The following is a 72,089-nucleotide window of genomic DNA, read 5'->3' as shown; positions in this document are numbered from 1 at the left end:
AGATTTTGAATACAGATGAAAGGTGGAGCCATACATTTAATAGGGAAGAGAAGAAGGAGCTTTAAAAAAGGAGGTGGAAAAATCTGTAAATAACAATGGTCATTCATTCAAGAGGAAGTGTTGTGTAGACATTTCAGATTTAAGAGCTCTGTAGTTGAGAAGAGAGATTTGGACCTCAAAATTGCATTTGAGAGAAAGTGCACAGGCAGCATTTGAAGCCACTGGGAAGGACACACTTGCTTAAGGTCTGAGAATAGGACAGGAGAGAAGAGTTCATCAGACCAAATCCATCAAGTCAACGTTCAATGACTGAATTGAATTGAATTGAATTGAATTGAATTGAACGTTCCTGGGAAGGAAATAATGGAGAGGCATCAAGAATAAAGAAAAAGAACCACCAATATTTGACATTAGGATAACTTAGAAGCTAACGTGGCCATAAGTGGTGAGGAGTCATTTGTTTAATGTAATGGAGAGATTAAGTTATAACTAAAAAGTGTCCATTGCATTCAGTGCCATGAAAGTCACTGGTGAACTTGACAAGCTATGTGTAATTAATTAGCAGCTGTATGAAAATTTCAAATCCCTAAGGAATATTGCAGATCATGTTATCCTCAAACTCTTTTGACAGATACAAACACAGGTTCAAGGCATTCATTCAAGTAAAACCCCCAAGGTCACATAGCCATCCCTGGGCTGGGAGCTTCTTCCACAGCTCTTTTTATTATATCATGGTCACTGAAATTTTCTTAACCTGGGTTGTCAAATTGAATTTTTAACTAAATTAGACCTATGACTGTCCAAAGAGATAATAATGAGATTCAATTGTATAGAACAGTAAGTCTTCTTTTCCTCCAGATACTGACAGGAGTTAGTAAACTGAGATAATTCAATGCAAGGAGGCCAGAAATGCTCTCGGTCAAAGGGTCCACCAGAGAAGAGCAGAGGTATCCAGTCCAAAGGACAGTAGTCCCCAGCACAAGGAAGACATCTTTCATTTTGGCATTTAGAAAAAGCCACCAATGGCTTGGTTAAAATTACAAACTAGCATACTGTAAAACGTCATGTCAAAACAAAACAAAACAAAAAGCTCTAAACACCATCTTACAGTGGCATATCAGAAAGTATTTGAAAATGGTTACATGCCATTACTTTTTTCACTTTGGTAAGATGAAAACAACAACATGACTTTTTCTTTTTTTATGTGTTAACAATGTACTCTCTCAGGCTAAGACCTTGTATTCCAAGTTGAAGCCTAGGGCAAAATTTTTATAGCTGAATTATAAATCCCCGAAAATAGAGATTTATAATGGAAATTCTTGGAACCCATACCTAATAGATCTATACTACCCGGAGCCCCTCTTATGAAAGGAAGGCTTTGAGACTTTCTTCCAGATAACTTTGCTAATAAGATTAAATGACGAAAAGGTGTTCAGATGAAATATTTAAGATATAACCCTTTTTCGCTACCAGTACCTATTCCAGTAGGCCCTATACATTGAAAAACATAAACAGAAGAATCTGTCATAGCTGGATAGAGGAATGTAATATGAAAAATTCTTTGGGGAAATGATGGGTTATTAAGGTATGGACTATAATATCATCGTCAATCTATAAAACTTTTACAACCTAGTCTTATTTGCACAGAGATTACATCCCCAAAGCTCAGTGCCAAAGACACATGTTAATAAGCTCACAACTTTTAATTAAGCGATATGTAAAAGTAGATTCCCATTAAGCTGTGATTTGTGGGCTAGTTCATTACAGTGGGCCCCAACCACCAGACACATATTCAATACAAATCAAGCAGTCTGCATATTATCCAGCTTAATGTGAGCCTACCAGTGATGTTTTATTGCCAGTTCAGGAGAGCGGTTCATAGGAAGTATTTTCCCCCAAAAGACTAGGACAGAGATCAAACCCTAATGACCCCATGGTGCTTGTTTAATGAAATGACTCATCTGCATTGTTTATTTGCATAACACAATAATTACTCATACAGTTAATTATCATACATCTGATGATCTGACCTGAGGGGTTAGAGTTTTTATTGCCATAAACCCATAGAGGGCAGTCCTGGTAGTTGGTTTGGGTAGTTGGGAGCAAGATTAAATTCCCCTTCATTGAATTCTCCTTCAGTTTGGTTGGGAAAGGAAGTGGTAAGGAATTAATGATCTGGGGAGAATGGGTTAAGTGAAAAGAAAATGAGCCCGAATTTTTCCTCCGTGAACTAAATTCTCCAGGAATTAAAGTGTTAATTCTACGAAATAAAACCATGGAACACTGAGGGGAGAATATGATCTCGTGATTGAGCACATTTTTGGTGTAGAGAAGGGAACCAGAGAAAGGGAAAAACTGGTATGATTGATGGCATAGACAATAAAAACTCTCTGCATAAAATATAGTCATGAATACCTTAAAAAATAAATGATGTATAATTGATTGAATTGATGTATACATGATTGAATCAATCATTTAACTAATAACTCAATTTATTCTTTGAATATTTATTCAACACTCATTGTGTACCAGGTGCTTTATCAGAAATATATCTGAAATGTGTATCTGATCTTATGTATATCGTATACATATCTGATAAAATGCCTGGCACACAGTAAGTGTCTACATGTATATATGTATTCATCTATTTGTATTCATCGACACAAAAGGTCTTTACCAAAAAGAAAATCCTTACAGTTTTCTTGTACCTATTTTAGGCTTTCTATTCAACTCAACTGAGTTTTCTACTTATAACAGTGCCTCTAAAATATTTTGATAATTGATGAAGTTTTTAAAATACACTTTTAAGGGTTATTTTTCCAAGTTTCCTTCACTCTGTTTTTCTCTCTATTAATTACACCTGTGCTGTATGCTTGTTGCAAAAACATTGGAAATGTAGATACACAGAAAAGAAAATCACCTAAAACACCAATACCAACAGACAGCTAGTGTCAACGTTTGGCATATATCCTCCTATAATTTTAATGCAAATATATCCATATATCTGTATTTATGTAGAAAGAGAGAGATTTTATAAAAATATATTTAGATTATAAATAACAACCTTTGCATTTTCTTTAAAATATATTACAGGGCGCCTCGCTGACTCAATCCATAGAGCACATAACTCTTGATGTCATGATTGTGAGTTCGAGCCCCACACTGGGTGTAGAGATTACTTAAAAATAAAATATTTTATTAAAAAAATATACATTACAGATGCACTTCCAAATCAATTACTAAATAGTAGCAGAAACAATGCTTTGTGCTTGCTGAACAAGGGGTTGGAAAATTATGGCTCAAGTCCAAATCCAGATCACCACCTGTTTGTTTGTTTGTTTGTTTGTTTGTTTGCTTGCTTGCTTTTTACATTTATCCATTTATTTTGAGAGAGAGAGAGAGAGAGAGAGAGAGCAGGGGAGGGACACAGAGAGGGAGAGAGAGAATCCCAAACAGGCTCTGCATGCTGTCAGCGTTGGGCTCTAGCTCAACGCAGGGCTCGATCCCATGAGCCTGAGATCATGACCTGAGCTGAAATCAAGAGGTGCATGCTTAAACAACTGAACCAACCAGGGGCCCCTTACTAACTGTTTTTCTAAATAAAGTTTTACCGGAACACAGGAACACCAATTCCCTTACATATGTCTATGGCTGATTTTATCCTATCACAAGAAAGCTGAAGAGTTGTGACAGAGACAATATGGCCAAAAAACCTGAAAGATTTACCTGGTCCTTTACAGGAAAAGTATAGACCCCTATACTAAACCATATCTTCTTGGGAAGATTACATTCCTACTGTGCAGTGTGTTTGGGATCATACAACTGAACTCTGGTCAATGAGACATGAGTAGAATTGACATTGCCACTTGGCAGGTCTTGACATGAGAATACCTGTGCAAACTCTAAGTCTCTTTTCTTCCCTGTAAGTAGTATCAGATAAAAAAAAGATACAAGACAGAAGACTTTCATTGAGTGAGAAATATGCTTTTATATATGTTAGTGAGATTTCAATATTCTGCTGTATTTTTCAAGACTGTGGAGAATTCCACTACAAGAATCTAAATGATTTATGTCACCAATCCTTTATCATAGTTTAAATATTTACATTATTTCTAATGTCCTATTTATAAATAACTCACTATGGAAAGTATTAGGTATTTTATTTCCATACTTATTTGAGTATTTCTTAAGATAATTACCTAGTAATGTACTTGCTTAAATATCCAGGTTTTTTTTGTTTGTTTTTTGGGTTTTTTTGGTAGTGATTTGCTTAAGCTTTTTAAAAATGTTTATTTATTTATTTTGAGCGGGAGATGGGGAGAGGGGTAGAAAGAGAGGCTGAAATAATCTGAGGCAGGTTCTGTCCCACGCGGGGCTCCAATGTCAGGAACCATGGCATCACAACCTGAGCGGAGATCAAGAGTTGGATGCTTAACCTACTAAGCCACACAAGGCACTTCTTAATGTTTTCTGCACCAAATAATGATCCAGTTATCCCATGGAGTATCTAAAACTATTCCATTTTTTTAAAATATTGCATCATTACTTTTATTTTGTTCAGATTTTTTGAGGTATAATTGACAAATGAAAGTGTACATATTTAAAGTGTACAAGTGAGATTTGACATAAGGATATTTTGTGAAATGATTACCACAATCAAGTTAATTAACACATCCATCACCTCATGTAGTGACCTTTGTGTGTGTGTGTGTGTGTGCTGAGAACACTTAAGGTCTATTCCCTTAGCAAATTTCAACTACACAACACACAACCATTAACCATAGTGATCGTGTTGTGCATTAGATGCTCAGAACTTAATCATCTTATAACTGAAGCATCTCCCCATCTTTCCCTCACCCCCAACCCCTGGTAACCACCATTCTATAGTCTGTTTCTGTGAATTTGACTTTTTAATTTTTGTTGATTTGTTTGTTTGTTGTAGATTTCACATATATGTGAGAGCATATAGTATTCACCTTCTGTCTGGCTAATTTCACTTAGCATAATGGCCTCTAGGTTCATTCATATTGTCACAATGACAAATTTCCTTCATTTTTATGACTAAATAATATTCCACTGTGTGTGTATACCACATTTTCTTTGTCCATTCATCTGTTGACAGAAACTTAAGTTGTTCCCATATCTTGGCTGCTGCAAATTATGCTGCAATGAACATGGGAGCACAGATATTTCTTTGAGATACTGATTTCATTTATTTTGGATACATACCAAAAAACAGGAGATTGTTGGGCAATATGGTAATTCTACTTTTAATTTCTTGAGGAACCTCAATACCGTTTTCCATAGTGACTGGGCCAATTTACAGCCTCACGGACGGTATACAGGATTCCCTTTTTCTATTTCCTTGCCAACCCTTATTATCTGTTGTCCTTTTGATTAAAGCCATTTTATCCTGCCAGGTGTATGATAATATATCTTTGTGGTTTTGACTTGTATTTTCCTGATGATTAGTGATGTTGAGCACTTTTTCATGTACATGTTAATCATTTGTATGTCTTCTTTGGAAAAATATCTATTCAGATCCTCTGTCCATTTTTTTTAATGTTTATTTATTTTTGAGAGAGAGAAAACCAGTGGGCTCTGAAGTGGGCTCTGTGCTGACAGCAGAGACTCTAATGCGGGGCTTGAACTCACAAACCATGAGATCATGAATAACCTGAGTTGAAATTGAACACTTAACCGACTAAGCCACCCAGGCACCCCGTGGTCCTTTGCCCATTTTTTAATTGAGTTGTTTTTTCTTTTGCCATTGAGTTATATGAGTTCCTTATATATGTTGGATATTAATCCCTTATCAAATATATGGCTTGCATGTATAGGTTGCCTTTTCCTTTTCTTGATGATTTCCTTTGTTGCACAGGAGCTTTTAGGTTTGATATAGTCTTACTCTTTTTTTTTTTTTTTTTTTTTTTTTTTTGCTCTTTTTGTTTGTGCTTTTGGTTTCATATCCAAAGAATCATATACAAGATCAATGTTGAAGAGCTTCTTCTCAGGGCACATGGGTGGCTCAGTCGGTCAAGCGTCCGACTTTGGCTCAGGTCATGATCTCGTGGTTCGTGAGTTCAAGCCCTGCGTCAGGCTCTGTGCTGATGGCTCAGAGCCTGGAGCCTGTTTCAGATTCTGTGTCTCCCTCTCTCTCTGACCCTCTCCCGTTCATGCTCTGTCTCTCTCTGTCTCAAAAATAAATAAACGTTAAAAAAAAATTAAAAAAAAAAAGAGCTTCTTCTCTATGGCTTTTTTCCCAGTACTTATATGGTATCAGAACTTACGTTAATGACTAATTTATTTTGAGTTAATTTTTGTGAGTGATATAAGATTTCATTTTCTCCTTGGGTTTATCCAGTTTCCCAACAACCACCATTTGTTAACAAGACTATCCTTTCCCATTTAGGTATTCCTGGTTCCCTCATCAAATATTAGTTGACTTTTCCCACAGGTATTTAAATCTAGGCTCTCTTTTCTGTTCCATTGATTTACGTGTCTATTTTTATGCCATTGCCATACTGTCTTCATTTCTATACCTTGTAGTATAGTTTTAAAGAAGGAAGTGTGATGATTCTGGCTTTGTTTTTCTTTCTCAAGATCACTTTTGTTGTTTGAAGTTTTTTACAATTCTATACAAGTTCTAGACCATTTTTTTCCATTTCTGTGAAAAATGCCAGTGGAATTTCAATAGGGATTGCATTGATTCTATAGATCACTTTGGATAGAATGAACATTTTAACAATATTAATTCTTCTAATTCATAAACATAGAATATCTTTCCATTTATTTGTGTCTTCTTCAATTTCTTTTATCAGTGTCTTATGCTGTTCAGTGTACAGGTCTATCACCTCCTTGGTTAAATTTATTCCTAATTATGCATTGTTTTTAATGACACTGTTGTTAAAATGGCATTGTTTTAATGGCATTGTTTTAAATGATATTGTTTTCTTAATATCTCTTTCATGTAGCCCACTATTAGTGTATGGAAACACAGCTTACTTCATACAGTGATTTTATATCCTGCAACTTTACTGAATTTGTTTATTAGTTACAATAATTTCTGTGGAATCTTTAGAGTTTTCTATATATAGCATCATGTCATCTACAAACAGAAAATCGTACATCCTTTTTTCTTATTTGGATGGCTTTTATTTCTTTTTCTTGCCTAATTGCTCTGGCTAAAACTATGTTGAATAAAAGTAGCAGGAATGGGCATCCTTGTCTTGTTCCTGATCTTAGAAGAAAAGATTTCAGCTTTCTACCATTGAGTATATCAACTATGGGATTGTCACATATGACCTTTATTTTGTCAGATACCTTCCTTCTATATTTATTTTTTTAAATTTTTTGTTGTAGTTTATATTTCAGAGAGCTAGGGAGAGAGAGACAGAGACAAAGCATGAACAGGGGAGGTGCAGAGAGATGGAGACAGAATCTGAAGCAGGCTCCAGGCTCCGACCTGTCAGCACAGGGCTTAAACTCAACGAGCAGTTAGATCATGTCCTGAGTTGAAGTCAGACACTTAACTGGCTGAGCTGCCCAGGTGCCCCCTATTTTTTAGGTTTTTACCATGAATGGACATTGCATTTTGTTTTCCGAATTTATTTTCTGCATTTGTTGAGTGACCATACAATTTTTGTTCTTTTATTTTATTAATGTAGAGTATCACATTTATTGATTTGCATACATTAAACCATCTCGCATGCCAGGGGTAAATCCCACTTGATCACGGTGTATGATCTTTCTAATGTACTGCTGAATATAGTTTGCCAACACTTCATTGAAGATTTTTATATCTATGTTCATCAGGGATACTGGTCCATAATTCTCGTTTTGCTCTGTCCTAGTCTAATGCTGGCCTTGTAAATGACTTTGGAATTTACTCCCCGTCTTCTCTCCAATACTTTGGAAAAGTTTGAGAAAGATTGGTATTAATTTTTCTTTAAATGTTTGGTAGAATTTGGGGTGCTTGGGTGGCTCAGTTGATTAAGCATCCAACTGTTAATTTCAGCTCAGGTCATGATCTCATGGTTTGTGAGACCAAACTCTATGTCAGGTCTTGCACTAACAGTGCAAAGCCTACTTGGAACTCTCTTTCTCCCTCTCTCTCTGCCTCTCCCCACCTGCACATGCACATGCTCTCTCTCTTTCAAAATAACTAGATAACATTTTTAAAAAATTTTTGGTAGAACTCACTAGAAAAGCCATTAGGTCCTGAGTTTTTCTTTATTGGGAGATTTTCGACTACTGATTTAATCCCCTTATGTATTATTGGTCTGTTCAGATTTTCTATTTCCTTGATTCAATCTTGGTAGGTTGTATGTGTCTAGCAAGTACCCATTTCTCCTAGGTAGTCCGAATTTTGGTACATAATTATTCATGGTGGTCTCATGATTCTTTGTATTTCTGTGGTAACAGTTATAATGAACCTTCTTTTATTACTGATTTTAGTTGTCTTCTCTGTTTTCCTTAGTTTAGCTAAAATTTTGTGATTTTTTTTTCCTTTAAAAAACAACCAGCTGGGGCGCCTGGGTGGCGCAGTCGGTTAAGCGTCCGACTTCAGCCAGGTCACGATCTCGAGGTCCGTGAGTTCGAGCCCCGCGTCGGGCTCTGGGCTGATGGCTCAGAGCCTGGATCCTGTTTCCGATTCTGTGTCTCCCTCTCTCTCTGCCCCTCCCCCGTTCATGCTCTGTCTCTCTCTGTCCCAAAAAAATAAATAAATGTTAAAAAAAAAAATTTTAAAAACAACCAGCTTTTGGTTTCATTGGTCTTTTCTTTAGTTTTCCTAGCCTCTATTTCATTGATTTCTTCTATGATTTTTGTTATATCCTTCACTTTAACTTTGGGTTTGGTTTGTTATTTTATTTCCAGCTTCTTGAGATTTTAAGTTAGGATTTTTATGTATGATCTTTCTTCTTTATTTAATGTGGATGTTTACTGCTATAAAATTCCCTCTTAAAACTGCTTTTTCTGCATCCCATAAGTTTTTATATGTTGTGTTCAAGATATTCATTTGGTTCAAGATATTTTTTAAATGTTTATTAATTTAATTTATTTTGAGAGAAAGGCAGTGAGAGTGAGAGGGAGCAGGACAGAGATAGCCCAACTAAGAGAGAGAATCCCAACTAGGCTTCTCACTGTCAGCACAGAGCCCGATGAGGGGCTCATTCTCAGGAACCATGAGATCAAGACCTGAGCCAAAATCAACAGTTGGATGCTCAACCAACTGAGACACCCAGCTACCCCTCAAGATACCTTTTTAAATATCCCTTTTGAATTCCTCTTTGACCCATTGGCTTTTAAGGAGTGTGTTTTTGGTTTCCCCATATTTGTGAGTTTTCCAATTTTCCTTCTGCTATTGATTTTTATTTTCATACCACTGTGTTTGGAAAAGAGCTTTAGTATAATTCAGTTTTATTAAGTTTGCTAAAACTTGTTTTGACCTAACATTTTCTGGAAATTTCTCCCTGTGTGCTTAAGAAAACTGTGTATTCTGCTACTATAGATGGAACATTCTGTACATGTTTGTTAGATCCATTTGGTCCAAAGTATAGTTCAAGTTCAATGTTTCGTTATTGATTTTCTGTCTGGACAATCTATCCATTGTTGAAAGTGGGGTGTCAAAGTTCTTTACTGTTAGGGTATTGTTGTTTATTCTCTCTTCAGATCTGTTAGTAGTTGCTTAATATATTTAAGTGCTCCGATTTGGGGTGCATGTATATTTACCATTGTTATATCCTCTTGATGAAGGAACTCTTCTGTAATTATGTATTGACCTTCTTTGTCTTTTGTTACAGTTTTTTTTACTTAAAATCTATTTTATCTTATGTAAGTATTTCTATCCCTCCTCTCTTTTAGTTTTTATTGGAATGGAATATCTTTTTCCATCCCTTTGCTTTGAGCCTGTGTGTGTCCTTAAAGCTCAATGTCTTGTAGGTTACTGTTTCTTAATCTATTCACCAATTCTATGCCTTTTAATTGGAGAATTTAGTCCATTTACTTTTGACTAATTATTAATCAAAATTATTGACAGGTAAGGACTTACTAATGCCACCTTATTGTTTTCTAGTTGTTTTATAGTTCTCTGTGCCTTTGTTCATCTTTTACTGTCTTGTTTTGTAGATTGATGATTTTCTGTAGTGATATCCTTTGAATACATAATCTACTGTCATCTGGTCTGAAGGTTTCTTCTGCAGAGAAATCTACTGATAACCTTACACAGATTTCCTAACGTGAGAATTTTTTTTCTCTTGCTGCTTTTAACATTCTCTTTTTTTTTTTTTTTTTTTTTTTTGTTAGACAGTTTTAATATAATATGTCTTGAATAAGATGTCTTTCGGTTGAATCTTTTGGGGGAACTATGAACTTCATAAACTTGGATATCTGAATCTTTTCCTGATTTGGGAAGTCCTTAGTCATTCATTCTTCAAGTAAAGCTTTCTACCTCTTTCTCTCTCTTCTGGGACTACAGTATGCATAGAAACTTTCACTTGATGGTATCTCATAATTCACGTAGGTTTTCTTCATTTTTTTCATTCTTTTTTCTTTGTTCTCACCTAACCAGATGATTTCAAATGAGCTGTCTTCTACATCACAGATTCTTTCTTCTTCTTCTGTTCGATCAAATCTGATGTTGATGCTCTCTGTTGCGTTCATTGTATTCTTCAGCAACGAATTTTCTACTTGGCTCTTTTTATGATTTCTATTTCTCTGTCAGTCTTTTTATTTTGCTCACATATCTTTTCTCTTGATTTCATTGAAGTGTCTTTGTGTGTTCTTGTAGATCATTGGGCTTCCTCAGAACAGCTATTTTGAGTTTTTATCAGGCAAATCACAGATTTCTATTCCTTTGAAGCCATTTCCTGGAAAACTGTTGTATTCCCTTGGTGGTGTTATGTTTCCTTCATTTTTCATGGTCCACGAAGACTTCCATTGCTGTCTTTGGATTTGAAGAAGTAGTCACCTCCTCTAATCTTTACTCACTGGTTTCAGGAGAGAAATACCTTCTGTCAGCCCTGCTAGGAATTGTCAGGCTTTCTTGGATTCCTTCTTTGGATATGCCTGCCTTCACCCTTATTCTTTTTTGGTGGAGTGAGTTCTTCAGATGTATGACTTCATTTGATCCTGCAAAGTCAGGCCAAGTCCTAATAGCCTCTCCCTAGGGTTGCTTTCCCTAGGGTGTTACTGAATGCTCATATTTGTGTGCTTTTTTGAAATCCTTTGATATTTGGTCAGCTTTTCACATATGCTCACTAACCATCTGCAAAAGATTTTACTCTTTGTCCTTGAAAGCACACAGATCACGAAGTGGTGGGGGAGGGTGTTTGGGTGAGACACATAGAGCATTGAGGGTGCCCATGGTATAGGTCGAAAGATCCATTGGTGAGGTGTCCTCAGTGGTTCATGGATAAGATTCCTGATAGAGACTGCAAAGCAATTAATAGGATCTGTGTTGATTATCTCTAAGCACTAGCTATTCTTTCCACCCTTTTCTGCCCCTCATTTTGTAGCATACCTCGGTATTGCATCTGAGGCAAGAAAGAAGTGGGCCTTGTAGGCAGCATCATGCATAGATGCAGAAGCTGGGTGCTCACGTGCACTCTCTCACTTTCCCCATGAACAAAATCATGGGCCAAGAGCACTGGGCTATGATGTCTTGAAGGACGTTTGATCCAGGTAAAACAAAACTGTTCCTCTTACCCACTTCCATGGGTCTAATCTCGATTTTTTTTTTAATCCAGTAGTATGCTAGAACATTTCCACTGGCCTCTAGGACTTCCATAAAAATATTCTGGTCTGATGGTGGTTGTCAAAATTGTTGTTATTGGGGCGGCTGGAAGGCTCAGTCAGTTAAGGATATGACTCTCGGTTTTGGCTTGGGTCATGATCTCACAGTTCAAGAGTCCAAGCCCAACATTGGGCTCTGTGCTGACAGAGTGGAACCTGCTTGGGATTCTCTTTCTCCGTGTCTCTGTGACCCTCCCTCCTCATACTGACTCTCTCTTTCTCAAAATAGTTCAATAAACTTTTTAAAATGGGGTCTTTTAGGGCAATGATGGTAAAAAGTTCTCTTCTACCTTTTTGCTGATGTCACTACTCTAAATCCACCCAACACACTTTACTGGATCGTTCTTCGCTTACTAAAAAAATTGAATGGCTAATAAATGCATAATGAACTCTGTCAATAACATCATTTTGAATGTCTTTCCCTTACTAATGTTATACATTGCCCTACTAAATTTTTAATGGCGAATCATTGCTCAATGACTAAGTGCTATACAAAATTTGCTAACATTTTCCTCAGGTCCGTAATTCTTCTTTGCAGATATATGTCTATGTGTGTTTGGATGAGTATACGCACACATCATCATTGTTGGGTAGCCATCAGTCTTACTGTACACACATGCAGGTCATAAAGACATAAAATGGTTAAAAGCTCATACTTTGCAGTTATTGAGAATAATTTAATGCCATACAATGTATCGGTTCCCTAATGACTTTATTTACATCAACCAAAAGAAAAAAAATCAACCAGAAATTCACCCAGCCTTAATAATTTTCTGAAGAATGTTTTCCGAAATAGTTAAAAAATTTTTTCCAGGTTTATTAATTTAGGAATTCAATTCCTCTAAAATACATTTGATACGTAAAAATTATTTGTCCCAGCGAAGTGTTTTTATTTATCACCACAGAGGTATGTATATTAAACTCTTATTTTTAACTTCTTCTTTATCTGGGGATATATCATACATCTCTGATATCTAATGTTGTATGTTTGCAATCTTCTTCTTTTCTTTCTTAATCTTAATGGAAGAGGAAATTAATAATGAGGTTTATCACCAAAAAATTGCTACTGTTAATTTATGTTCCTATTTTCTGAATTATCTTCAGTTTTGAAGGTTTATTTGGTATATTTTTTCTAGTTTCTTTACATTTATGTATTTAATAGAAAAATATTTCTATCTAGATACAACTCTGGTCACCTTTCATAAGTTTTCATATGCAGTGTTCTAATTGTTTCTTAAACACTAATTTTTTGATAATTTGTGATTGCAACTTTATTTCCTCTTGGCCCAAAGTACTTTTTTTGGCCCACAAATACTTTTATAAGTTCCTCAACATGTATCCTTTTAATTTAAATTTCTATACCTTTATAACTGTTTCTGTACACTCTTACCTGAATATGTATTTTATATCTTCTGTTGTGTGTGATTTGGTGATTTTTGTTGTTGTTGTTGTTGTTGGAAAGTTCTAATATATGATATATTCTTATAAAAATGATTTTATATTGTCATTAGAAAACATTAGCATCCTTCTATGTAAATTATGCTGGTTTATTGTATTCTTTATGTTATCTATATTAGTAAATATCTGGAAATTTATTATAATTACATTCAATGCTTTTTAAAAATATAGATTTCCACGAACTACCAATGCTCTCCTAACTCAAAATATCTAAGAGTTGGTTCTCGGATTGTTTATTAAAAGTTTGCCTCATGGCTCATAATCAAGTTTGGGTTTTTTGCTTGGTTGGCTGCTTTTGTTTTCATCTGGACATATATTTTTTTTTCCCAGTAGCAAATATAAGATTTTCTTCTTGGAAGGATTTTTGGTGAGCAAATGCTTTTAAAAGCTTATTCACTGGTCAATGCTCCAGTGGCTGTGCATGTGTTAAAGCCTAGAATTGTGGTAAATGAAAATAGTTTAACTGATCTGCCTAAGAATTATATAAGATTTGGGGACTACGGGGGCGCCTGGGTGGCGCAGTCGGTTAAGCGTCCGACTTCAGCCAGGTCACGATCTCGAGGTCCGTGAGTTCGAGCCCCGCGTCGGGCTCTGGGCTGATGGCTCAGAGCCTGGAGCCTGTTTCCGATTCTGTGTCTCCCTCTCTCTCTGCCCCTCCCCCGTTCATGCTCTGTCTCTCTCTGTCCCAAAAATGGATAAATGTTGAAAAAAAAATTTTAAAAAGATTTAGGGACTACGGAAATATGAAAAAAGTGTTCATCAGATTTAGAGGGCTCTCTAGTGGGTGATTGTGAGATACAGTTTTTAAGAAGGGTCAATGCTCCCAATGAGAAGATGCCATTTGAGCAAAGACAAGAAAGAAGTGAAAGAACTAGTCATGTAGAGCTCTGGGGAAATTTAGCTGTATGGGTATCAGCTTTAGAGGAAAGCATGGAATTATCTTCTGGGCTGAAAGAACAGGTATTATTGGGAAATAGGAAAAGGTCAGGGTGATCGAACAGTGTGAAATAAAGGCAAGTGTAGGTGTGAGATAAGGAGAGGTGATTGAGGATGATTTGAGGCCATGATGATAACTTTGGTTTTTATGCCGACTTAATAGAGAATTTGAGCAAAGGAATCATATAATCTGACTTATTTTCAAAGGATCATGTTAGCTAATGTGTTGAGAATGGATCAAAGTGGAATGAGAGTAAAGGTCGTGAAATTAGTAAGGAGACTACTGAGAAATCAAGGAGAGCAATAACAGTGACTCAGATTGGGACCATGGAAGGGAACTATGTGATAAGAACTCAGATTCTGGGGTTATTTTCAAGTAGAGTTTCTGGACGATTGATACGGAGTCAAGAGGTGCTCTCACAGGTAGTACAGATCTTTACAGTTGAACCAGCCCTCAGGATAGCACTCCCAGCTTTCCATGACCATGTAACTTGCTTTGAACCTCTGGTTGGAAGGGACATACCTCATGTCTTCTGAAAGCTTAAGCATTGGTCATGCTGCCACGTACTCCTTTTTCCCTCTGCTATGACAATCCACAGTGTTCTGGAAAGTTGGTACTTGATGAACATAGGCACAGAGTGAGAATAATAATAATACTGTGTAGATTTCTCAGGGAATCTGTAATGGATGTATAACTGGCACAAGAAATTATCTGTCTTTTTTAAGCTAACAGTTGTTAACCAGCAATCACTTGTAAGGTATAAAACATATCTAATGAGTATTCTAGGATGTGACAAAATGAGGAAAAAATAGAATGTAAGTAGCAAGTGTTGGGTATTACTGGCTGTATTTGACAATGTACTACAAAAAGAGCTGAGCTTAAAAAGAATTTACTGATTAGCAAGCAGAAATCAAAGTGGATGAAGACAATGGGAAAATTTGGAGATTTACAAGGTTGGAATAGGTAACTGCTTTCCATCAGTACAAAGTAAACTTGAGAATGTCTTTGAGCAAAGGAAGCTTTTTGGCAAGGATCAAATCAATGGAAACCCCTCATTCCCATTCTTCATATCTGTGGGTAGATTACGGTGATGCTCAGTTCATGTAGCAGAAAATGACTCAGAAAAAAGATGTCACTTTCCCATCAAGCCTTAATGACCTCAGGGCACCTGAAATTAAGTCCTGTGTCAAAAAAGAACTGTAAGTGGGGCACCTGGGTGGTTCAGTCGGTTAAGCATCCAGCTTCAACTCAGGTCATGATCTCACGGTCTGTGAGTTCGAGCCCCGCGTCAGGCTCTGTGCTGACAGCTCAGAGCCTGGAGCCTGTTTCGGACTCTGTATCTTCCCCTCTCCCATTCACATTCTGTCTTTCTCTTTCTCTTTCTCAAAAATTAATAAGCATTAAAAAATATATTAAAAAAAGAACCATAAGTATGGTTATTGGTACATGAAACTGATTGGAATTAAATAAATAAAAAGCTGCCTAAGTTTTTGAGACAGTTGTACTGCCAAAAAAAAGTTGCTAGCCTAAATTAAGACACTGTAATCATTTCAGACCATAAAGAACCCTGAGGCCCCAAGGATCAGGAAGCAGTTTGACAAACCTGCTCAGCCTCCAAGGAGGGCATATGCTCTAAAGCTCACTTCAGATATAACTAAACAGGATAATGGCACAGAAAGGAACTCCCAGAAAGTGGATCCAGGAGTCACAGAGAACAATGAACTGGGGGAACTTATCCCATGAAGCAGGAATGAAGTCTAATCAATAATCATTCCCTGCAACCAAAGGAGCAGAACTTTTCGACTGCCTATGGGGTTTTAGAATGGTTCTGGACCAATGATTGCCACCTCTTTTTGAACGGAAGTATCTACTATGCCTCTATCTCTGCTCTTATGTCGTATATTGAGTACATGGGGTAGTTAGTAACTTTACTTTGTGTTAATAGGTTTCTGAATCAAGGAGAGCTACATTCACACCTAACATAGAGGATACTTGGCATCACCCCTTCCTTCACAGTGGTAAAGACCACTGTACATTATCCAGAGATCTTGTGCTATGGATATTATGACTTTGAGAGTCCGTAAGTGTATTTTACATACCGAATGATTAGTGAACCAAACATTTGGTTGACGAAGTTTAGTTGACTAAAATGGTCAACTGTTGTAGTCATTAGAGGTATTAACAATTTTTTTTTAATTTTCTCTCTGGGTATGGTAGAATTCTACTTCTCCCCCCAGTTGAAATAGGGAGTAATTTGGTGACTGCTTTGACGAATGACATATAAATATACCTGATAGGTATAATATACATGTAGAGATTTACCAACGAATATATATCTTTCCCCTCTGTTTTAATAACTGGCAATTTTTCCATATAATGGTTTCTCCATTCACCTGGGTCCAGAAGGCAGATGACAATGACACAGAACAAATCCTTCTGGTCCCAACACTGGCAACCCCAAGCGGAAATGTTGCATAACTAGGAAACTTTGATGCTATAAGCCACTGTGGATGAGTAGCGTTTGTTACTGCATTATAATATCCTGAATAATATGAGTCAAGGATAACTTCAAACTTTGGGCTTGAGAAAATTGAAGGTTGATCTTGCCATCAACTGAGATGTATAAAGATGTGGAGAATCAGGGTTAGAGGGGAACATCATAGGTTGGGGTCATACAATGTTAGGTGTTCACTCAAGTGGAGATGTCCAGTAGGCATTTGGATATGAATGTCTGACATGTGTTAGATAGATTTGAGCTAGAGCTGTAAATTTGGGAATGATATGATCTAGTAACTGAGATCAATAGTGAAAGGAGAGAGCAAAGAGAAGAGAAAACAAGAACTAAGTCCCAGAGCATTTCACACTAAGAGGTAAGAGAAAAGAAGAGGCTACAGTAAAAGGAACTGAGAGCTGTAACCAAGATGCAGGAGGAAAACTAAGAGGGCAGTGGCCTGGCAGCCAAGTAAAGAAAGTGTACAAAGAATGAACGTGTTCAATTATGAAAAACATTTCTTCTGAATCAGGTAAGATGCGGATTGAGAATTGACCACTGGATTTAAGAACATGGCGATGGGGTGATTGTTGGCCTTGGTGAAAGTAGTTTCCGTGGAGTACAGGTGTGAAATAATGAGTAGAGTGGGTTTCGGCAAGCATTGGAGGAATTAGTGATAGCAAGAAGAGAAATTTCTTCCAAGGAGGTAGCAAAGATGTGAGGCGGTAAATCATAAGGAGAGTGGCGTCTGGAGAAGTAATTTTTTTTCCAGAATGGAGAAACAATAGATTTGTATTATTGAATAGGGAGTTTAAAATGATAATCTAGAAAAAAGGAAAAAGGCTGTTGGAGTGGTGCCCTTGACAGAGGGTGTGATCAATGCCTAAGGAGAGAGCTCAACTTTAGAAGAGCATGGTGTCTTCATCTTTGCTTAAGGCTGAAAGGAAGCATATCTGGGGACAGGTGTCGGTCGGTTAGTTATCTAACCGACAAGAATTTGTGGCAAGAATTGGTGGTGGTGGTTCTCTTCTGATTGCTTCAATTTTCCCAGTGAAGTAGAAAACCAATTTATCAGTTGAGAGTGAGCCTAGGGAAGAATAGGTTGCAGGTTTGAAAAGAGACAGTAAAATGTGATAGAGTTGTGCAGGACAGTGAGAGAGCAAATGAAATAGCATAATAGGATTATCAGATAGTGTTAAACCACCACTTGAGACCTATGGTTATGAATTTAAAGTAGGATTAGCTGCTACCAAAGTATATTTTTTGCCAATTGCATGTAACTGCGTAGGCGTACATGAGGTGCAGGTGGGTTCAACTAGGGCTATAGTTTTTTATATGAGGATATAAGCAGAGGGTATATTCAAAGGGAACATGTGACTATGGAATTTAAGCGGTTTAAGGAGGAAAGAGAACAAAAGGGTTGAAATCAGAGGAAAGGTGATAGAGTCTGGATTCGCGTGTTGGGGATGGATTGTTAGAGTCGAATTCTAGAGTAGGTGAGTTGGAAAGACAGGAGGTAGTAATCAGTAAGGGGCATGCGTGGAATTGGCATTATGATTTAATTTTCTGCAGCATCAGCTCTGCCCTTTCAAGCCTCTGGAATGTCTCTTAAATTTGCTATTGGATTTTTTAAGTTTATTTATTTGAGAGAAAGAGAGACAGAGGGAGAGAGAGAGAGAGAGAGAGAGAGAGAGAGAGAGAATCCCAAGCAGGCTCCGCAGCATTAGCACAGAGCCCAATGTGGGGCTTAAACTCACCAACTGTGAGATCATGGCCTGAGCCGAAGTCTGATGCTTAACTGACTGAGCCACCCAGGCACCCCAACTTTGCTATTGCATTTTTAATTTTCTTTAATCTTCCTTTACTGCATTCATTTTTTTTATTTCGTTCTGCTGTATCTTCTTCTAAACTTGTCCACTATTTATAGATTTTGTTCCTATTTCATAGAAGCTTATCTTCTAAAATGTTTTCAGAATGCAACTTTTGGGCCGCCCTCTTGGGCAGATAATGCTGATAGAGATAACTTTTTGTTTTATAGGTGCTATCACATATTTTAAAATTATTTCTTCAGTGGTTTTAGTGGTTAAAATTCTTCATAGTTTCGGCATGGATTAAGAGCAACTTGAGCTCATAGAAAGATATGTGGAAAATATAGAATGATATCAGAAAAACTAAAATGAGGTAATGTGTTATCTCAACACCTGCAGATAACCGTTATCAACATCTCTTTGTGTGTGTTTTCAGATTCTTCCTATGCAATATGTGTTTTCTACCATCGGATCAAAGTACTGTGTATGCTCCACATTATATTTTTAACATTTCCTCATTATTATTTATTATTTGAATGTACTTTCATGGATATATAATATTATGTTATACTTCCTCCATGTGTATTCTGTTCTATAACCTTCCTAATTTATTACTATGAAAAATTTCAAGCATACAAAACTAGAAGAAAATAGTACCTACTGAACGCATATATTTATTACATAGGTCCAATATTCTTCTCATGTCATGTTCTCTCCACTCTCCTTCTTCCCCTGCTGCCAGCAAATCTTTCACAGTGCTGTGAAGTTCGGCCTCAGGATGCTCCTGATTCATCTATGAGCTACATTAATCAATGGAGTCAGATACTAGCATGAGAATAGACAATAAAACAGTGGAACAACAACACTCTCCACGTCAAAACTGCATAACCTATATGTGCTTATTATACAATAAAAGTGGCATATCAAAACATAAGGAAAATGATAAACTATGTAATATACCATGTTAAAACAAAAAAGAAAGAAACTTACAGATTAAACTACATATAAATGTAGAACTTCTTTATGCCAAAATATATATTGAAGCAAACTGAACAACTTACAACTTTGGCATATTTTGGTGACATCCTATATGCAAAGTTTTGCAGCACTTAATATACAGCACTTAATATACAAAGAGCTATTATAAATCAATAACAATAAAGGAGTTCCATAGTAAAACTTTACATTTTATTAATCATCTAACATAAATAGCATTTCTAGGAGCGCCTGGATGGCTCAGTCAACTGAGCATCTGACTTTGGTTCAGGTCATGATCTCATGGCTCATCAGTTTGAGCCCCACTTTGGGCTCTGTGCTGACAGCTCAGAGCCTGGAGGCTGCTTCAGATTCTGTGTCTCCCTCTCTCTCTCTCTTCCCCCTCCCTAACTCACACTCTGTCTCTGTCTCTATCTCTCTCTCAAAATATAAATAAACATCAAAAAATAATAAAATAAATCACATCTCTAATGAAATTTTTTTTTTTACCTTTTCAGTTAAGAAAATACTTTTACTACTAACATCAATTACTAGCAATACTCTGGAGAAAGAGGTTATCTCAATTACCATTTGTGGTTGAAATGGATATTAAGAAAATATTTCTGAAATAAAAATTATTATATATTGAAATTTTAAATGTGGTACCCATTGATTTAACCAATCTTACTTTTAGAAATTTAGTTTTTCTTTTCATCCTTCTTTCCTTCGATTCTTCTCGTATTTCTTCTTTCCCTATCCCAATCTTCTTTTTGTCTGTTTCTTCCTCTCCTCCTCTTCTTTCTCTCGTTAATTTGCCTCACCACCATCATAGCTAATACACTTCCTTTATCATCCCTGTTCTTCCCTGCAACCCCCTTGTAAAGTGGACACTGAAAAAGCCCAAAATGAGAGGTTTGCTGGAACTAATTTGGTACCTTCACGAAGAGAACTGTTAAGAAAATCATGCCACACTCACACTGAGCGTAGGACTGATTGAACTAAAGCAACACAACCAAGGCCATTCAAGGAGAGGCTGAACTGAAAGTACACAGTCAGCTTCAGAAGACAAGAAAGTTTTGGTGCATTAGTTGATAATGTGCCTTGGAGAGTCAGTTGATACCTATTCAAACTCTCTTCCTAAACAAGCAGCTCTTACATCCCATGTGGTCAGCCTAGGACCTGGTGATCCCAATTGTGAAGTAGTTTTTTTTTCCAGGACTCAGGTGGACAGAGTGCATCAGATATTCACATATTATAGATACTGTTTCTAATCATGTGATCTGAAAAACATGTATACAAATTATGTCACTGGATTAGCAGATACTCTTTGATGTATTACAATAAGTTGAGTAACGCATTCAATGTTGCATAGCTAGAAAGTTATAGAGCAGGATTTCAACCTGGATCTAACTCAGACCTCTTTCATTTTTAAGTTTATTTTTTTAAGTTTATTTATTTATTTTGAAAGAGAGAGAGGAAAGAAGAAGGAAAAGAGAAAGAAGGAGAGAGAGAATCTCAAGCAGGCTCCACACCAGCAGTGTGAAGCCTAACATGAGGCTCGAACTCACAAACCATGAGATCATGATCGGAGCCGAGACCAAGATCAGACGCTTAACCAACTGAGCTATCCAGGCGCCCCCAAAGTGCCAGCTCTTAGCCACTATGCTATACTGTATCATTCATCAACACACTTAATATAGTTACTGAGTTCCTATTATGACCTAGATCTTGGAGAGGTTATCCTTAAGGAATTTATGTCATTCCTTATGGAATGAACCTCTGCTCTTTCCAGGATTTCAACAGATCAAGAAAATCAGTAAGAGAAGGGCCTCTAAATTCCAATCTATCCTAGTGCTACAAATGTCCTCATTGTCCAAGATCAAGCCAAGTCCCTAGCCAGACTCTCTGTTGTTCAACACCATAAGGCCAGCATCTCACTGTATAATATAAATATGTGGCCCTTTGAGACAAAGCATTTGAGGCATGTATGGAATAGTTAAGAAGTTAATTTGTGTGTGGTGGTGAGAGTTGAACTTTTACTGGAACCCTGGAGGGAGTACCCAGGGTTAACTTCTCCACCTTGGAGTATATCTGCTTTTCTCCCACCTCTCCTCCTTATCAGTCATAAAAAGGAAAATCTATGTAAATACACATGTACTGTCTTTAAAAGAAAAAAATTTGAATTTAAAAAACCACAAGGCTTACTTTACCTCACTCAATCAGTAACTGTTGAGTTAGGACCTACCAGTTGTCAAGGCCCTGAGCTATTATATTTAGTAGGTTTTCACAAAGATCTCAGACCCAGCAAGAGCTCTTCTCCAGCTTCTGGAAGGTATTCCTGCAGTAAGCATTCTCATTTAAAGTGGTGATTTTTTTCCCATTCCTCAAGGTAATTAAGATTAAGTTAGATGGCCAACTGGAAGTGAGGTCGTATTTGGTATTTGTGCTTCCCATAGGTGGCTGAGCCAGATGAAATTGTGTGTGTGTACATGTGTGTGTATCCACACTGACTGAAATATATAGAAATGGCCATTTTGGAGACATCTTGAATAAGCACTCATAAAAAGGAAATGCCATAATGTCATCAAGGCTTTTTTTCCTCTGCTTATCCAAGCATTATCAATTGATGTATTTAATAAAGCTGAGGACCAAGAAGGACTGGAGATACAACTTCCAATAGGATGCTCTCATGCTGTGATTGCTGAAGTGATAAGTAATTTGCTTTTAATGCTAGCACTTACCACTTAGCACCATATTTAACTGAAGGATGAAAATCACTCATTTTTTATCCACTTGCTCAAGTGACACTTGGTGTAATCTATTTATTGTCACTGAGCTTACTACCAGGAACATTTTATAGATCTCACTTTCAAATGTAGAGCAAGCACTTAAATTTTTAATTTCTTCTCATGTATATTTTCATTCCTTAAAAGAATTTAACTTCAAATGGAAAATCTGTTTAGGTAATAAGAACACAGTAGGTACTAACAAAAACAAAATCTACTAAAAGGATTTTTTAATTCACAGTTTTCAATTATATGCATATTTTGTATTGTGTATTATTTCTATATGTGAAAAATATCAATGTAGCTGACACACATTAATTAGTAACTATAATACCCGAAATAAAGTTACCAATGAAATTATTAAGCAAATAGGCATGAATTTATAGATAAAGCAAAGCTTGTTTTACTAACAGATTCTTGAAAAATAATTATGAAAATTATAAATTATCCTCAATATACTGAGGAAAATGATGACTGGATTCATAGATGATAGACAGGTGATAGATAGGTAAATAGATAGGCAGGTAGATCGATAGATCGATAGATAGATAGATAGATAGATAGATAGATAGATAGATAAATAGATAGACAGACAGACAGGTAGATAGATAGATAGACAGATAGATAGATAGATAGATAGATCCCCAGAAATCTATCTTGAATTTTAACATTACACTTTGCCCTGTGTATAAATATGTATACCTTGTTAAGGGAATATTATACTAGGGTGTCATATGTTAGAACTCTGTTCTGGTAGACCATCTATTTACAATGACCACTCCATGGAATTATCATTTATAATTCATAAAGATGAATTTTTGTGAGTTCATAATTCACAAAAGATGAGCGGAATTGATTCTAAAAATAAAAAGTTCCTTTATTTTCTTTTTCTCTATTTTTCTATTAAGTACCCAACCATACCTGTACATGCAAAAAAAAAAAAAAAAAATCTAAACTAAAGGGGTCATCTCAATGCCAATGCAAATGCGATATTTACTTTAGAGGTAAGATAGTACCAAATTCTTGAGTGTTGGATTGAATTATATCACTGAGCCCATGAATATTCAGCAACAAAAGAAAACTCCTGAAAAACATGTTAGTCAATCTCTACTCAACACATAAGCACACACACATGCACACACACAGACACACATGCACGAGCGTGCAAACATACACATCATGTTATATAAGTGTTAGAATGACTCGTATGTTGAATCCATTACTTAATGCTTACTACTCAGTAAGATAAGTTCAATGGCAAGGAAAACATATGAAGCAATGAGAGTGACAAAACACTACAGACTTCCATTTAAAAACACTGAACAACTTATATGCTGAAATAATGTAGTGAGAGACTCCTTGGATTAAGAAATACACTGTTGATATGGGCATCTTTCAGGGGCCAGAAAATATTGCTTCTCTTAATTATGCCACTTCTTTCATTGGGACCACCAATTCCTAAAGGAAACACACAACAAAGAAAAGTGAGTTTTTTTGTTTTTGTTTTTGCTGGTCTCTGTATTGTTTATTCAATTCACTGTCATAACAGCATATTAAATATAAAGTTAAGTGAAACTTGACCGATCACTTTATTCTTTCATCCAAGAAAAACTTACTGAGCACTTAGTAGTTCAAAGTATAGTATTACGGACTGGGGAGGGCAAAAGTAAATAAAGGAAACAATGATTCCTGCCCTCATAAAGCTTACATTTTAGTGAAGGGAGTATAAATAAAAGTGGCAGGCTTAAAAAAAAATCAGAAAGCTAAAAAAAATCAGTAGGGATTTTTATTAATTTAGTCAAGTGAATGACAGCTAAATAAAAAAAAAATTACCATGTCATTTGTTCAACTATATTTGAGTTATCAACTTGAACTAAGGATCTAATGAAATGTAGCTTAAGATGCAGAAATCTAATTGTATACATTTATTCCTCTTCAGTATATTTTGTGCTCATACAAGTCTTTCATAGAATTTGTTTTACTGAACTGCCCCCCTTTTTTTCTGGCCTTCTTTATACTATAACTGACAACACCATAGAGACCTGGCCTTCATCACCACCACACCCCCATTCTCTTTCACACCATGTTTTCAACAGCAAATATTTAGTGAGCACCTAAATTGTGCCCAGCCCCCTTCCAAGTTCTGTTAACAGGAAGGTACGCAGGAAAAATTCTCGGTCTACAGGTAAGCCATGTTGTAATGGGGAATGTAGAAGTATGCAATTAGAATATAAAACTGTTGAGTGAAAGCAGAGGGAAGGTCCTGGTGATCAAAACTCTAATGAATTATAGTTGGAAAAATGGAGGCGAGGAAGGAAAAAAAATCATTGATCGTGACATTCAAGTCTCATCTTAAAAGGCGAGTTGAACTGCCTGAGGTGTGCGTGTGTGTTAATTTGAGCTATTAAAAGGTGTTTAGAATCTTTATTCAATAATACGATATTATGTTGGTTGATCTGCCTTCAGTAATAGCCAAAGAGGATGAAAAATATAGACAGTATATGCATATGCTAATTTCAGCTGATAGAGGGAACACCTTGTGTAATCCTTAATGCAGTCGGCTTGTGTGAGACTGAAGATACCATCATATTAGACAATGGTTAAAGCCCAGAATCGGAAATCACCAGGGCCAGATGTGTTCATGTTTCCTACTTATAAGAATTAGTTTTGATTCTTCTATAACATTGCTTCCTGTTTGACAGAAGTGGCTTTTAAATACCTGTTCACCCTTCGTTAAAGGTGCAAGAAAGATCAGAGCTAGCCGTCCACTGTATGTATTGGTCTATGGTGAGGCCAAAGATTCCGCAAGATGCAGGACTTTTTATGGCCCATCTACCCTCTGATGGTTCATTGTCCATTTGTGATCATAAATCCCACTCCAAATCTTCAGTTGCAAGAGAGAAAGGTAACCGAGCAAAAAGAAAAGCGCTAACATAAGAACTGAAAAGTTCCTGTGCTCCTTGATCCCATTAGAAAGAGCTGAGGTACATGCAGGGAACCCACATCTGAGCCAGCCATTTGGGGATTGGTTGTTGTTATCTTAGAACACAAAATATATGCTCTGCAAGCCTACTCGCTTAAGGGACTTTATTTTTATTATTTATTTTTTCCATTTTTTTTTTCTTGAAGTTCCTTCTTAAAAAATATGAAATGTTTCAGCTACACGAAAAGGAAAGGGCATTTATTGAGAGTTGGTTATATCATGTTCTAGCCAGTGCCCTTATTCCCTCCAAATGAAAGAACACCACTTATAAAAGAAAGTAAACAATGGTATCCTAGCACTCTGCAAATTCCACAGTAGCCAAGTATGTTTTTTCTAAACTATCAAAGACTGGCAAGATTCTGCACTCTCCGAAAAACATAGTCGAGATGATCATGACTTCTGGTTGTGGTTACCAGTACTGACTATTGACTTACAGTAAAGTACGTGTTATCAGGCAGTAGGTTGAAAAGGAAGGTGGACAAGTCATGCTGGCTGGCGCCACCATGAAGCGTTAGGAAAACAAGAACAAAACAGCGCTCGGTGACTCCTACTTAGTTGATACACTCACATACAGCAGAGTTAAATATCTAATCAGTAGGCAAATAATACCTTTTAATTTTAATGGATTCTTTTCATTTCTCTTGATTTAATATCAAAGGAGTCTTCCGATGTACCATCCATTTCGCTTATATGCTCCTGAATTGCTGTGGCCACTTCCGTGGGGATAAACCTTAGGCCACTGATCTCACCAAACACCTGAGAAGTGGTGATAAAATGGCACATATTAACCTACCATGTTTAAAAGAAATATTTAGTAGGAATGAGCACATGCTGTGACTTCCTTCTTACCCCCTTAACCCCCAAGATTACAGCCTGGAAAATCCCCTGAAATGCCATATTGTTAACCTAACTCCACAGTTTTAACAGAAGCTTACAATTTAGGTTTTATCGTTCAGTTTCACTTCTGACTTCAGCAATCATTGTATAACACACAAAAATGTCAATTAAAATTTGTATAACATTTGTTAATATAGAGCACAAGGTCATACTTAGTGATTAAAACACATTTGGAAGGTGGATTATCTTAATTCTATGAAAGCCAAAAATGCCAAAATCAAATACAAGACAGAGATTTTCTTTCTCTTTCCTTCTTTCTTTCTTTCTTCTTTCTTTCTTTCTTCTTTCTTTCTTTCTTTCTTTCTTTCTTTCTTTCTTTCTTTCGCCTTTAATAACTTTTGTGTGATGAAATGGATCAAAAACAAAACTGTTTTTGAATGGGGGAAAACACATGACAACATTCTTTTTAATAGGAACTCATTGTCCCTAGAGAAACTTTCTGTATATACAAGACTAGAAAGCATGCCAACATCCTGTTTCACTTGTCATACACAGTTTGGGTTTATTCCTGGGCTGTTTATAATAATCATCAATTTCACTGACTTCATATGTCTTTCCTACATCCTGAAGGTATCTAGCATTTCCAGGCATTCCGCTGAATGATCGGTTTCCCTTAGAACTAACGGCCTCTTGAACCAAAGGCTATCCTGGTTAGAAAGGCAGAGAGCCACCTCTACATCTACCTTGGCTAAATGGATGCATATCTCTAGATAACAAAGAGGATATCTGCTTATTTGACAAGCTCTTCTTCTGGTTACAGAAGCCATTTTTTCTCTTTTAGCTAGAACTACTAGTTACTACCAGTAACTACTCTAGAACTACTCTTCCAAATCCTAAGGAGACTATACATCATATAGCAAGCCAATCAGAAAGCTGTTTTCCAGAAATGGGCACACAGATGGGTATAGAGGGGAAACCAGGGCAAGAAAATTACCTTCCAAGATAAGAAGTATTAAGATCGGAACCTAGAGTTATGCTACCATACAAAAAAGACAGAATCAAGAATGAAGCCAACATAGGCAGAAATAAGGGAAAGACAGAAAGGGAGAGAAGAAAGAGAACGAGAGAGAGAGAGATCTGATAACATCCTTTGAACTCTCGAATTCAGCCATTCCATTAGAATATCTACTGTAATTCCCACTTATGTGAGTTAATTAGTACCTTTTGTGATTAAGCAGAAATAGTTAGGTGTTTGACATATACACCTAACTGGTTTGACTAACCAGGTTAAGAAAAATAGATATCTTTGGACACCTTGATTTTTCCTGTCTTGTTGAGTCTCTCTTGCAGACCTTCTTAGAGTCCACTTTCCCCATTGGTACCTAAACTTTTGTGGTCGTTTTCCATTATTTGCTTCTTCATCACCCTTGTTAACCATCTCTTATATTTATTCTTTATTCTACATCTCTCTTTCTACTTCTTTGTAGATGATCTTTAGAAACCCGAATTTCTCGGGAAATATTTGGCATCACAACAGCACCTATCGACATGGCATATTTTCTTTCTTTTCAAGACTGTTTCAAAATACAAGTCAGAATCACCATTAGAAAGCTTTGTCCATGTTTCTTGAGATATCTTCCCTTTTAGATCTTCATTTGGTGGATGATGCCAATTGTTGTCAGAACTTCTGAAAGGCACATTCCTAATATCAAATTGGGGGGCATTCAGCCTCCACCAGAATCAGGAATAACAAAATGACAAGGTCCCTCTCTTCTAAGTTTCCTATAATTTACAATCTTTCTTTGTGGATGAGAATTAGATTCAGAGAAACAACCTCAATCATCACTTTGTCTTCTAAGGAATGAATTCTTGGGACATCTCTGTATTCAGTGGTATGGCTCCAGCCATAGGAATTCCTTGAAGAGTCCAGAGCGTGTGGGTAAGAAGGCACATGTGTGTAGGAGGGGTTTTGTCTTCTGGAGATTTGAGGAATGTCTCCAGTTATCATCTGGACCCATTATCTGGAAGTATCTCTCTATCCTGCTGCACAATGGCAGGACCATCTACCAGCAGCAGGTAGATTTCTAGCTCGTATTGGTCCTTCTCACGTGCTCCTACAATTTTAATAGTTTTCTTTGTATTCATCATGGAAGTATCCAGATCTACCTCTTTAAATGAGTTGTATGTATTGTGTGAATATATATGCTTTGGCCTGAGAAGTTGGGGAAAAGGGAATGAGAAGATAGTTAGCCTTGAATGTATTGCTAAAGAAACCTGTTTGTTGTCACTTCTGAGTAAACTGGCGTGCAAGTCAGGTGTCTTTCCAATTGCTGCAATGTGATTTTAGAGTGGTTTTAGGATATTTTTAATTTGCATCCATCTGTATAGAGTCATTTATTTCAAGTGTTTGTTCTAGAAAAATAAGTTAAGAATATAATCATACTTATTTTATTTCATGGGCTTCATTGATTACTGGGAGGAAACATTGCTACAAAATAGATATTACAAACAAATGCAATCGCATAACAAACCAGTATTGAAATGTGCCATGCTTTGAAAATACATGCTAGTCATGTATCATTTTCCAAAGGCGGAAAGTGACCCTGAGCTGGGGTACCCATGTGACCTCTTATTTCAAACATAACACTATCTCACTAAGTTAGAGAAAGTGAAATTTGTGTGACTGTGGCCAAAAAGATTACCAAAATGTTGGACAAACTTCATTCCGTATAATTGTGGGTATTTTTGTTCATCTTTTCTGGAGGGCAATTGGGATCGATCTATCTATCTATCTAAATCGATAGCAAATATACACATAAATGTCTACCCTTTTAAATTGTCATATTTTTGGCCTAGTAGCTCCACGGGTCAGAATTGGATAAAAACAATTTCTGGTAAACCATGTGGCTGAGGTTGAAGCTATTAAGGACTTGACTAGCCACTCGGGCCCCCATCCCCTGGTGTTAGAAATTTCTGACGTGAACAAGCAGTGTTCAAACATGGGATATCTCGGTGCCATTGCTGGGCGGTGTGGCTGGCAGAGGGTTTCTGCAGAGACAGACGAGGATGTCTCAGGCCTCACGGAGCTAGCGCTCCACAGTGATGCCCGTGAGTGTGCAGACAATGGCACATGTGAGTTCCTTCCGTCTTGTGTTTGAGACATGACTGGCCCTTTTCGGGATAAAGAAGTCCCTGGATTTCTTTAAAAAATGTGTGGATAAACCAGGCCGAAAGAAAGAGATAGTAAATTATCTGCTAACAAGGGTAGATACATCTTCAAGTGTCCAACTGGACAAATGAAGTCAAGTTTATTGGCAATATGGCTGGTGGAATGGGTCATACCTAGCTGCCAAAAAACACACCGATAAAGCTTCAGTGAGAGGCCATCATAAATATAGTAAGGAAGACGAAGCCGAGGAATAATAACCTAGATACACTATTCCCAGATAGGTTTTGATTTAATTTGCCCCCTTAATGCAGGACTCATGTATGCAGAGCAGTAATTCACCGACTGAAGCAACACAGCAATATTTGGAGGCCTAGTTAAACCTATTATGGTTCTGTACTGAAATACAATTTTTTTCTCCAGCAGAATTCAGATTGCTCTTCTTGGAGAGCAGCAAGCTGAACTAGGGGTAAAGGGCCTATTAAAATCGATTACAACTGTAGACTTCAAAAATAGAACAGCAATAATAGGACGCTCTATAATAAGTAATAGGGTGAATCAGCATTGTTGTAGAGAAAGGATGTTTTGCATTTTGAAGAAGGAGAACGTTGATGTTAATTTCCCAAGCAGTTTACTAAAGGCTGACAGGGGATTTATTCTCTGGGACTTAGCAATGATGACCCTGTTGGTCACCACAGCTGTGAAAATTATAAGCCAAAGCACAGTCTCCTTTCATTTTTGCAAGAGTGTACTTTACTTGGTTGTAAAATATTCAATGTTCTTAAGATTAAATATCTGAATATTGCTTCTGAAGGAGCCGCTGTCATCTTAAATCTAAAGTCTAGTTTGTTTACTGGCTGTATTTTATATCCTTTAGAAAATGACACAAAATGGCAATAAAATCATTGTAAGTATTCTACAGGGGAATATAAATGCCCTTTGGTTACGGTATACATACCTTTATACATAATTCCAGTTTATTTTCCCTGGAATTATGTTAAATATGTAAAAAGCCTTTTCTCATAAAGGTAAAAATGCTAGATGTTTCCAAGTTGTAATTTAGTATTAGTGTCAGAATTGCTTCAGAAAATAAGCTACTGTTACTGTTTCATTTCTTTTAGGTGTCATTCAGCATACTATATGTGATTTTGCACATAAAATAAGCGTATATGATTTTATGTCAGTGTTTAGAAAATGTGAGACTGAAAATAATTTATTGGATACAAACATGTAAAAATAACTGACGCTACGCCACTGTTTTTTTTCACACCATTTTAGCATATGATCGTTAGGTAATTGTTTCAGGGAATTACAGAAGAATTTGTCACATAAGCTATTTAGGAGAAACCATAATACTTCTATATCTATGCATTCTTAGAGATCAGAACATTTGTAGATAGTTTTTAGGTTAATATTGACACAATTACAAGACACACCAAAATATTTTCATAATATTTCTGTATATAGATATAAGGAAAAATAATTATGTTGACTGTTTTGAGTTTTTTTTTCCATGAGTGGATTATCTTGAAATAGTTAAGTAATTAGTATTAACCTTATCAAATGGAGTCAACACAAAAATCACTGACTAGTAGTATCATGGCATAGTCTAAAAATGCTCCTCTCAAGCACTGACTTTTGTTTGCATGGATTTAAAATGTATTTTTAATGCAAAACTCAATTCGTTTCCAAACATGGTAACAGGATTCAGAAATAAAGAGAAGTATAATTTTTTTCACATTTCTCCCTTCAAGATATGGTTTTTCAAATCCAACTGAATAAGAGAGAAAAATATTCAGAAGTAAAGGTGAATATATTTTTATGGAAGATAAAACATTCAATCGTAATCAAGTGTGCAATAAAGATTTAATTCTTTGTCTTTCTAATATTTCTATTAGACATTTAACCATTTATTAATTAATATGTTAAGGCTTATTTTTAACACTGATTCTTGATACTTAATATGTGTTCTAAAACATTTCCTATGATTTAGAATCCTGGGGATTCTTTTCTCCAGTATGTCAGATGTATTATTTCTGATAGATATATGAATATAATAATGGAATAAATCTTTTCTATGGCTTTTAAAAGTTCTAATAGTTTGAAGAGTTTTCAAAGGAGATCAAAGATGCTGAAAATAATTTTATGTGTATTTTCAGAAATATGTATCTGATCCTTTTTTTCTTATATACACAAAAAATATGAGGTCTGTAAAAAACAGAAATTGTTAATAAATGATGGTCTCAAATTATAAGTATAAATAAAATATAGGAAATTTGATAGTTTATAAGATAGGGCAAGAGTGGTTATTTCAGAAAAGACATGGAGAATCTCTAAAATGTTTCTAAATATTATCTTGATATACAATAAATAGAATCAGAACAGTTCTTCATGATTTTCTGTGGAAACCAAACATGGCTATACTAGCATTAATTTAGTTACAAAAAGTTAATATTTTGACCTTATTATTGAAATAGCTTTTTACAAATCTACTATATCTGTAATGTATTGTATTGAAATCTGCTGTATTTATTTAAAATTTAAAATGTGCTAATTTAAAAAATGTTTTTTTCTCTTACAGGTAACCAATAATATATATATATATATATATATATATATATATATATATATATATATATAGTAAATTAAGCCTGATGTGAGAATTGTCTAGCTTAGTTTTGTGAAAAACAAAAAACCTCATAGCAAGTTATACTCCCCCAATTATTATGGACAAAAATCACATATTTTGACACACACATATGGGAATAATAATTTTATCACATTTTTCAAATAATACAATTCATATATATATTTAAAAGATTAGTGAATGTGCCTACTCAAGACTTTTAGTATTAATTAATTAGGACAGGAAAATGTCTTATAAATAATATTATATTCTAATACTAGTCTGATTTTTTATTTCCTCTTTGCTTTTACATCCTGATTCTTTTTTAGTATGTTTCCTATAATAGGGTCTAAGTTTTAGATGCTACAAAATGATGACCCTCTACAGTTTGCAAAAATAGCCAATCCTTCTTGGAGAAAGAAAAAGACAACTATCCGGACCCAATTTTTAAAAAATTCTAAGTGGAGACTCTTAAGTTTGAATTTGAAAACCAGAAATAAAAGACATTAGTGTCCTTGACATTTTGAACAATATTTCATGCAAAGCCATAACTATTGCTATTATTATTTCATTTTAAGGTACATTTTCAATATTGTCACATAAGCAAATGTGCCCAAAGGACTAACTGCATCTTTTTATTCAAGTGTTGTGCAAAAAATGTAAAGTGGTCCAAATTTAGGGAATGAAAACATGACTTTCTCCCATTTGCATGCATAAATTAATTTTAATATTTCTTTAGGTGAATCTAAAACTGTACACAATAAAAACGACAAACTGCACGAATGTTTTCTTTTTTCCTTCCCATGTGCAATGCCTTTTAACAAAATAAAAGCATGGATGGAAGAAATCCCCCTGAAAATGAAAGCTATCATCAACAATGTATACATTTAACGAATATATTCCAGAGACCCCCCAATTTTCTGTATTTTCCTATTGATTTCTTTTCCACATTAGTGTGTATATTTCTCTATCTCATACACTCTGCAAATTGGTCATTGTAGTTGATGAATGTGGGAATTTTGAAATTCACTAGTCTTTCCTGAAGGATTTGAAAATATGAGTTAAAACTGAAAAGTCTCAATTATATGAATGATGTTTCCCCATGCAATTTACTGATTCAAGGACCAAATTCAAGTGGTTCCCCCACCCCTCCACTCTGCCTATTCAAAGCATTATATAGATTTGCAGGGGACAGTCAACTTATCTGCGATCTTCTCATTGAGACTAACAAAGGTCCAGTCCCAACACCTACTCTTTGCACTGTGTGGTAACTGAACTCCATGAGCAGAAGAAAAGCCCAGAGCTGAGTAAAACTCATCTAGTAACAAAACTGTGTTTCCATTTTTCTTTTTTGCCTTTCTTCTCCTGCTGCTTTCTATCAGCAGAGCACTTAACAATCATTAATTGGTTAATGTGTTATTTAGGCAAGTATTAATATTCTCATTTTGCAGACAAGGAATCAGGCTTCCTGCTGTGTATCTCCTGGCCCTGGGTAAGGAGCTCTTCAGATGGGAGATTCAAAGTAGGTGAGCCCATCCTCCTGAGGCCAGAGACTTGCCCGAAGCGGCTCAGCTGGGTCTCACAGAGCCTCTGTGAGATCGCCGAGTTCCTGACTCCCACTTCTCCGCTCAGACCACCGGGCGACACTGCCTCTAATGACAAAAAAAAAAAAAAAAAAAAAAAAAAAAAAAACCCTTTTCCCATCCCACCCCAACCAATGCTCCAAGGACTTTCTTAATTGCAGCGGATACCCTGGGATCGGGAAGCTTATTTGTGACTTGATGAATCTGTACTAGTCTTGCCTGGGTTTCTAGGTTTTGTAGCATTAAAAACTTTAAAGTAACTTTGTACTTAAAAAAAAAAAAAAAAGAAAAAACATGCACACACAGGATAGCCTACCTATGGAGTAGAGATGAAGCATTGATCTCTGAGGGTCTAAGGAATCACTGAGCTCAGAGGTAAAGATAAAAAGAGAATTAAAGAGAGGTGCTCATCGACAGACAGAGCAATGACCTTCTGCACAAGTGTGTGTGGGGGGGGGGCACTTTACTCCTTAAAGCAAAATATGTAGAACACAGTAAGAGCCATGTCCTTATGGGTGACAGGTCTGGATGAAAAACAAAATGGTGAACACAAATCCATTGCAAAGATCCTTGGTAATATAACTTCTATTTCAGATGTGTGAAATCTGACCTCTTTAATGTAGAACCCATTCTGTTCCAAAAACATGACTTTCCATAAAAATAAAATCTTGAAGATAATTTGTTCAAACCCAAATTACTAGGGTTTTATTGAGAGAAAGAAAAAGGTTAACATATGACCTATATTTCATATCAGGATAAGGAGAGGCTTTGAAATCACTCTTATCACCAGTTAGAGCTGTGTTAAATGCAAAAGGATCTTACGGAACTAGAAATTCTATTTAAAATGCACCATAGGGGTGCCTGGGTGGCTCTGTCGGTTGAGCGTCCGACTTCGGCCCAGCTCAAGATCTCACAGTTTGTGAGTTCAAACCCTGCGTCGGGCTCTGTGCTGACAGCTCTGAGCCTGAGCCTGCTTCTGATTTTGTGTCTCCCCCTCTCTGCCCCTTCCCTGCTCATGCTCCGTCTCTCTCTGTCTCTCAAAGATGAATAAACGTCAAAAAAAATAAAAAATAAAATAAAATCCACCATAAAACCTTTAAGACTCATGTTCAGGCTAGAAGGCTGAAGCAAAATTTCATCCATTTTTATTTTGTTTTTTTGCCACATCTAGATTTCTAAATAAATGAGGCTCAGACACAGCTACCTTTTTCTTCCCATAGCAGAGTATCCATTAAAAATGTGGTTTGGATCTCACAGGTATTTGCAAGTGGGTCTAAGTCATTTCCTAAATAGAAGTTCTCTCAATCCACATAATGTGGGCGTTAATGGAAAGGATACCATGGTGCCCACTTATGAACCTTGGAGAACCGTTTGGCATCCAGGAAGTCAATGCAATTTAGTAGATTTCCTAGAGCATCAATACCACACTTAGTATAGAGATAGGGAGCTCGAGGGTAGAAGTTAACTTTATCTGAGTAGGTGACCACTTATAAACCATAATTTTAAAAGTCAAATAGATTTTTCTTTAATCCAGAAAGCATCATCTACCTAGATGTTGATTTTTGAAATTTCTTTTCAACGCATACATCTTTGGGAAAGAAATACACTAATTTCATCTCTCACTGAGGTTACAAAAGACCGGTCTCAAATGCCCTCCAATTTCAGGTTTTATAGCTCACAAGGCCAATAACACACCTGGAAGTAACCTGGTGAGGGTGAAGAGAGGTAGGGAGGAAACTAAGACGATTGTCAATAGCCAGCCATGTGGCTGAAAGAAAATTTGTCTAATATTCAAGTTGCTCCACAACTGGTACTGTTTTACGGTTCCTGTCCTCTTAGGAGACAAAATTTCATACTGGAAACAAGTTTAGAAAAGCTAAATAAAATGTAGTACTCGTGCTAAGTGTTAGAGAAGGTGCAAGGGGATAGGTCAGTTTGAAATGGGTTTCAATAGATTTCATAGAGCAAAAAGCAGGAAAAGCAAAGCATTTGCTTTGGGAATGTCTAGACTGCAGACCCACTAGTAAGCAGGACCTTGTGCATTCTTTTCCTGCATCTGCAAAAGAGGGAGAGCTGGTTCAGCATTTGCTAGAATCTCTGCTGGGTACAGGTTCCCAAATGCCGGGGTGGACTTTTGCATCACCCATGCCACTCTACCATTACCACCACATAATGCAATAGTGGCAAAAACACAGGCTAAGAGAGTCAGATGTGCCCATGAGCCCTATTGCCTCACGATTCAATCCTTCCAGAAAGTGACTTCTTTTTTAGCATAATGTTGCTGTTAGTACTTGGGGAAACAATGTTGACCAGTTGAATGAATTTAACACTGCATGATCCATCATACTTCGGCATCTTTATTTTACACTTTATTAAGAAAAAGAGCTAAAGGTACCTTGCAAATGTGATCCCGTTCATCTGCCCCAAATCTCTATGAGGCAGGGAGCAGACGTATACATGAACCCAGTTTTACAGATAAGAATGTAGGCAGAGAGGAGTGGGGAATGACGAAGGCAGGGCTCTGGAGCAAATGCAGAAGTGAGTGAATCAAAGGGTCCTGATGATTGCTCGGCTAGTGAGAACGCGCCATCTCGCGCGGGGCCTTCCCGCTCAGGTCCCAAGGCCTGCAAGTGGCCACAAGATGGTTTGTAACAGAAGCACAGACACCCCTGGTGTCCTGGCTTCTTTAGGTCTTTCAGTGCACGGTGTATGCACGTATCTAAGCACACACCTGTGCAAAATAAAAACAAGCAAAACAAGAAAAACAAAACAAAACAAGAAAACACCAAAAAAAAAAAAAAAAAAAACCAATTAAACCAGGGCAGTTTTGCTCCATACGGAGATTTCTAAAGCAAATGCTTCAGAAGTCTAAAAAGGACCCTACAGCAGCCCTTGACCCAAACCCACAAAGAGTTCTATCACATACATTCAGAATCTCCCTACCTGTTGCTTTGCTCCAATAGGCACAGTTCTGTCATTTCCCACCTCAGTAAGGGAGTGAGGAGGTGAAGCGATCAAGAATCCTGGGGCACGTCTGTGCTTTTTCCAAGTACAGTCTCTATGTGAGTCGCTCAAGTACCCAAACACTGTGGTGGGTTGGGATTGTAGACACGAGAGGCTCCCTATCTGCAAGACTGCTCTCCAAGCCACGTGAAATTTCCTCAAGGTTATATTCAAATGAATTTTATGAGGACAGGCCTTCATCAACTTTATAATAAAAACAATGGCCAAAGTCCATAGGGAAAGGGTAGTGGGAACAGAAATATTCTGCAAATTCTTACCAATTAATAATGTGACACTGTTAAGTGAATCGCATGCCAACACGTCCAGGGAACCAGACATGAAATGTATCTAAATTTTCCTTCTCCTGTACCCTTTATCTCCACCATATACTGGGAAATTCATTCTGACTTCGGAATTCAGTAACACTGAGGCAAATAGGGCTGAGCCTCAGGTTTAAACGTGCCATGAAATTTGGATTTTAAGAATGTGGTGCAATGTGAGAGATTTCTTTTTTAAACTCAAGTTAGGGGCGCCTGGGTGGCGCAGTCGGTTAAGCGTCCGACTTCAGCCAGGTCACGATCTCGCGGTCCGTGAGTTCGAGCCCCGCGTCGGGCTCTGGGCTGATGGCTCAGAGCCTGGAGCCTGTTTCCGATTCTGTGTCTCCCTCTCTCTCTGCCCCTCCCCCGTTCATGCTCTGTCTCTCTCTGTCCCAAAAATAAATAAACGTTGAAAAAAAAAAATTAAAAAAAAAAAAAAAAAAACTCAAGTTAGCTCACCTAAAGGCTCTGACTTTTTAAGAGAAAACATGACTTCAAGACCTTTGCTACGTGCTACTTGAACGTTTCTTAAAATTTAAGGGTGAGCACTTAATGTTTTAAGAATTTTCTCATGGAAATAGTATGAAATGCCACCATTTCATTTATTTTGTGTGAGAGAATTTCAGCCAGGGACTGTGTACTTTCCTGAGAAATTGAAGTGTCCATGGACTCAGAGAACCCCTCTTTATCAACCTGCTGATATTTACGAATGTTAACTGAGTCAAAGTTGGCATAGGCTGAATCCTGAATTATTTCACTTGATTTGTTTCCATCTCTCTCCCACACAACTATGTGCAGAAACAGTTTATTTCCTACATAATGCCTTTATTTCTAAAGGAAAACACTGAAATAGATCATCAAGTCTATTTGGGGTATTAAAAAAAACATTAATTACAATATGCTCGCAACGTAATTTTGCAGCCCTTGAAATCAAGTTTTAACACACACACAAACATATACATTCATGCACTAAAAGTACACAGCATTTGCATTAAAATATTTTCATATGTACGTACCTCAACAATGGCACCACTGGGGAGTCTGAGAAAATGGCGGTACAGCTCTTGGAATCCACTGGGATAAACGGTGTATATAGATACATGAGAAATAATATCTTCTGGACCAAGTGCAGACACAGAAATTTCATTTTGCTTTTGGAGGTCACAGCTGGAGATTCTGGACTTGAAGCCATGGTTTTTCCAGATATAATCATACACTGCCACCTAGTGAGACACAGAGCCCCCCCCCAACCCCCCCGGCCCCAGAAATGAAGAGAAAAAAATTAATTAACTTCTGGCAAGAGCATAACCAATTTTAAATGATTTTACAATAAATCTGTAGGTCTCTGCCATCTGCAATGCCTGCACTCCATTCCATGCATATTTTTATGACATGTATCTAAATAGTGTAGATAGACAAATCCCCGGTGTGTGCTCCATAAAGTTAATTCTAAACAGATGAAGCTGTAATTGGCTCCCATATTAACCCAAAGTAGGAAGATCAAGCGGGATGTGACAATGACAATGTTGATTAAAAAAAAAATGCTTACGAATGGCGTTACGAATAGGTGTTTGTGCATTCTCATCCAAAAGAAATCCTTGCTCATTTTTCCTTGTTCCCGCTGTGCTAAGTGCTAAGTCTCGGCATCATCAAAACAGTGGACAAGATAAATTAAAGATGTGTTTTGCTGAACTGCATAGGGCAGGATTTTTGCCTACTTTGTACATTTACCTACTATTTTGCCTTTGTAATGATCCCAACTGTTGTACTTACTGGACTTTTTTTTCTGGTAGGATTTCTCAGGTAACAATTCTATTTTCTGATACGATGTACCTGTGGGGCCTTCATTAATATTAACTGAATTAGGAATGAGTGGAAAAGACACTGTTTTATTGCTTGTGTAAAATATTGGTGATGAAGGGGAGCCTGGGTAGCTCAGTTGGTTGAGCATCTCTGACTCTTCACTTTGGCTCAGGGCATGAACTTGCAGTTTGTGAGTTCGAGCCCTGTATCAGTCTCCGCGCTGATGACGCGGAGCCTGCTTGGGATTCTCTGTCTCCTCTGTCTGCCCCCTCTCTTTTTTAAAAACTTTAAAATATTGGTGATGAAGATTAGACTGTACCATTATAACATTTGTTTGTGGCTGATAAACCTTCTAGTCTCCAGATATCTTATCATTTCCTACACCCATTGAGCTATATAGATGCTTTCTATAATTTCCAATTTTCATATCTGTAGATGCCATAGTTTCAGTAGACAGAGGAAAGTAGTCAATGGATTTCTTTCCTCACTGGTTTTTTTCTGAGGCAGGAAACATTTATCTGTTTTTTGCAGAAAGTCCATATCAAACGTGTGCTCCAAAGTCAACTCCTCCTAATACGTTTCACAAATACTTTAAACCCTCAGAAATATGTAAAGATATAGCAAACTGAAAGAAAGTTCTGGCCAATTACTCGTTACTTCAAGTCTAGTGATTCTTTTTTCTTTGAAACTAAAAAGGCAAGATTGAAATCTGTATGAACAGGTACAGAAGTGGTAAATGGCTTGAATGAGAAAAGATCAAGGTCTATTATAATTAGAAACAGGAGTTTACTGAGGATCCATTCTAAGGTTTCTGAGAAAATCGAAATATGTTTTAGGAGCTAACAGTCTAGCAGGAATTCATGGTAAGCATACATTTAACTCAACTTTAGCTGTGATGAGTACACAGAAGGAACCTTATGGAGGAAGTAAGATTTGAATTGTATCTCAAGACCCTCGCAGGATTTCAGTAGGTGTGAAAAGAACCATAGGTGTTTCTCGCAAAGGAGCAGTAGTCCTAACGGTACTGATATGCAAACGTGCACGTTGGACTCAAGGGCCGATGAATGGTCCCGTGGATTGGATTGTAGCAGGAGTGTGAGGGCCAGGATATGAGGCTGGAAACATCATCTGGGATTGCAAAGCTGTCAGACGCTGTGCTAACATATTTTGATTGTAATTCGTAAAGGAGGGGGGAGTTTTTGGAACAGAAGAGAGGCCTGATTTGACTTGTATTTTACAGGAATAGAGCTGAAAGCATCAGGAAAGGTAGACCAGAAGGACAAGAGATTGGAGATCATCCCACCCAAGATAGATGATGAGGGCTGGCATTTGGGTTGGATTGGAGACAGAGTCCATGATTTCTTTTCCAGAGGTAGACCCACCAGAGTTTGGTTGCTAGGTAGATACAGAGGTGTAAGTGAAAGAGAGGCCTCAAAGCCTGAGACCCCACTGGCCAGTGACCCCACTGAAATGGGGCTATGGTGAGTGAGCACGTAGTGCAGCTTTGGTGGGGGGCGATAATCAATTCATTGACTATCTCAAAATGTATGAGAAATTTGTGAAACTATGTCACAAATGTGGTAGCAACTATGCAAACACAAATCAATTTTTATAATTCATTCTTAAATGTGCGTGGTCGCCTGGTGAGGATGGTAAGCCACACCACACACCCCCAGGGAAAAATCAGGACAGGAACCATGAGAGCCCGCCCTTCAGGCCCCTAAGAAGTCTGTGCAGGTTCAGCACCGAGGCCACCTAGCTCTCCGCCCCGTGCCCACAGCTCCAGGCCAGGTATTACATACGTCTCTCCTTCTCTTCTTTAAAGGCACCCATTCACTGATGTTTCCCAGCCTCTGGATGTAAAAGATGGAGCTTTGGGAAAAGCAGAATACAATGAATGAGACGGGAACAAGCATGGCATGTCTGGGAAACCCATAGAGCCTCCGCGCCTTCCACAAAGTACCGGGTGATATGGGAGTTAGATTGGAGCCTTGATAGATGAGAGCCTCTCTGTCTTGGAAATGCAATATGAAACGAACCCGTGTGGCAGTCCTGGACACCGTTTGTCCACCTACAGGTCTATGAAGATGTACACATTTGCGGAGCAGCAACTCCTACTTTGGAAGCCGACTCATTTCAAATGGTAAGTGATCTTCAGGATCTGGGCAGGAAAACGTACCGAGGAGATTTCTTAAATAGTTTTTATTCACTTGGATGACGCACTTCCTTGGTCCTCTCCTTTTTAACCATTTCTAATCCTAGGGAAGAGAGCATAAGTTGCTCTCTGCCCCGAGACATCTTTGATCTAAGTGTCTAGGAAGAAAGAGGTAGGTGGACTTGAAAGTAAGTCAACAATATTTAGTGGCAGGTCTTAACATGGGCGGTTAACACACACCACACACGCACACACACGTCTGTATGTATATTTTTATTTAACGTTGCAAGTCTGCCAAATTGGTGTATTATTCCCTTTTTCTAGATTAGGAAACTAAGGCTCAGAAATGTTAAGCAACTTGTCTGGAGACACAGTGATGTGATGATATTTACTAAGAGATAATCCTTATTCATTATCTTATTCACCTCAGTTAGCCCTACACTCTTGGCTTCTCTCCACAACTTTACTTATTCTCTCCCTGGTGAACTCGGAACAAGAAATCAGAATACCGCCCCCCGCCCCCCGTCCCGTCCCTTTCGTTCTGTTACATCCAAGCTGCCTCTAGGAAGCACTCATATTCTCTGCCCATCCATAGTCTCTAGGTTTAACAAGAGTATGCTCTTCTGAGATCGACCTTGCATTCCAACTCTGTCTCTTGTCGAGTCTCCTTCCTTATGGGGTGATGCATTAACAAGCCCACCTGGCAGCTGATCTAGACCCGTATCTTCCAAATGGCTTTATCAGTGATGAGGCTGGCATATTTGTGGCCTTCGGTCTGGTTCCTGGGTTTCCTTAATTTTCTCACATAGCTCAGATGGGGAAAAGACATGAGACCCCAACAATAATCAAGTCACTCTGATATTTGAACCCAGGTTGGTCTCACTCCGAAGCCCGTGCACCTCTGATTACACCGTTTGATCACGTAATACACTATTATCTTGGTGTGTTCGCGTGTGGCTGCAGAATGGGGATGTGTCCGAACATGACCATGGGCGCGGAGTTTTCCCTCGAGTTAGGTGCTCGTCTGGAAGAATCCGAAGGAAGTTGGTTTTCGGTTTTGCTTTTTTTTTTTTAATTTTTTTGGTTGTTTTTGTTTTTGTTTTGTTTTTGTTTTATCCTGGGTGGGAACTCTATAAACACCCTTTTTTGACTCAAAAAGAGTGTGGCACAGGTCGTCACGAAAACCAGGAACAGAGGCAGTGTCAAAAGCACTGCGGGCATCCCCCCCCTCTCTACCCCTCCCCCGCTCATGTCCTGTCTCTCTCTGGCTCTCAGAGATAAACAAACATTACAACAATTTTAACAAAAGCACTGCGGACATTAAGTCTACTATACCCCGTGGAATTGTCTTGAGGTTCTTTGAATCGAAGATCAACCAGAAAAAATACCAGGGTGTGTTATTCTCCCTTCTTTTGGACCATAAAGTTGTAACACTAAAGCAATTGGGGTCGTTTTTAGGATTTCTAGCTAGCGGTTCTTAAGATAGGATAATCAAATACCTGTCAACAGCAAAGCATGTGGATCAGGTTAAACCCCATTATTTTGCTGTATGGGTACACGCTCCTTATGGAAAAGAAGGCAGAGCACAGCAGAGGTGAGGGAAAGAGACCCATAAAACCTCACTAGAAATGGTTAAGAATCTGAACCAGATGTTCACGCAGAAGAGAATATTTTCGGTTACCTGCTGATATATTGAACATTCTCCCATTGGCCATGAACGCATCCTACCCTACGGGTAATTGCTTTATATTCTGACTTACAACCAAAGACAGCCTGAAGCAGTTGGGGATGCTTAGCTTTGAAACCTTCTTAAAATCCTCCCTAGGGTTAAGAAAGTAGGGCAAGGTAAAAAAAAAAAAAAAAAAAATTAAAAAAAGAAGAAGAACATGGATTTTTACAACGGGAACTAAATCTGAAGAAAGGCAGATCAGATGGATGGACACAGAGGTGAGGAGTGATGAGGAAATCACCATTCGATTTTTCTTTGGTCCTTTGGCTCAAGCCTGAATAACCTACGTGAGCGAACGTGATTCTTGGCGACTATGTCCTCTTTGACTTTTCGCTCTATTTCTTTAAAACTAGCTGTAGAGTAACAAGCTTCTCAGCAAACTGCCTTTTGATAGTTGATAAATATTCACGTGCAATATTTCTCATTTGATTTTTTTTCAGACCATGAAGAATATCCAAATAGAGGAAGGGAAAGATTTGTTAAGGCAAATACCAGACAACCTAGACATTCTTGCCTAGGGTAGGTGAGGGATAAAAGGAAGGAAGCAGGATATGATTTTTCTATAAAGTGCATTTTCTATAGATGCCTTTGTTTTCCATTTCCTAGTGAGGAATGGTTAAACTATTTGGCAGTCTGAGTAATATCCCTGGAAAATTGGAGTTCACTCAGTATTTCTGGAAATGATAGGCCAGAAGACAGCTACTGTGCCCTACTGAGTCTGAAGTGAACTCTCCTGTCATCTGAAATCTCTTTCATAAAACCAATTGACTCCGTCCCTTCCCTTCCAGGACAGCCCAGGAAGTACGCCTCTGAAGAGCTCAATCTGGACACACAGTGGCTTAGAAGAACCCACAAAATGCCAGACCCGCAAACTGTAATCCTTAAATGAAACTCATCGTTCAGCAGAAAAACAAGTTAAGGGCGGTAATTCAATGATAGACGAAACAGGCCGGAACAGGTTCAAATGCTGCATATTTCACAACAGAGCTTAATTAAAATAGGACTATGAGGCTGTTAATTGCATTATAATAGTTCAGCATGAAATTAGGTCTGATGTGAATGTCCTTATAGTGGATTTGTTTATGTTATTATAATTACACAGTGGTACATACACTTACTGCATAGATACATTTTTAACAGGCCGGCTCTTGGGGGTGGATTTCTTTTCTTTCCTCACTGGAATTTGCACTCTATTTACAAGTGTGGAAAGTCGGCAAGAGGGAACCAGGGTCAGGAAATTAGGTCATACTGGATAATCCATTTGGTCTCCTGGGTATTTAAAGCTTAGAACTCCAAATAAGTTGTGTCTTGTTGATGGTGATTTTATTCACCATTTCATTGGGAGAGACTATGTCACTAAAAAACTAGGTCTCAGTAAGATGGGTGTTTTGTGTTGTCTTAGAAAGCAACACCTTTCTTTAGAATCAATGAATGCAAATGTCTGACTAAATGTGTCTGTAGTACCACAATATCATGTATTCCAGTGTAGATTTTAAAAAATGGCAACATTTCCAAGATTTGGGTCTAGTAAAAAATAGTAATTCTTGTTCACAGGATGGAAAAAACATGGCAGGACTTAGTTTGGTTTTCCAAATATAAAAATGGATTTACATTTTTCCTTGATTCATCCGTAGTTTCCACTTTCTGGACAGAGACATACTTGGCTCACATGAAAATCTCACCTATGACCTTGGCTTAAACACTAAACGCTGAGATACTATCAGAAGTTTTGGAAGCAAATATTACACATTTGGTAATGTTTTCAATTTTCATCAAGATCTTTTTTTTTTTTTTTCAACGTTTATTTATTTTTGGGACAGAGAGAGACAGAGCATGAATGGGGGAGGGGCAGAGAGAGAGGGAGACACAGAATCGGAAACAGGCTCCAGGCTCTGAGCCATCAGCCCAGAGCCCGACGCGGGGCTCGAACTCACGGACCGCGAGATCGTGACCTGGCTGAAGTCGGACGCCAACCGACTGCGCCACCCAGGCGCCCCTCAAGATCTTTTTATTTCCCTGCAAACTATAGATCTCAGCAATTTTGCAAGTTGCTTCATTTTGTATGTTGCTTTGAAATAAAAGGGCAAAAAATTAATAGAAGATTACCCATAAATAAATTAGGTAAGCAAGACGACTATGCCTTTGTTGTTTCTTTCTTTAACACGGCCATTAGGAGTATAGAAGGAGCACTTAAGTAAATTTGAATCAATTTAGAGAAAGGTAATAAACTATGTTGCACTGCCAGAAAGCCATACTTCTGAACAAAATTACCTGTGCTTAATTTAGGTAGAAATTATGCAATTTGGGAAAGCTCATATATATCTTTATGTGCCTGTATACACATTAGATAATCAGTTTTGCTATTGGGAATATCTCTAATGTTAGTAACCCCCACAATTTTGTATCTCGTATCTGTTCGCAGATATATGTGCTTTTCATAGCACTGCTGCAAAATTCTTAAGTAAGGCGCGAGGAGGCCACAAAGAACTTCTGGTTCTGACATGTGTCAAAGGCCTTGGGAACGGGAGTAAATGAAAGAAAGAGTTACAGGTCATTTCGTGCAAGTAGAAGGTCCCGGGTCTTAGCAGGTGTTCCCAAGGTTTCTGTACATATGTACGCCAGTATTGATAATAGCACAGATGCACCTACTTGGGAACAACTACAGATTTGTTTCAGAGAGCGTGCAACCCTGCCACCTCCCCGTCTCCAGTCCCCATCCCCGCCCCCCCCCCCCCCCCCACACTCCTGTCTTTGCACTGTGCATGGGAACCGCTGGCATAGGAAGAGAGGACTATAAGGTGAAAACGTTTCACTACAAATCTGACATCAGGAGCGGAGATGAGATTCAAAAGATGACAGAAAGGAGAAAGGGAAGGGAAAACAAACTAAACTTTGCTCCAGCCGCCAGCTGCTTTTGGAGATAAATCCTACAGGTGGCAAATGCATTTGTTGAAGAGGAAAGCACTCATAATGACGTGGCCAGCAGTATTTTCCATTCATGTGCTTCCCTCTTTATAGATACAGAAAGAAAAAAAAAACTTAATTTTACAGTCAGATTTCATAAAATATATAAACCGTGGCCAAAGAATTGCACAATATACCCAGATCTTCAAATTTAAAAGGAGCCTCTTTTTCTTCCCTTCAATGCCACCAAGAAATGACTTGCTCTTTCTTTCTAAAATATTTATTCCACCAGCACCCCTACCTTTGCTTTGATGTGCTGTGAGCTCTCTATCAGCAAATACTCATCTAAAATCACCACCACCATACTGGTGACTCAGACTTGGTTCTTATCCCATACTTTTGGCTTCATTTTCTCCAACAGTAGAAAAATACCAAAGCGTAAGGCAAGCAAACAATAGAGGGAGAAGTTGTCTGTATGTGCATGTATGTGTGTGTATGTTTGAGTGTTTTACTTTACATTCAGGGTAAGTAACCCCCAAAGTTCAGTTGCTCAAACATTTTTGCCTTAACTGAAATGAACAAAACTATACAAATTATCATTTTTCTTATATCCTAACGAATTTTTTCCCCCTAAACCTTAGTTAGGGAGTATAAATTGGCTGAAAATCTAGGAAGGAGAATTAGCAGCGGCTAGGGTGAACTTACCAAACACTGAGCATGCTCCTGCATGAGTTTTTGCAATGGCTGTTGCGTGAATCTTTCCAAGATACCTAGTAGCACACTCCATTCCTTTAAAATGCTACTCACATGTCACCTTATCAGTGCATCTCTCCTGACCTCGCCCCGTATGAAATAACATTTGTATCCTCAGCCATACCCTGTGCTTTATTTTCAGCACCACACTTACTGAAAGTATTACTAGCAACCACACTCTAGATTTACTTGTTTCTTGTCTTCCTGCACCCAAATGTAAGCTTTGTGAGAAAAAGGGAATAGAGCCTGGTTCAGAAGGGGCCCCACATATGTATTCGTCGAAGGAACACGTACGTGAATTAAGTGATTTGAATTGGTTCAGTGTTGAAGGCACCCGGTTTTTGTTTTGTTTTTGCCATGCCTAAACATGCCTCTTTAGCTCTTTGAAGCTGCTGACATTGATTCATTTTGGCCAGATCCAAAATGGATATGCAAAACAACAGCTCTTGTATGTAATTAAAAAAAAAAAAAATTCTAAGACCACTCCATCAGAAGTGTAGGCAAGGTGAACTCTCCACCAGCTTCCCACAATGCAAGTTGTGATTCCTTATTTCCTAATTTACTGAAGTTTTTTCAGCTGCTATCTTATCATATCATCCACCCACTCCACCCACAAGCCAAAGATTGCCTATGTCATAAGTCTCCTGGAATAATACCCCTTTGCACGCATATAAACCTTGACTCCAAAGCTATTATATGATAATTAATTGTCTTATTAAACAGCTCAACAAGTAAAGAACTATTATTTTGACTGGACTAATAATGGTTTAATGGCATAAAAAAGGGACTCTATTTAATTTAATATCTTCCTCTTCAGGACCAGGGAATGTTTCCCAATCATTTTTCACAATCATAAAAGAAATCGGTGGGTATCATTTGTGCTTTAAAACTAGGTCCTTTTTCATTATTCGACAATGTTTTTGAGTCCCTCGTTCAAGCCAGATGTTGTGAGATATACAGGTTAAATTATATCATCTTGGGTTCCACTACATTTACAATTTAGTAAGGGAAGTGAGACACATATATAAATAATTCCCATTTACAATGAAGTTTTTTTTTAAGTTTATTTATTGATTTTCAGAGAGAGTGTGTGTGAGCAGGGGAAGGGCAGAGAGAGAGGGAGAGAGCAAATCCCTAGCAGGCTCCACAGTCAGGATCGAGCCCATCTAAGGGCTCAATCCCATGATGGTGAGATCATGACCTGAGCCGAAATCAAAAGTCAGGAGCTTAATTGATTAAGTCATCCACGTGGCCTACAACTAAGAAGTTTTAAATGCTCTATGAGAGATTAAAAATTCTAAAAAAAATTGAGGAGGCATAAATCATGTCTGGAAGTGATGGAAATAAATGACTCATTCTGGAAATCTCCCCTAGGCTGAGATTTAGAAGGAAGAGAAAGGCTATATATGGAAAGATACAGAATTTTGTCTTGAAAAATAAAAGAATGGGAGAAATTGGCACTCATCTTTCAACCAAACTTCTAGTTTAATGACTTCTAGTGAGTCTAAGTTTCCAGAATATTAACACCTTTTGAGATTTCACGAGATTTTTGTCAATTGCTGATTTCATCATCATATTTACCATCCTCCCCCACCCCCTTTTTTAATGTAGTTCTCTCTTTGAGCATGAATTTTCCAGGGCAGAATAAAATAAAAAAGGAAAACAGCATATTGAAAATTGATCACAGCAGTAACTATTTGGGAAAAGATCAATTAAGTATAAGAATTATAAATAATACTTATTTTAGGACTCATTATATAAAAGGCTCTGTTCGAAGACCATGGAGGAAGGGAAAGGGGAAAAATAGTTATAGAGAGGGAGGGAGGCAAACCATAAGAGACTTTTAAATACTGAGAACAAACTGAGGGTTGATGGCGGGTTGGCGGGTTGGGGAGAGGGGAAAGTGGGTGATGGGCATTGAGGAGGACACTTGTTGGGATGAGCCCTGGATGCTATACGGAAACCAATTTGACAATAAATTATATTTTAAAAATAAACAAATAAATAAAATAATAAAATAAAATAAAATGAAAGGCTCTGTTCAAAGCACATTCATTCATTAGTTCATTCATTCAACCTTCCACTCAAAATCTATGTACTCAAATCTACCTCCTACCAGGACAATATGGACATATGGAACTGAATGAATAAGACCAAGTCCTTGCTTTACTTCAAACGGCATGCCAGGGAAGAGAAACATTGGGTACGTAACTGAATGTATCATACATGCTATGGAGGAAAAGGAAACAGGATAAGGGATGAGGCAGTGGGGTGGAGTGGGGAAGGTAGAGCTACTTTTTGCAATTTTTTACTCAGAGCTTTTATTTCATTTGGGGAAAGCCTCTCTGGGAAACAGACAGTTGAATAAATGTGAATGAAGGGAAGGTGTGTCAGTCATGGACGTAACTGGGAGACTAGCGTAAGACAAAGAAACGGCAAGTGCAATGGCTGTGAGTAAAGCACACTTGCCTTATGTTCAAGAAAAAGCAAAGAAACCAAAAGAACTGAAACAAAGTGAGAAAGGGGAGAAATAGGAGGTCAGATGGAAGTGGTGGGAGTCCGTGGCGAGAAGCCAAGTCTTCAGGGATGTGCAGACCCCTAAAGAATGATGGCTTTTATGCTAACTGGATTGAGAAACCATCAAGCATTTGTGAACAGAGGAGAAACATCTATGATATTATAGAGAAGGACTCACTCTGGCTGACACTGAAGGAATAACTCAGGATGGGGAAAATGCTATGGATTGAATCCTGTTCCCTTAAAGTATATTGAAGTCTTAAATCCCAGTACCTATGACTGTGAACTTATTTGGGAATAGCCTTTGCATTCCATCAATACAAACTCAGTAGCATGAGCCCTAATCCAGTATGACTGTGTCTTTATAAAAATGGGGAATTTGGGGCACCTGGGTGACTCGGTAGGTTAAGTGTCTGACTTCAGCTCAGGTCATGATCTCACAGCTCGTGAGTTCAAGCCCCAGGTTGGGGTCTGTGCTGACAGCTCAGAGCCTGGAGCTTCAGAGCCTCAGAGCCTGTCTCTGTCTCTCTCTCTCTGCCCTTCCCCCACTCCCCCCCCCCCCGCTTTTGCTGTCTCAAATATAAACAAACATTTAAAAATTATTTTAAAAAAAGGGAGGGGGAATTTGGACAGAGAGAGAGATGTGAACACACAGGGAGAATGTCATATAAATATGAAGGCAGACATTGAAGTGATTCATCTACAAGCCAAAGAATGCCAAAGTTGACCAGAAAATTGCTAGAATCCAGGAGAGAGGCATGGAACAGATCTTTCCTCAAAACTGTCAGAAGGATTCAATCCAGCCAACACCTTAACCTTGGACTTCTAGCCCCCAGAGCATGAGACAACACATTCCTGTTGTTTAAGCTGCCACATGTGTGGCACTCTGAAATGACAGCCCCAGGAAACTAACACAGACAATGATCCGCTTTACATGAATTATTGCATTTAATCCTCATCGTAAACCTAGGTGGTTATCATTACCCCAAATCTCAGGTAAAGAAAATGAAGGAAAGGAGGGGGGCAGTCAACTAACTTACCTGGGATGAATTAGTAAACAGTAGAGCCAAAGTATGGCTGCAAGGACATCTCACCCCAGAACCTAGGCTTTTAAACTCTGTGTCTACTTTGTCTCTAAAGGACACATTTTATTTTATTTTATTTTATTTTATTTTATTGTATTGTATTGTATTGTATTTTATTTTATTTTATTTTTTTATTTTTAAATATTTATTTATTTTTGAGAGAGAGAGAGAGAGAGAGTGCACATGAGCTGGGGAGACAGAGAATCTCAAGCGGTCTCCACGTTCAGTGTGGAGCCCGTCACAGGGCTCAAACTCCCAAACCGTGAGATCATGACTTGAGCTGAAATCAAGAGTGAAATCAAGAGTCTGACGCTTAACCGACTGAGCCACCCAGGTGCCCCTAATGGACACACGTTAAAACTGTAAAGCATGTGGAAAATATTGTTGCCAACGTGCCCTAGCCGCAATGAGGCTAGGAAATTATATTCACTTTAAACCATATATATCAAATAGTTATATCTGTGCTCTTTATTATTGAAATTGAATGATAGGGAACAAGTGTTTGGAGGGGACTTGGCTGTAAAGAAATATCCCGTCTTCTTGCCTTGTTTACCTTGATGAAGAATAATACCCTGGGAACCTACACTGTACCCTGCCTCAGTCATCAGTGAACTCTGGGTCTCGGTTTCTTTACCCCTAAAATGAGAAAATTGGGTTAAGTATTTTCTAAGGCATCTTCCAGGTCTAAGAGTTATATATTTTGTTTTCTTAACTTTTTTGTCCTTGTGTAAATTTTACGTCAATTCCTTCTTAGAGGTGAAAAGCACCTCCTGTTGAAGACAATACTCACATAAGACTGAAGGGTCACTGCATTATAGAAACTTAGCTTATCAGTGCATTCATGTTGCAACTGCATAATCCATGAAACAGAATGCTTAGAGTTGTTAATGTGGCTAATAGAAACTGATGATGCGGTATCTCTTGATTTCTAAGAGATCGACCCTATCAGTAATATAAAATTTTATGCGTTTTGGGAGCACCTGGGTGACTCAGTCAGTTAAGCACCCGACTTCGGCTCAGGTCATGATCTCACAGTTGGCGAGTTCGAGCCCCGCATCGGGCTCTGTGCTGATGGCTCAGAGCCTGGAGCCTGCTTCGGATTCCGTGTCTCCTCTCTCTGCCCCTTCCCCATCTGTCTCTCTCCGTCTCTCTTTCTCTCTCAAAAATAAAGGGAAAAAATTTTTTTAAAAATTATACATATTTGTTATTTATTCTTATTGGGGTTCCCTAATTTGAGTTTACATTAAAAAATTTTTAAAAAGTAAATAAGTAAATATTGAACAAATGTTTTCCTTCAGTTCTTTTCTTGGACCAAGGACAAACCCAGAACACTTTAATTTTTTTTTTTTTTTTTTATTACTTCATTTGAGAGCCCAGAGCCTGATGCGGGGCTCGAACTCACGGACCGCGAGATCGTGACCTGGCTGAAGTCGGACGCTTAACCGACTGCGCCACCCAGGCGCCCCAATGTATTCTTTTTTTTAATGTGTGTTTATTTTTGAGAGAAAGAGAACATGAGTGGTGTAGCGGGGGAGGGGCAGAGAGCGAGGAAGAAAGAGGATCTGAAACAGGCTGGGTGCCGACAGCAGAGAGTCCGACATGGGGCTCGAACTCACAAACCGTGAGATCATGCCCTGAGCTGAAGTCAGTTGCTTAACCAACTGAGCCACCCAGGCACCCCTGGATTTGTACTCTTATCATTTGGGCAAAATTCTTGATTTCTCATTTTCCTCAGTGGTAAAATGGAGTTATTGAACTCAGTAATTTCTAAGAGAATTTCAACCTCTGAAATGTAGTAAGATATTAGAGTGATAATGTGCATTAGGTTGAGAATACATAAGAAATGCAAGACTGAGGGCCATACGTCAGTGTTTTCACTTTCTCAAGTTTCTAGAGATCAGCAAATCATGATAAACTTACTTGTTAACAGAACTGTTTTCTTCAACTTTGCTATAATCTGAAAGAGTACAAGGCCAAAATACGTAAATGTTATCCATTGATCTATCCGTCTTAGGAACCGGAAATTCAAGACACAGGACAATGATTACCATGCATTTCTCACTTAAGAGACCAGAGGAAATAAATATTTCCAAGATTTTAGTTAAAATTTAGCACGAAACTCATCTGCTATGAAATTCTACCGGCTATACACCAGGCAGATTAGCATCTCCCTGTATATCAATAGAATGGAGCAGTGAATTTGTGAATTGTTTATTTCAGGTAGCGTGTGGTGACATGTTTACTAGTTTCTCTTGTGTACTCAGTTTACTTGACGTGAGACTGGAAAATGGATGAGTGGTTAGTTAAGAGGAGGACATCAGTGTTCACTTGTGCTCTTTGCCTCTGTGTGTATCTCTCTGTTTCTGTCTCTCTTATAAACACACATATGCACACACTCACACACACACACGAAACCAAGCACCTCTATTTTCTGGGTAATTAAAAAAGGTTCTGGGGCGCCTGGGTGGCTCAGTGGGTTGGGCATCCGACTTCAGCTCAGCTCATGATCTCACAGTTTGTGAGTTCGAGCCCCACCTTGGGCTCTGTGGTGACAGCTCGGAGCCTGGAGCCTGCTTCGGATTCTGGGTCTCCCCTTCTCTCTGCCCCGCCCCTGCTCATGCTCAGTCTTTCTCTATCTCTCAATAATGAATAAACGTTAAAAATAAATTTAAAAAAAAGGTTCTAATCCAGATTTTAAGCAATGTCAGACTGAAGGAATTTTTTTAGTGAACACCTTTTGTAATCTTTTTTTTTAATTTTTTTTTAACGTTTATTTACTTTTGAGACAGAGAGAGACAGAGCATGAATGAGAGAGGGTCAGAGAGAGAGAGGGAGACACAGAATCTGAAGCAGGCTCCAGACTCTGAGCTGTCAGCACAGAGCCCGACGCGGGGCTCGAGCTCACGAACCGTGAGATCATGACCTGAGCCGAAGTCGGACGCTTAACCGACTGAGCCACCCAGGCGCCCCTTTTGTAATCTTTTAAATACAGTTTATTACTATCTCTGTCAAAACTACAGCTTTATTTTTATTGACAGTTGACCAGCAGCTGCGTTTTGTCCGGCTATCAGATTAGGTTTCAATTCTCTGACATCCTTTATTTTTCTCTTCAGTCTCTTAAGAGAACCAAAACTCTCACATAAGACATTTAGTCTACCCATTTCCTAAGAAAGGAGGCATAGAGGAAATAAAATTCATGTCCAAATTCTCATTCCAACATATAATTTTCAAGATAATGTAAAAAAGAATGTAAACAAAATAATAACTGACCGATAATACACTGCCATGTTTTTCTAAAACATTTGGGCATAATTACTTGGAGACCATAAGAATATATCAATATCTCTTGATTGATGGGAAAATTGAAGAGATTTTAAAGACACATAAGTTGATTCTTAAAAACTAATTTTAAAACAAAAAAAAGTTCACATTAATGAAGTTATTCAAATTGCCTGACTATTTCAGCTAAAAGGTTTTGATTGTCACTAATTTAGCTTTTGTTAAATTGGCTCAATGGAGGGTATTTACAAATTTTTAAACTGTTTATGCTACAGATGCCCAATTGAAGTTTGCCAGTGATTTTGTGGGGTAATATCTTGAATTCAGGCAGGAATTCACTGATGGAACATACAGGTATTAGAGATCGGCTTGAGATTCACAAACTGGAGAAAAAGAGCAACGAAAGAATCAATTCACCCCTGGAGATACTTCAAGAAAATCCTGTGTAGGCTGTACACAGAGTGCAGAAGGCATGGCATTCTGTCTCCACCATAATTCTAGAAATATCTGTACAGAGATCTTCAAATAGGCAGCTGCACTTCATCTCTTGAATCTACCTTTCAGGGGCTTTTAATTCCGAGGTCACCTACAGGCTACCTAGAGTTTAAGAAACACAGCGCTCTTAGTGAGTGTCTGTGAACAGGAAACAATAGAAAACACTAGATTCAGGATTAGAAGGTACTTTATACTCTTCTTTTTTCAATATCTATTTATTTTTGAGAGAGACAGAGACAGAATGTGAGTGGTTTAGGGGCAGAGAGAGAGAGGGAGACATAGAATGGGAAGCAGGCTCCAGGCTCTGAGCTGTTAGCACAGAGCCCGAAGCGCGGCTCGAACTCACGGGCCCTAAGATCATGACCTGAGCCGAAGTCGGACGCTCAACCGACTGAGCCACCCAGGCACCCCATGGTACTTTATAATCTTAAACCTTAGGTTACTTTAGGTAACTGTTGTTGAGTTGTTATAGGAATTCATAGAGACTATGTGTCCCTATGTGCTTTCTTCCCATGAAGAAACAATTTTCTTTTTATAGGAATTAGTGTGTGGGAAGGATGAGGAAGGAGAAGTTGAGGTAGAAATTTATGGGATAAGTCGGGGGAAATGAAGAGCTTATTATTGTAGGCATTATTGAGCGTGACTATTGTGACAAATATCAACCGAAAGTTAACAACAAGAACAAAGAAAAGGTGAGTTTATTCTGAAGAAAAATCAACCCAATTACTTACGAGTGGACATTCTGAATGTAGTCAAATGAGTTGTCTTCAAACACGATACATCTAACGGGGAAAAAAATCCCAGGCGGAGGCTAAAAGTGACATTAGATGGTTAAAAACAAGTAGTCGTGGGCTGAAAATCGTATATGTCTTTCCAAAAGGGAAAGAAATAAGGCAGGCTACAGAGGGTGGAAGTTGAGAGTTTTGGAATTAACTGGGTATCAACAAAGAGTCCTCATGGGATAGAAAAAAGAAAGACTCCGAAAGCGCCCAAGTTAGAGACGAAATGAGCATTTATAGAGAGAAGATGGAAGAGCTTAGGGAAGGCTGTCATAAAATACACGTTGTATAATACATGATGGATCAGTTCTATTATTTAACTTTCCAAAAGATGTAACAATACAGAGATGTGCTAACCATCACAGTCAGCATTAATTTACAGTGGGAGAAATAATTAGAATCTCACTTTTTTCCGGAGAATAGAGTAAAAATGTAAACAATGCTTCCCTCCAGGCAAGTGCTTTATCAAGTTGACAGGTGCATTTGAATTTCCATGGGTGGGGGATATAATAGGTTATTTATGTGTCATTTTAATAGAAAGACCCAACCATCAAGATGGACAGCAGACTTTATCAGTACTGCTGTTTGCAACTAATCCTCCAATTTAGTGCCCCATGAAAGTACCTGCAACAAAACCTGTCCATTTTTCTTTTACACTCCATTATGGAAAAATCAATATGGGCGCTATTCATCACAAATCTCCTGCTTGGCGGGTGCCTGAGCCACAGAATCTGAAAAAAAAAAAAAAACAACCTGACAGTTTAGCACTCTGTGTGGCAGGCCCCATTGCTTACGGGTTTTTTCCTGCTACATTCTGCCACCCAGAATGGCCCAGTTGGCCGAGTATATGTTCTAGATTGTAATATATGTTGGCCGGAGACCCTGAATCTGATTACTGTCAGGTGAACTTCATCTGGAGTTAGTTTTAGAGCCAAGAACAGGAATGAGTTGATTTCCAAACTTGACAGATTTCCTTTTAATCAGTTTTTTAACATTCAAGCAGTGAATGATAACTGGGAATTTAGTGAACAGTAATTCAGTCAGGCAACCCATAAACTATACAATGATTCATCACTTCACTTTTCGCCCAGTATTATCAAAGACATAGAGTCTGCCTACCTATTTTCCAGGAAAATGACCCCTGTTTTTCCTTCAAAACATCTCCACCAGGTTTAAAATCCAAAATCACATGGTCAATGGGAAGAATTCTACTCTCTCTCAAAATAAGGACACCATATATGAATAGAATGTCACAGAGTTCATAACTGTCAACTATAAAGCTACATAAGACTAACGATCAAAGTGCAAAGTGTTCAAACTTCAACACTTGCCCCGCAGAAGAATCTTAAAGGCAGAGAGTTTATTTGATCCCTCTTTGTTTCCTCCCAAATCACCCAAGTTACATACTTGCCTAGTATGTATTATTAGTTCCATGGGTGTCCTACAGAGCAAAAATTCATGTATTTATTTTTGCTATTGGATATGTTAGCAAAAGCAAACCTTACAGAAAAATGCTTTAAAAAACCCATAAATGATTCTTAGACATCAAGATTTTAATTAACCTAAATTTAGGTCAATTGAGTATATTGCTTGGAGCTCTGTACCAGATCCAGCAGACTGGCTCACTCAACATACACTCCAGACCCATTATAGGTGGAGAAAAACCTAAGACAATATTTATCAGATTCCTTTTAAACCCCAAGCCCCCTTTATACAGTCATGTCTTCTGAAACTGGCCGGGGGGGTTCTGTTCTCCACAACCCATAACTCTGACCAATAAGACATCCAAGGACTGCCCCAGGATGTTGTGCTAGTTAAGTGACAAACGGTTATTTCCATTTTGAAATCATAAGTCTGCATGTCCTTTTGACGTAAAAGTTAAAATTCTACAAATTATCAGCTCGCAGTGTTTCCTCAATAGCAACCTCCCGTACTTTAATGATTTTCAAAAAACCAAGTTGCTACATTTTATCTCTGCCTTTCTTTGAATCGTACCTACCCATCTGCAGACATTACCAGAAATAACGTGATGCCATTTACTAGTATGTATTGTCTCAACTATATCATATCGATTGAACATTCCATCATATTTCAGACACATCCCCAAAGCATGTTTTGCGAATAAGGACAGAGTCCATGAAAAGAAAACTTTCTTCAAAACATGTGTTTTATTTCCATGATGTTTGATTTGGGGACCCAACAAGAAACCTCATGTCTTTCAGAGGATAGACGCCCCCCCACCCCCGCGTCCACCCATGTACTAGTTTGCCTGTCGATGCAGAGGAGTGATTTGGTGTGCAGTCTTGAGTTGTGTTGATCACATATCACAGAGGCAGAACAGCTGTGCCAAAGGGCGAGAAAAAATTTATCAGTGTGCTCTTTTTATTGGCCTCGATTCTAAGGACTATTTGCTTCCAACAGTTCCGCAGGTGATAATAAAACTGATTCGTTTGGAGGCAAATAAATTCTCTGATATAAACAAACTCTTTGAGAAGTGACATTACCTCTGCAACTTTTTGATATGTAGATATGTCTCCGATCATACAGGCACACATATTTCCTTACGGGGTGTATATACACATTAAAATCACACCAAACAATGGAGCAACTAATTACAGCGGCAACTTTTTGCTCACTGATTGTTTTATGTGTTTAATTTCTGTCCTACACTTCTGGCTAGTAAGCTCCTTTACTACATACTTTATATGTCTTTATATCCTCCAAGGTATTTACTGCAACATTGGACAGAGCAGTGCTCCATAAATGCCACACTCACTGTCAAGGATATTTGGCACTTTGAATGAGTTTTAAAGATTCAAGCAGGTTCATAGCTCTGTGATGTCTTATTAGTAGTATTTTAGTGTCATCCCTCCCTCGCAATGGCCTGCAGAGGCTTCTTCGTTAATGGGCCAAAATGGCACATTCAAAACACAACTTCCAGCGACATCAACTGAGTGGTCAACGTAACCCTGAAGAATTCATGGTCACTGCAACAAACATCAGACACGAGAGGGCGAAATTTGGACTAGCATTTCTATCAGTTCACGACAGATCATACCTGGACTTCAATCATGATTATTGATGGGCCCTGTTCAGACATTGCTATATCATGAGACACTGTAGCTTGGCTTTTCTAAATAATTTTAGTCCCTGCTTTTTCTGTCATGTGAGTGATCAGTATTGCCTGGACCCAGGGGATGTGTGATTATTTATGCATAGCTGGTGTGTTTGATTCTAATGGAAATTGGAAGGAGTGTGTTCCTAAGAACAGCAAATCATTTTCATTGAACTATTTTGACAACAGTAGGTATAATATAGTAAAAAAGAATAGTTATTGGACTCAGACCAGGACAGTCAAGGTTTGAATGTTAAGTCAGTCACTTGCTTTAAGCCATCTGAGCTTTAATTTCTCCATTAGGAAAATGAGACTTACAGCTTCCTTTCCAGGCTTATAAAAATACGACATATGACAAAGCAAGTGAGATTAAGTCTATGTTTTATCATTATTACGATTACTATTGTTATTTTAAATGATCATCACTGTTTGTTAGGAACTAGATCATAGTCAAGTAATTAAGAAAGTGAACGTGTTTTTAATAATCCATTGGCTTCTCAAGATGTAAACATTCAAACTGCACGACATTTCACTTGCAATTGTCTTTGCAAAATAATTTAAATATGACAAAGTGATATTTATGAGCCGATTATTTTTTTTCTAAGTAGCCTCCACCAAAACAATCTGAAAATCATTACTCCACTGGAATTGACCTGTGATCTTTTTATAGTGGATCTTGGGTGTATGGCTCTTAAGGCCATGGTCACTTCTATGTACATTTATTCTAAATATATATTTCAAGACCACATGTTTCTTGTACGTCCGGTTCCATATTTTTAGTTGCATGCTGAACTCTGGTTTCCCTTTGTTGGAGGCTATTTGTCTTGGGGCCCACATTGGTACACCAAAGGTCTTTGATGTGCTTCTCCGACACAAAAGGCCACCTACTCTCAGTGGCTCTTCCTTTAGTGGCATGAAAGGATAGTAGAGGCAGTGGTGTTACTTGTTCTATGTCACCTGCCTAACCCCTGCCTCTTCTAGGAAGCAGGGTGACTAATTCCAAGTCAGATTTAAATAAGCTCTCATTTTATATATATAGATATATATGGATATATAGATATACACATTATGTTTAATGCTTATCAAGTTGGTCACGTCAAAAAGATCTGACCTCTTCCATTTCTTTGATGTCTTCCCACACCTGTGCCATTCTAAAGGAATTTGGAAATAGAAGCCATTGCCTTCATGTCTCATCCCACTTACTGTGAGGTAGGCTTCTAAGGGACATCATATCTCATAACATTCACTAGGTTTCAAGACTTTGGCAGGTATCAGATGACATGATAAAGGAAGCCATCTTGGATGATTTCTTTAATCTCAGCCCCTTGCCCCTTTAACAGGGTATTATATTTGAGACTGCACACCCATGACTTTTTTCAAATCGTTTTTTTAAGTTTACTTATTTATTTTGAAAGAGAGTGTGTGCATGGGTGCTCAGGTGGGGGAGGGGAAGAGAGAGACAGAGAGAGAGAGAGAGAGAGAATCCCAAGCAAGCTCAGCACTATCAGCACAGAGCCCGACATAGGTCCTGAACTCATAAACCATGAGACCATAACCTGAGCCAAAACCAAGAGTTGGATGCTTAACCGACTGAGCCACCCAGGCGCCCCAAGACCACACATCCACGCTTTTAAGTGGACGCAATGAGAAGGAATACTACATTTCAAGGCTAAATATCATGTCTGTATTTCTCTTAATGTGTACATTTCAATTCAAATTAAAAACAAGACTGCTCTTTTGTCTTGGGGAAATCATTTACCTGGACTGTTTGCTTATTGAAAGGGAAAGTAAGATTCTGTTTGGAATCGAGACTTCTGAAAAACTCTAAAAACACTGCTGAGCATAATGATATAAACTGTTGTCTCCACTGTATACAGTTGCATTTTCCAGACTGTTCCCTCCCGGAAACCTGTTATATTTTCTTTTCTTGAGTTTCATGGCAGTGAGATAGTAGACTGTAGACTATCTCAGAGATTTGCACAGGACACTCCCTACGGGGAAAGAATACTAGTGTGAACAGGGCACCGGGAAGATACAGCCAAAGGGATACATGAGAACGTTCTGGTTTTGTGAATTCTCGAAGAAGAAACTAAACTACATTAAAACAAACTAACTAATAATTTGTTTCTGTTAGCCAGAATCATATGGACAAATGCCAGGGAATTAGGAAAATAAAAGCACATTTTCCTACACTGATCTTAAAGAGATTAGGAAAAAACTCATAGGCTCAAGCAATTTTTAATTTTAAATGTAACCAGTTATGAAATTAAAAATAAGTTATACTTAAGAAACCACTGAGGAGAAAATGTATACATTTCAGAGAGCAAAAAGCACAGAATCAAGGCAATTTAAAGGAAAACAGAATATCCAATAGTTTGTAAGACAAGATGGCAGAACCAATTAGTAAATGGAAATTATGGGAATGTACAAAATGGTATAAGTTCTCTCATTGAGGAGCAGGATCCAAACTAGATTTTAAAAACTGAAATACAAGCTGCTCATGAGGAAATACAAAGCAATATGAAAAGATTAATAATAATAGCATTTTTATTTATTAAGCACTTACAATGTGCCACACACTTTTCATTGCTTTACTGAGACACCCTCATCCAATATGAGGTAATGCTATTATTGTCATTCATTATGGATTTCTACTCTTTCCATCCTAATAATCTTTTAATGTTTATTTTTTTTAATTTTTTAATGTTTATTTTTGAGACAGAGAGAGACAGAGCATGAACGGGGAAGGGTCAGAGAGGGAGACACAGAATCTGAAACAGGCTCCAGGCTCTGAGCTGTCAGCACAGAGCCCGACGCGGGGCTCGAACTCACGGACCGCGAGATCATGACCTGAGCTGAAGTCGGCGGCTTAACCGACTGAGCCACCCAGGCGCCCCTAATGTTTATTTTTGAGAGAGAGAGAGACAGAGCGTAAGTGGGGAAGGGGCAGAGAGAGAGAGAGGGAGACACAGAATCCAAAGCAGGCTCTAATCCGAGCTGTCAGCACAGAGTCTGACGCAGGGCTGGAACACACGAACGGCGAGATCATGACCTGAGCCGAAGTGGGACGTTTAACTGACTGAGCCCCCTCAGCGGCCCTTTCCACCCTAATAGATCCAATTTTTATCAAGTGGTTAGCCTTCCCCTTCAGCCTTGCTCAGAAACAAATCTGACAAGGCCTCCAGCTTCCATCGGTCTCCTGAGACCAATGAGAGGTAAAGAGGAGCTGGTGAAAAAAGGTTCCAAGTTCTTGGACGTGAAGCATCATGGTCAGTGGATGTGAAGCTTTTCACTGCAGCAACCCTCTTACAACCGTGTGCAAGGCCAGCCTGAGAGTGAAACTAACACCCAGAAGATGCGCAGCAGAGGGCATTTCAAAGAAATGAGGAAGAATGACACCAAACTGATTTGAATTGGAGATCAGCTAGATGATCCTAACTGAAATAACTCATTTTATAAATGAGGAAATGGACAGAGTACTGAGGAGGCAGAATCAGAATTTAAACTCTGCTGGTGTTTCGAAATCTGCACTTACAGCAAGTATATACTATACTAAGAAAGATTCACTAAAGTATAATTACAGTATTGTGGAAAATACTAATTATATACCATATAAGCATTTAAGGTAAAAGAAAAAAAAAGATTCATTTCATACCCTAAAAGGTCAAACCATGGCCATGATTGATTAGCTATAGAAATATAAATCCAAAGTTCTCAGAGGTATAAGAGAACTGTAATAACTGTAATGTCATTTGAGTTTTTGCTAAGTCAGGTGTGCAAAACAAAGACATAAGGTATTTTAATACACTAATAAAGACTATTTGAATTAATGGGCGCTCTGGAAAAAGACATATCAAACTGTAAATACAAAAGGAGAATACTCTTTTTTTTTCAAGGGTACACTAAACCTCAATAGAGTTTTCAGTGAAAAAATATACAAGCCATACACATTCTCAGAATATATTACAACAGCTAGTAACTAATCTTGTAAATTTAAGTGGGATCGTGTAAGTTTATTTTGTTTTCTAAATGTTTATTTATTTTGAGAGAGGGATAGAGACAGTGAGCAGGGGAGGGGCAGAGAGAGAGGGAGAGAGAGACCCAAGCAGGCTCCAAAATGGGGCTCAAACTCAGCACAGAACCCAACATGGGGCTCAAACTCATGAAAGGTGAGATCATGATTTGAGCCAAAACCAAGAGTCCTACGCTCAACCGACTACGCCACCCAGGGGCCCCCAGAATCGTATGAAGTGTATAAATCGTATAAATTTCTAAAACATTTGGAACTTTAAAACTTAACATTATAGCAACAAATAGCATCTTCTAAATACAGATTAGGTCAGAAAAGAAATAAAAACTACAATTAACTACATTTCAGAAAATAAAAATAGGATAACATAATTAAATATAAGATAATGCAACCAAATCTGTAAACACTTAAAGACAGATTCACAGACACAAACAAATGCTTCAAATGCCTAATAAAATAATCCAATAAAAAAGTTAGGGGAAATAAATAAAACATAAATAAATACTAAAGTGAAAATTAAATAAATCAAATTGATTCATAAAGCCCTCAGCTATACATTTGAGCAGAACAAAGCAAAACAGATAATAGTCCTTATCTAATCTAGGCAAGATAGAAAAAATAGATACAGATGAACATTTTGAATTCTCAAAGCATAACAAGTCAAAACAGGGATAGAGCAAGGATCAAGAAAATGAAATGCATGATGAAAGCTTTTTTATTTCCTGTGTTTGCATGATGTTGATTTACCCATCCTTGTGTTTCGATATATGTGCATGAAAATAGCTATTTTGTAATATTAAACTTCTAAAATCATTTTGCCCATCCTTTAACCTATCTTCCTGTTATTGTAAGCTTTTTCAACCGATCAGCTTTGAACTAAGCCAAAGCTGTTAGCTTTTTAGCAAATAAAATGTGTTATTAAAAAAATAAATAAATAAGGGACACCGGGGTGGCCCAGTTGGTTAAGCGTCTGACTCTTGATTTCGGTTCAGGTCATGAACTCAGGGTTCATGAGATCAAGCCCCGTGTGGGGCTCTGAGCTGCAGCGGATTCTCTCTCTCCCTCTCTCTCAGCCTTTCCCCTGCTTGTGCATGTGTGTGCACTCTGTCTCTCTCTCCCTCTCTCTCTCTCAAAATAAACATTCAAAAAATTAAATAAAATGAATAGACATACAGTAGAAGAACCCAGCTCTCCGCTAAGTTCCATGTTTTCCTCTTTAGCAAATAGCCATGCTTGGTTGCTGCCATCTATTTATAGGAAGAGCTGCGGAGTCTCTTTAGGAAGTACTCGTGGTCAAGGGAAACAAGGCTTCCCCATCAACAAAGCCTCGGGCAACAGAGAGAACTGGTTCTGGGAGCACCATGGTCTTTTTCACCATGACTTGTCTTCAACTCCAGCCTTTTGTCAATTCAAACTAAACATTCATAAGGTGCTTCAGGTACATTTTGAGGACATGTTAACCAAGCAGAACATGGAGGATCCCATCCCAGACACCTTGCGTCAGATTCTCCTTTGCTGATACCTGAGTATCCTTGTGGGGGAGTATAGCAACAGAGCATAGAGAGTTACTTCTTGACGGAACTAGAGTTCCACTAGTGGTTACGTGCCTTGAGGAGACAGGAACTTACGAATGTACATTAAGGAAGAGGGAGTTAGCAGCAGTACTGAGGAGATAGGGTGGGGGCCAGTAGAAACAGAGGTGCCTACGGCCCAAGGGGATTTACTAGGTTTTGCAGACATGGTACTCCATGGAAAGAAACAGCTGTCTACACACCTGGAAGCCCCAGAAGATCAAGGAGGGCAGGGGATAACGTCAGGTGCCTGAGTTGACAGGACCTGTATTTGAACACCCGGGCCTCCCTGAGAACACACAGGAATAACAGTTGGTGGCTTCAGGGAAGGGAGTTTGTATGGTAAGAGGGTATGTGCCAGATGCAGCTGCTGAAAATGGACATATTTTATATTAACATAATGGCACACAACTTTGTAAACAGATTGGTAAGTCTCAATAAAGATGAAAGCTTTCTGGGAAAATAGCAGATCCTCCACGATAAGCCAAAGAAGCAATAAGAGGAAAACATCAATAACCCAGAAAGAAAATAAATGCATTATCAAAAAATTATTTCAAAACGGGCTTAATGCTAGAACACCTTATGTGTGAACACAACACTGGAAACATTTTTCAAAACTGGAATTATTTTAATGCTATTTAAACTTTTTCAGTCCGGGGGTACCTAACCAGCTCAGTTGGAAGACCTTGCAACTCTTGATCTCAGGGCCGTGAGTTCAAGCCCCATGTTGGGTGCAGAGTATGTAAATATAAGTAAAACTGAAAAAATACATACATATAGAGGTACCCGGGAGGCTCAGTTGATGAAGTGTCCAACTTCAGCTCGGGTCATGATCTCATGGTTCGTGGGTTCAAGACCCACATCGGCTCTGTGCTGACAGCTCAGAGCCTGGAAACTGCTTCGGATTCTGTGTCTCCCTCTCTCTCTCCCCTTCCCCTGCTCACGTTCTCTCTCTTTCTCTCTCTCAAAAATAAATAATAAACATTTAAAAAATGTTGAAAAATACATACATACATACATAAATACATGTTTTCAGACCAAAAAAGGTAATTTTTATTAAACTATCATAACCATAAATCAAAAAAACATAAAGTGTAAAAAAAAGAAATGATAACGCAAAATCACTTATTAATATATGATTTAAAAATCTTAATAATTCTGAGGGAAATTATTCATTAGTGTAATAAAAAATTATCTCCCTCAACCAAGTAAGGTTTCTCTTCAAGACACAAAATTATTTCAGTGTTGGTAAATATATTACCATAGTATATTACATTAACAAGTTTCAAAAGAAACATATTCTAAAACCCTACTAAAAGTTTAAAAGTTTGAATGATATTCAGAATATATTTCTGATAAAATTCTAAGAAAATTAGAAAAAGGATTCTTATTTAATATAAAAAAAAAGATTATTTACCTTAAACTGAGAGTCAACATAATTCCCAACAATGAAACACAGGAGGCAGACCAATTTAAATTATACAAACAAACAAACAAAAAACTATTAAGTGTTATCTGTTATCACTAGGGCTATTTTTTAAAATTTTTTAGAGGTTTTTATTTATTTTTGAGACAGAGAGAGATAGAGCATGAGCAGGGGAGGGGCAGAGAGAGGGAGACACAGAATCTGAAGCAGCTCCAGGCTCCCAGGTGTCAGCACAGAGCCTGATGAGGGGCTTGAACTCACGGACCTCGAGATCATGACCTGAGATGAAGTTAAATGCTCAACCGACTGAGCCACCCAGGCGCCCCATCACTAGGGCTATTTAAACTTGTTCTGCAATTATAGATAACTTCAAATCAATAAGATATGAATTGAAAGCAAGGAATACAAAAAAAAGAAAAAAAAAGAAGAAGAAAAGAAAGAAAATAAAAAATGTAATCAGAGAATAAGGAGTGGGTAAGAGTTACCTTACTATTCCAAAACTCTGAAGAGAATAAATAGGAAAAAAAAGGTCTCTTTTTAGATTAATAGGGGACTACAAAAATCAGACACAAGATAAATATTTTATTAAATCAGTAACTTTGCTATTTAAGAGCATAAGTAGTTAAAAGTTACTGTCAAAAAGAAAAAGAAAAAAACGGTGGGGGGAGGAGGTTTGACTTAAAATAAATTTAAAATAAGGAGGAAGTACCTTGCAATGTATTCAACCTAGAAGAAGAACACTCTAATGTTTTCCTTAGAGATCTTAAAATGAAAATGTAACGTAATTAGTGTATTAATTTATATGCCTGGAATATAGATTCCAAGCTATAAATATTTTCACAGGGTATTTACACAGGATGGATGATGTTCCTGTATAAGAAGACTATGGGTAAAATATATTCACTGATTTTTTCAGGCAGTTCTCACCTTGCTTGGTACTGTGTTAACGAAAATATGTGTTTATTGGACAGACGCCTTGTTTTACACACTCACGTGGTAAGAATTCCAGTTAATTATGCTCAGTGAGAACTGTCTGTAATTTTAAAGCAATTTGGTACAATCCTGATGACATTTTTCTTTCTAACTTTGACAAGATGTTTCTAACGTTCATCTAAAAGAATAAATACGCAAGCATATGTAACAAGTTTGCAATGGCAGAAAGACGAGAATAAAATTGTGTGATCAGATATGAGAATTCACAAGGAACAATTAAAATACTATGGTCTACAAGAATTAATAATGAATGTAATAGAATATTTTGTCCCCAAATAAGTCCCAGTGCATGCATGTCTTTAATAGTTAAGAAAGTGATAGATTGTTTATTGGATTCTGATGATGCCACCCGCACACCAAAATTAATTCCCAGGTCCATCAAAGTTTTACGTGTTTAAAGTAAAATTATTTTAAAAATATGAGCAGTGACCTTGTTGCCACATCTTTTTCAAAAAAAAATTAGTGTTTATTTTTGAGAGAGAAAGACAGAGCACAAGTGAGAGGGGGGCAGAGAGAGAAGGAGACACAGAATCAGAAACAGGCTCCAGGTTCTGAGCTGTCAGCACAGAGCCTGACGCGGGGCTTGAACTCATGAACTGCGAGATCATGACCTGAACCAAAGTCTGACACTCAACCCACTGAGCCACCCAGTCACCCCACAGTGACCTTAAGCCTTAGACCAACTAATTTGGAGTTAGAAAGACTCCAACCAATGCATAAAACCAATGCAAGTACTCAGAAAGAAAAACTTACATCACTAAGAATTAAAGCTTTAAAAAAAAATTGGTCATTATTAAAAGGCTAATGACAAACTGGAAACATGTTTGTAACAATAATAATAATAAAAAAGAATGGTGACCAAAAGTAAAACAGTATAGCTATAATCAGTAATGAGTTCTGACAAATTAAAAAGGAAATCGCTAACATCCCAACAGAAAAATAGCAAATGTCCTAAGTGAACAGCTCATAGAAGAAATGTAAATAGACATTAAACATATGAACAACTTCAGAGTCATTAGCAAAGAAATAAAAATTAAGATGATGAAATTCTTTTTCACACTGGCAAAGCCTTTCTTGATTCCTTCCTTCCTTCCTTCCTTCCTTCCTTCCTTCCTTCCTTCCTTCCTTCCTTCCTTTTTTTCTTTTCTTTCTTTCTTTCTTTCTTTCTTTCTTTCTTTCTTTCTTTCTCTTTCTTTCTTTCTTTCTTTCTCTCTTTCCTTCCTTTCTTCTTCCTTCCTTCTTTCCTTCCCTACTTCCCTCCCTCCTTCCTTCCTTCCTCCCTTCCTTCCTTTCTCTCTCTCTCTTTCATTCTTTCTATTTTTAAGAATGACAATCAGTGATGGTAATGATGGGTTGGAATGTATACTGCCCTGAACCACTGGTGATAATGTAAGTTATTACATTTCTAGAGAGTAATTTGTTAACAGGTCTTTTAAAGTTTTATATCTTTTGATTTGGTAATTATACTGCTAGGAAATGAGCCTAAGACAATTATCACATATGTGGACCAAGATTTCTGTATAACAATGTTCATTATTATTCATAATAGTGTAAAATTAGAGGGAGAGGGGAGGAACTACTTAAATGCTAAATAATAGTGTGGGAGGGTCCCCTCCTCAAGGAGAGAGAAAAAAGGAAGAGAAAACTTCAAGGTGACCTGGCTATGCACGCACGTGACAACATCCCTCATGACCTTGTAAACTGAGACTACTTAATCAAACTACACGTTTGTGTGTGTTACTATATATGGGGGACAAAGAACTAGAAAATGTATAAAAAAAAAACCATGGCACATATCGTGCGGGGCTCAGTTCTTGGGGTATGGACCCAACTAGGCGGTGCAGGCACAAATAAAGTTGCTTCCTGGAAATTAAAAAGCCTCGGTGTCATGACTCTCTGTGCGAGAATCCTGCTATGGTAGAAAATAAGGGCACCTGGGTGGCCCAGTGGCTTGAACATCTGACTCTCGATTTCTGCTCAGGTCATGTTCTCATGGTTCCCGAGACTGAGCCCCCCGGTGGGCTCCACACTGAGCGTGGATAATGCTTACTCTCTCTTCCTCTGTCCCTCCCCCCAACTCATGCACACTCTCTCTCTCAAATAAATAAATAAATAAATAAATAAATAAAGGAAAATAAATTAGATCAATATTGGTACCCTTATGCAAAGGTCTACTATATAAATAAATATGAATATCATAGTTCCATAGAACCATTAAGGACGGGGGAAATGTTTTAAGCAGAGTGAGACATGCATACAGTATGACCTTAAATTTTTTTTTTTTAATTTTTGTTAACATTAATTTATTTTTGAGACAGAGACAGAGCATGAACGGGGGGAGGGCCAGAGCGAGAGGGAGACACGGAATCCAAAGCGGGCTCCGGACTCTGAGCTGTCGGCACAGAGACCGACGCAGGGCTTGAACTCACAAACCAACCGTGAGATCCTGACCTGAGCCGAAGTCGGAGGCTCGACCGACTGAGCCAGTCACACCCAGGCGCCTAGCGTGACCTAAATTCTGCTGAGATTTGAAAATTGTGCCTCATTCTCCTTTTCTCCTGATGCTTTTGGTCCGTTCGCCAATTTCTCCTGGAACGCGCACGGACTACACCGGCCACCGGCCAACGCCCCACACGTCCTGCAAAAGTCACCCTGTCTCTCAAGAAGACGGAGGTCTGCACCCTGAGGCGCTCGAACGCCTGTGTCTGGTGTGGGAAAGAAATCCTGTGTCTTTAAATCCGCGTTCTGCTGTCGAGGGGGGGGGGGGCGCCCCTGGGAGGTTGTGCCGAAAGTTGCCTCATTAAGCGGTTTCCTAAGGAGAAGCCACGTGATCAAGAGCTCCCGGCACCGTTTCTTCGGATTTTTAATTTCAAAACCTCTCGCTTGGCAGAGGCAGACCGGGGAGCCCTGTCGGTGACCGCTGGTAGTTGGCAAGGAGGGAGGAAGCCCGGGAAGGAACAGAGCTCAAGCCAGCGCGTTTTAATCAGCTTCTAGCCGTGGAAGAGCCAAGATTCGCGAGGGCCTCACCCCCCTAGGTATCAGCAAAGTGACGCGCTCCAGCGTGGCTGTGAGGTTTTATGGCGATGTTATGGCTCAGAGAACAGAGACATCAAGGCCGAGGAGTGGGAAGAAAAGTACATAATGTTTTTCACACACTAAGCTTAATTTCAATATTGTTTTCCGCTCCTGGGGCTTCCCCCTGAATGACTGTAAAACGCTATTGTTTTGAAAATTAGCGCATTGCAAGGAAAATAGCACCTTTGGTGACCCTGGTATACTGGGGGCCACAGCTCAAATGGGGCAGGCTAAGTTTGCCCTCCTTTCAAGAAAAAAAAAAAAAAAAAACAGATCTGCAGAGAACGACAAAGATAAAACTTTTTTTCTTTCTTTCTTTACTTTTTTTTTTTTTTTTTTTTTTGCATTTGGCACAACCCACATTAAAAAAGAAAAAGATAAAAGGAGAAAGCACAATGCCAGCAATGCTCCAAGGAGCCATGCCTACGATTTAAATTCAGCTTTAGGTTATTTCTAACTTATGTGACCAATATGAGCTACGTGGGGTAGGGTGACACACGCAGGTTTTGAACTTGACGGCGTTACCCAGTGTTTCCATACCCCCCCCCACTTCTGAATAATTTCTGGTAGGATTATATACTGCATTTACAGCTGTGCGATGTGCAGTGGCCATAAAACCATCCGTTTGTATAATCTCGGGGCAAAAAACACCACAAAGGGAAGCAATGGGACTGGGAAAATGATCGATCTTCATTTACGCATTTAAAATTTTTCTCACTGTGAGAGCCTGGTGAGGTGGATGTCTTCCTGTGAAAACCACAGAGAGCCAGCTGCCTTTTCCTCGTGCAACAAACATCAGCAGAGACAATAACATTAAGGATTCATAATCCCACACAGAAGAACACAACATTATCCTAACTAAATTTTCTCCTTTTGCATCCCCACGACTTATTAATACACAGGATAAAAAGCTATGGGAGCTCCAGCTTCCTCAGCGTATGTGATGGAGATCACATTCCAGCTGTTCGATTTGGAAGCCGTTGTCCCAGAGTCATCAAGTTCTGGTGGAAATAAACGAAAGGGGGACGTCGGATCCTTGCGGTTTGTCTGAACACACGGCCTTCGTTTCTCCTCTTCACTATGTCCAAACTACCCCTGAAATCCAAAATGCTCTCCATCTTCTCAGTTCCGTGGAATTCTTACCTCCAGTGAGACTGCGCGTGGCCCTCAGACTGCGATAAATACCTCGAGCATTTAAAATCCTGTTCTAGGGAAGAGACACCGATTGTGGCTCCACCATCATGCAATCTTTTTTGCCCATTCTCTATCCTTTTCAACCCCCTCCCCCCACCCCCATTGTCTCCAGGACTGTGGCTTCCTGCCGGCCAAGTCTCAACCCTCTCTTGACACGCTCTTCCTGATTTGAATATTACCAACGTGTGGATGACGCTCAGATTTAGGTTGCTTTTCCAGACTTCTCCCCTGAGCTACAGACGTGTGTCCAATTGAATGTTGGACGTCTGCACAAGTGCACCTGGCAGGCATCTCAAATTCCACAAAGCTGGAATAGAAGATGGCTTTTCACCCCACCCTGTTCCCTAGAAAAGGGAGTCTCTGGCATCTGCTTTCACCAGTCTGTGGCACTGAAGCATCATTGCTCAGACTTAACATCTGGGTGTCACCTTCCATTTCCTGTTCTTCACGTTCCCCATCCAGCCAATCCACCAGAGTGACTTCACAGAAACCTTTTCTAATAGCTCATTCATTTATTCGTTTGAAAATTGTCTCTCCTGTTACTCTGCTTCACTCTGAAGAGTCAGGAGAGATGCTCCAAAGAGTGGCAGGAGGTTTTAGGCAATGTGGTGGGGTGAGAACAGAGGGTCATCGGCTCTTCTTGGCATCTTTCCGTGCCCTGTGTTCATTGAGGCAATCTTCCTTATTGCCTGGTCACTGCTTGTTCCACTGGGGTTGGCAGCTGATGTAACTCATGATAAGGCCTTCTGCCTGGTCAGGGCCCAATGGTGGCCCCTGGATGATTCGGCCACCCCTCAGATCTTACTGAGGCTTCTGTGACATCTTCTGTCATTACTTCCATACAACCCTTGACCAGGCTGCTTTATCCTGCAGCTGAGGCTGTGGGATGGCCAACCAGGGCCGCCATCAAGGTGCCACGGCGGTATTGACTGCCTCGCCACTCCGTTGCGCTTCCAGCTTCTTCCATCTTTTCAGGTTTGTCCCCATGTTCCCAGGGATAGGGAATCACACCTCTACCATATGCTTTGTGCCCTACACTTTTAGTGTTAGCTTCAAACACTACAGTTTTGGTGGAGCATAGAGGCTATACTTCAAGTTTCCATCAGCTACTTTGCATCACCTCCTTTTCTTAGCCCAAAGACTAGAATGTAAGGATGGGAACTATAGATCTGAGAATCTGCCTCTGTCGCTCCTAATTCTATACCTGTCACTCCTCCCTGCCAGCTCCCAAGGAACAAGGGACAACCTTCAAACTTTTATACACTCTAAATAATATCTTCTTCCATCCCAGTTCTGACACCCAAACCGGTGCTGTATCTGGATTGGGTTTGGGAAAGAGAAGTCAGCATATGCATTGAGGAAGCTACGGTAGCAGGCATTTCAAATATTTTGCATTGTTGAGATTGCATGTCTGGGTTTTAGGTGCCTCTTTTGGATATTTCGTACAAATATATATATATATATATATATATATATATATATATATCCCTGTGTAACAAACTACCATAAACTTCGCATCTCAAAACAATATCCATTTTGATTTTACAGTTTCTGTAGGTCAGGAGTCCAGGCTAGCTGGGTCCTCTTGGTGAAGGTCATCCCAGGCTACCATTAAGATATCAGCCAGGCTGTGGTCTCATCTGGGGCTTGAGTAAGAAGACTCCATTTCCATGCCTATTCATGTTTTCAGCAGAATTGAATTACCTGTGGCTGTAAGACTGCAGTCCATGTGTTCCAGGCAGCTGTCACTGAGGGATTGCTTCCAGTAACTCAGGACCTTGGCACATGGCCCCCTCCATAGGTAGTTCACAATGTTTCTTTAAGGCTAATGAAAGACTATCACTTTGAGTCTCTCATACAAGGTCTGGAATGAATTTTAAAGCACTCATCCAATTAAGTCTGGCCCACCCCAAATCATCTCCCTTCTCATTAATTCAGAGCCATGTCATTTGGAACTCCTTTATATCTACATAATCCCTTCACCTTGGCACATAACTAACCTAGTCACAGGGGTGACTCATCACAGGTTCATCTTGCCTTCCATGCTGGGGGATCACACAGGGTGTTTACACCAGGGGGTGGAATCTGGGCAGCCATGTAGAATTCTGTCCTACCATCGTGCGCCTGGGTGGCTCAGTTGGTTAAGTGTCTGATTCTGGGTTTCACTCTGGTCATGAGCTCACAGTTTGGGGGATCGAGCCCTGAGTCAGGCTCTGTGCTGATAGAGTGGAGCCTGCTTGGGATTCTCTCTCTCCCTCTCTCTTTGCCCCTCCTCTGCTTGTGTGCGCACGCTTAGTCTCTCTCAAAATAAACACCCGTTAAAAAAAAAAAAAAGAATTATTCTTACCAGAGTGATATTTGCAAGGGACTTCTTTCACTTGGCTTAATGCTTTTGAGGTTTATTTATGGTATATGTATTAGTC

At 38.4% G+C, this 72,089-nt stretch overlaps 2 long non-coding RNA genes across 2 annotated transcripts; one reads left to right on the top strand and one right to left on the bottom strand.

The window, feature by feature from the left end:
- Positions 1 to 23,227: 23,227 nt before the first annotated feature.
- On the bottom strand, positions 23,228 to 37,978 carry LOC147580782 (uncharacterized). The gene is made up of 3 exons (XR_015250779.1): positions 37,780 to 37,978; positions 25,841 to 25,987; positions 23,228 to 23,706 (listed from the first exon to the last, which is right to left on the bottom strand). It is a non-coding gene; the product is annotated as an uncharacterized LOC147580782 (long non-coding RNA).
- A 2,348-nt stretch (positions 37,979 to 40,326) lies between these two features.
- On the top strand, positions 40,327 to 44,073 carry LOC147580781 (uncharacterized). The gene is made up of 2 exons (XR_015251079.1): positions 40,327 to 40,709; positions 43,239 to 44,073. It is a non-coding gene; the product is annotated as an uncharacterized LOC147580781 (long non-coding RNA).
- Positions 44,074 to 72,089: the final 28,016 nt, after the last annotated feature.

This window comes from Puma concolor, chromosome B2 (genome assembly GCF_028749965.1).
Source record: "Puma concolor isolate L17-30 chromosome B2, mPumCon1.1.hap2, whole genome shotgun sequence".
Taxonomy (NCBI): Eukaryota; Metazoa; Chordata; class Mammalia; order Carnivora; family Felidae; genus Puma; species Puma concolor.
The sequence above is the reverse complement of the archived record's forward strand: the minus strand, read 5'-3'. Positions and strand labels throughout refer to the sequence as shown.